The 70,096-nt window shown below is 38.6% G+C and overlaps 1 protein-coding gene across 1 annotated transcript; it reads right to left on the bottom strand.

Moving 5' to 3' along the window:
- Window positions 1-21,356: 21,356 nt before the first annotated feature.
- Window positions 21,357-63,161, bottom strand: LOC134142604 (gamma-aminobutyric acid receptor subunit pi-like). Its single transcript, XM_062579886.1, has 10 exons — window positions 63,111-63,161; window positions 59,844-59,933; window positions 55,113-55,216; window positions 45,465-45,532; window positions 43,773-43,990; window positions 43,051-43,133; window positions 38,351-38,488; window positions 28,564-28,716; window positions 27,370-27,563; window positions 21,357-21,668 (listed from the first exon to the last, which is right to left on the bottom strand). Exons 2-10 carry the CDS (start codon window positions 59,897-59,899, stop codon window positions 21,357-21,359), a joined length of 1,326 nt encoding a protein of 441 aa, XP_062435870.1. The 5' UTR covers window positions 59,900-59,933; window positions 63,111-63,161.
- Window positions 63,162-70,096: the final 6,935 nt, after the last annotated feature.

Below are 70,096 nucleotides of genomic sequence, written 5' to 3'. Positions count from 1 at the left end.
ACCCTGTGCAACAATTTCCTCCTCACCCATGCTTAATAAGCATGTTTCAGATTCGATAAAGATATGCTAACTCAGTTGCACCACAGTTCATAATCTTAACCACAGATTCACAGCTGTTGAAGCACATACTGTGTATTTTAACAATTCTTAACCTCTTCTAATATACTATTTATTTTAAAACTCATGGAGGATGAATGTATTTTAAACAGGCAACGATAGCTGAACAGTCAACAAGAACATGAAAATGCAACACCAAGGAAACAGCAACCCCATAGAACTAATTCTGCTGTATATTCTGCATGAAGAGCATGAAGCTGTAATGCTATATATGAAGTTCACTATGTAAATTTTGCTATTATTTCTTCAGAAATTGAACTGAGCATCTGCAGCTTGAACTTTAAATACGTGGAGAGCCAGGGAAATAGCATTAATAGACAAGGCTGTGTTCAACTCACCTCCTGATGAATTTATTACTTTCATTACTTTATTACTTTCATTACTTTATTACTTTTTATCAGTTAAGGGAGCTAAAATGAAAAGAAAACTATTCTGAGCATAGGAGAATGGACTGAACATTGAAAATTTTCATTCTATTCTTAGCTTTATTGTACATTTTCTGTCTTCCTCTGGACACAAACAAACATCAGCAGCTCTGCTGCCTAGGTGTATGTTCTTGCACTGTAACAAATACAAGGTGGTTTGAGGTAGTTTATCCCTCCTCAACACGTTCACATTGTGACAGGTCTCCTTTCTACCTATGTTGGTAACCGTGTTCCTATGTAAGCTAACTTATTGATTACTACATTTGCCAAATTCTGGGTAAGTTTGATCCAGATCTTACGGACTTAAAGTCACATATGAGCATTAGAAAAAGTTTATCCAAATCCTTTAAATCTACTTTATCTTTAATATTTCTCAGTGGTATAATTAAAAACAGATTTTTTGCAGGATAAACTCATTGTGCTGTGACAGCAATACTTATGTCTGATAATCTGCTGTTTATGTAACTAGAAAAGGAGATTCATTGCTTATTTCTATTTTGCCCTTTAAGGCAGAAGTAAAAGTAGTCATTTTTAGGAGTTCTGAATTTATTAACTGAAGCCCAAAGACATTCCATGATATGCTATCTTAAGCTGCCTTTAAAGTGGAAAAAACTTGCAGCAGTTTCTGATATCTTCCCAGTAAAATCTTTCTAAAAAATTGGTAGTGATTTGTTAGTGAGGAGAAAAAGGTATTTGAAATTATTCTGAAATTAATGAGTCGTGACCATTATAAACTGAGTTCTGTTTTCATAGTGAATTAACTGTACATGCCCTTGAACACTGGATTTAAGCAAAACAATTATAAATAAAATTTTCAATCTATTTGCAGTTTTTCATCTACAATAGTCCAACAAAAAGGTGGAGGGGACCCATATAACCCCTCAAATTCTCCTTACACACAAACAACAATTAATTGCTTTAACATTGGTCTCTGAGCTAGATTTCAAGTGCTTTGAAAGTATACAGTAAACTTATATTGTTCACAGAGCATCTATTGTGTACTCATTCCAATGAAAGTTGCAAGGTGATGTCATGTGAAAAACCCACAGACTAATGGGATAATTTCATGTTACTAGCAAATGAAATGGTGTCACAAACAATTCACATCCAAAGAACTTGAAGCCTTCAAAATACTGGTCATTTAGGAAAAGAAGATTAGGCAATTACGCTGAACTTTCATGACTTCTCACTCCTGATAGTGACTAGATACTAAAGAGGAAAAATCTGATGATTTCTACATTATTTCATGAAGATCTTGTACCTATGAAACATGCTGCAATATTCATGCCTAATTACAAAGGAGAAAATGTGTTAAGTCTATGAACGTGTAGTCCCTGGGAGCATATTCTTGACCTATATCCCTCCACCTCTTGATGTAGACTGCCTGGATTTCCCAGTCCTCCAGCAAATGTCACTGCATTATTGCTCAACATTTGGAAATTCCAAAGGCTAAATTCAAGGAGTTAGTGTGAAACATTATCTTAATGATATATCTGGGCAGATCCAAGAAACGCAATGATTTCAGATCTTTCAAGCTGAAATAGAAAGGCATATGTGTGTCCCCTAGTTGCTTGAGTATAAAGCTTTTACATCAGTTATACCTGAATGATTACCCAAATGCTACTTCTCAGTGTCTGTCAAGATTGAAAAAAATGCCTTGCAGTTTTAATTTCTTCAATGAGTGCACTAGTGGGTTAATTAGCATTTGGAGACTAACACACTCCTTTAGCAGTGGAACAGAGTATTGGGGATTATGAGTAAAACACACACACACACACACGCACGCGCGCGCACACACACACACACTCCACTATTCATTTTAGCATAGACGCAAAGGATGATATAGAATTTGTGTGCATAAGCAAGCTAAGTAATCTTACCACTTTTAATAAAATCAGGTAAGGACAGATGCAAGACAAGTGTTTCAGAACCAGTGAGATGCAGGGAATTCTAACTCATTATCAATGCATTTGAGCACACAGGAATTAAGAAGAGATAAACTGAGGTATATGAAGGGTTCCTTTGAGAACATTTCATGTTAAGTGGTGCATTTTGGAAATAAATTCAGAGTAAGCCATGCACGCAAGTCTTTGGGCCATGCAAAAAGCTTTACAGCTTGGCTCTCTGCATGTTGAGCTGTGCACATGGGTGAAAAGAGTGCTAAGTCTATCTGTGCAAGAAAAGTCTTACTATGTCACAGCTTTCTCAGTAGTTCCTTACATTAATCATTATTGTTCCTTACAATCAGCAAGTGTTTCTCATTTGCCTAACCTAGTCTTGGACTCTTATGAGCTTAGTTACCCTGAAGATCTCCTTTTCTAGCACAGGATGGAAAAGTTGTGTGATCATTACTCATGGCCAGTGAGCCTCAATTTCCACAGAAGATGTACAGAAAAGGTGAGCAGGTAGGAACTGGACTGTGCGAGGTGATTGCATCTGCTTTGTCCTCCTTCCAGTTTCCTCAATTTTACTAGTTTTACTATAAAGAGTCCATCTGGCCTGTTCAGCACTCTGCTGTCATGTGCTGGTGGGGGATCGGAGCTAGTACCTTCTGGAAAGACTGGTACAAGGCTCTGTGCCCCACCTCCAGATGGGACAATCAAGGGAGAACATCAGGAGCTGATGGCATAGCTCTCTTCATATCTCTGTCTGATATAACTTGGAAATATGGTAAGTTAGGAACAATGGTTTTCTGGAGAAATAAAAAATCTGAAATATCCTTCCAAAAATCAAAAGTCATGAGTTTTTAGCTCCCAGATCACGAATGCCAGATAGGGCTATAGTTCAGCAAATAGTCACCTAAAGTTTGTGATCAATTTTATTTTTTCGCATTTTATTAACTGAAAATATATAAGAATGTGTAATATGTTCTCATAAATCTATAAGGCTATGCGTGATCAAGTATCTTGTCCTTAGCACAGACCATTTATGTTGCAGATGTGGAGCAAAGCCTTTAGACTCCTCCAGTTAAAAACAAAGAGATACATTTAGTTTAGGAATGAATAAAAATAAATTAATTGGACAGGATAGAATAGTAATTACTTCCTCAAGGGTTGAATGTCTCAAGATCATCACGTTTTTCAGCAATCTCACAATAGTTTATTAACTGCAATATGTAAAAAATATCCAGAGTATTCAGACTAAAAGGCCTCCTAGTGACAGTGCTGATGTAAAAGCAGGAGATCCTTTATTTCAGTTCCAATACATAATTCTCTCTGCTGCTGTAGACACTTTGTGAAAAATTATACATATACAAACTGCTTACCATCTTTTGTAACTTGAAAAAGCAAATTAAAAGCAGTGAAAAAAAAATCTCCTTTTCTTCTAAGGTCAGTTAAATTTATCTTCTCAGATCAACATCAGTCGACTGGAAAACAATTAAACTGCAATCGATTGTTTAAGCTTCTGTCTACCAGAAATATTTGGTGACATCTGTTTGTTGTGGACAGGTTTCTGACCTAAGCCTTAAAAAGTTTAAGCAAGTGCTTGTCCACTCCTTCCACAGGTTAAACTTGGAGGCTTGAGAGTCTGATGAAACTTCAACTGAAGTCAAACAGAGATTTTCATTAGCTCCATTGCAAATTCAATCAGGCACTTAGCCTGCAAATAATATGGAGCTAGACATCATCTGTCGTATTTTTCTTTATGTTACTGCTTACCACGTTTCCTGTGACTGTGGCCAACTTTTGAATGACTTGTGTGTGAAATAATATCTGAAAAGACTGGAATATATAAAGCAAGACTATTGATATTTTTCTGGAATGTTATTGAATTCAGTGGTTTTCAGTAAAGAGGATGATCTATATTGACCCGGTAAATATAGAAGACTTCAGAAGATTGTTTAAGCAGCATGCAGTTAATGACCAAATCATTCCCATAGAGCGCTCACATTGAGATGGGTTTCAAAGCAAATTTAAGTCCTTATTTCCATACACAAGTCAAATGCAAGTAACACGACTGAATAAGAACAACAGGACATATATTAGTGATCCAAACCTTTCCTTAGACAGACCTTGCTGCAAATCCACCCTTTCTGCTCATCTCCCAGTTCCTTACGTAACCTGCTGGACACCTTCCCACTTCTGATGATTCCTGTACTCAGTAGAGACAAAAGAGGATTAAACTCATATCTTTAATAGCTAATTGGTATTTGGAAACTTCATTCATGAAGTATTGGAGGAAGCATGTGCTGTACCTCACTTTGCACAAGAAGAAAGGCAAGTGCATATCTGAGATTTAGTACAAGAGAGCTCTGCTGCACTGGCCCTTCATTGACAAAAGAGCACCAAGTAGCCATTTCCATCCAAACATCTTCACCCTCACCGCAGCACCAACCTGACCTCAGACGCAAGGGACAACCAAGCCAACAATGTCATCTTCAGAAACAAGAATTACCCAGAGAAGCAAGGTAAAATAAATATATAAATAAAAAAGCAATTTATACATCTAATAACAAAGCAATGCTATTGTGTTCTGCAAGAAAAGCAAATTTTAGCATCTTCTATCCAGTGTAAGAATTTACCAAATTAAATTCACGTCTCTCAGTGCATAGCAAAGGACAGTATTCTTTGGCTCTGTCAGGACTGTTTGCAGTCTGAAGTACAGAAAGAACCAGGGACAGCATTCTTGGGAGTATTGCTCCTAGCTGGCTAGACTAGTTGACCAGGGCAGCACTTTTCCTGACTAACAAATTGTCATAAGTGTAGTGTGAGTATCTCTCCCCAGACTGGCACCTACTAAAGGGGATCAGTCCCATACAATTCCTGCTCTTTTTTTGTGATCCTGTCAATTGAAACAATAACAACAACAAAATATTAAAATATCATGCATTCCAAACCAATATAGAAATTCAGAGGAAAACACTACCTGCTTCTGCAGCCTGTCATTTGGAAGAAATAATACATGATCCAATAGCCAAGCACTATAACCAAAATTATAAGTCAGTAAGATTGAAATCCCCACATCATCTTTCTGTCAGCCTTCTCCCAAGACTCAGAGTTGCAAGATGTCTACCAGATAAAAAAAAGCATAAGATACTGCAACACAAGTAAATAAAATACATTTATCTCATCTAAAAGCACAGATGATTTCTTCCTTTTAAAATATTTTTTCCTTCTACTGCTTATGTATACCTTAGTCCATCACTTTTTAATCTCTTTTTTCCTGTATCTTGCTTCTTTGCTTTATCCAGCCAGACACAGTTTCAAGGAGAGAAAGAGAGCGAGACGCAGTTATGCCTGGGTGGGTAACGCAGCCAGGCACCACGGTTATTGACACCTTTGCCTTCTGCTGGTCTCTTAGCAGTTGCTCTCCCAAAGCCCTTCCAGGGTGGTAAGGGGAAGATGCAACAAAGTCCAACTTGGACATAGATAGGATATATAGTACCACAGTGCTCTGGAAAACGACCTGTTCCTGGTTTGCCACAGTCTCTTGTGTACACCTACACACTCATACACACATATTTGCAGTGTATCTGAAGTGCGATGAACAGCAAGGAAATTTTCAGTAAGATAAGAAGGCAAGAGACAGCAGTTATAGAGGAATTTGATTTTCCTTCACTATCTTCCCATAGCCCTTTTCCTAGATTTTAGCCTTCACACTAAGGTTACTTGCAAAAGGTTTCAGGGCCTGCTTTCACAATGGATTGCAGTCAAAACGAGAGTTTTGATTTTTTTTAAAAAAAAGTTAACTACTTAGTTATCCGTTCATTCTGCTGAATCATTTTCAGAAGCATTCATTCATATGCAACAAATATAACAGGGCAGAACAAGAGAAAGGGAAGAAATTGCAGACTACGTTAGCTTATACTCAATAACATTCAAGGAGAAGCTTTTTCCTGTTTGTGTAAAGACTAAGAGTTGCTCAATTGCTACATCTTTATTCTGCAGGGCTATAACAGTAAAGACAGCTAAAAAACCTTATTTCTAGTCTCTTTAATTCCCAAGACTCTTCCATAGGCATGTTCAGTATTAGATACCACTTTTACTAATAAACATCAAATTAGCATTTTACTTATCCCACCTGAGCAATAGACTCAGATACAGTTCCTAGAATCATAGAATCAGTAAGGTTGGAAGGGACCTCTGGAGATCATCTAGTCCCAGCTCAGCAGGGTCACCTAGAGCATGTTAGACAGGGTTGCATCCAGGCAGGCCTTGAATATATCCAGAGGAAGAGACTCTACAACCTCTCTTGGCAACCTGGTCCAGGGCTCCGTCACACCCACAGTCAAGAAATCGCCCCTCACGTTCAGGCAGAACTTCCTGTGCTTCAATTTCTGCCCGTTGCTCTTGTCCTGTCACACAGGGCAACTGAAAAGAGTTTGTCCCCGTCCCCTTGACACCCTCCCTTCAGGTACTTGTACACATTGATAAGATCCCCCCTCAGGCTTCTCTTCCCCAGGCTGGAGAGGCCCAGCTCTCACAGCCGTTCCTTGTAGGGCAGATGCTCCAGCCCTCTGATTGTCCTCGTACCCCTACGCTGGACTCTCTCCAGTAGCTCTATGTCTCTCTTGTACTGGGGAGCCCAGAGCTGGACACAGTACTCGAGATGAGGCCTCCCCAGGTCTGAGTAGAGGGGCAGGATCACCTCCCTCGACCTGCTGGCAACACTCTTCCTGATGCACCCCAGGAGACCATCGGCTTTCTTGGCCACAAGGGCACATTGCTGGCTCATGGTCAACTTGTCATCCACCAGCACTCCCAGTTCCATCTCTGCAGAGCTGCTCTCCAGAAGGTCAGCCCCCAGCTTGTTCTGGTGCCTAGGGTTATTTTCCCCTAGGTGCAGGACTCTGCACTTGCCCTTGTTGAACCTCAGGAGGTTCCTCTCTGCCCAGCTCTCCAGCCTGTCCAGGTCTCTCTGAATGGCAGCACCGCCCTCAGGTGTGTCAGCCACTCCTCCCAGCTTGGTATCATCAGCAAACTTGCTGAGGAGGCACTCTGTCCCCTCATCCAGGACATTGATGAATAAGTTGAACAGGATGGGACCCAGTACTGAGCCCTGGGGGACACCACTAGCCACAGGCCTCCAGCTAGACTCTACGCCACTTATGACGACCCTCTGAGCTCTGCCTTTCAGCCAGTTCTCACACTAGCAAGATTTCAGGGGAAAAACTCAGATATGAACAGCAGATATATTTTAAATCCACATTATTCCTCTTTGAGTGAAGCACCTAAGCACAGGGATCAACCTTCAATCTTCTACTTAGACAAAACTCCCAAAGTGTGTCACATAGAGTTTAAGTCTTTGGAAAGTCAGTATTAAAGACATAGATCTCAAAAGTGCAAAAAAGAGACAGGCATGGTTGAAAACAGGACTGGAGAAATGTCCCCACAGATTGAATAACTTACTTGATGAAGAGATCCCCCAAACAATCCCACGAATAGCTGGAATTGCTGTGTCAGTACAGGGCAGAGCTTTGCAAACCTTCATTCAGTGATTTATTCCCTCTCTGCCAGCTGTGATAATTCTGAAGAGAACGGAATTCACATGATACTGAATAGTTCTCTGTCCTATAGAGACGTCTGTGGGTTATCTGAAGCAATACAATTATAGTCATTGCAATGAGGAAATAACTTAGTGGTTCTTTATACATAAATGAATTTTAACTATAATACATTCATTGTATTTTTGTTGATGTCAGAGAAAAGAAATCAACTTATGCAAATGCCTGTTTTAAATCAAAACTCAACTGCTGCTGTTTTTAAAGCTCCATTTTCTTCTGTTTAAAAAATCTGAGATGATCCCCAAAGACTTTACCAGCAAGGGCAAAGGGTACAGGATCAGTCATATATTCTTTGCTTTAGCTTTTTGCAGAAATCCATGCTGATTTTTCAAATATACATTATATTCAGAGGTCTTTTCAATGATTTCTCCATTTTTCTTGCATGTATTCTCCTTAAAAGTCTAAAATCCTCTGAGGAAATAAGTACTGAGACTTGCTATTCAAAGGAGCAGGACACTTTCCAGCTATTCTGGTATCTCATTTGCAGGAAAGTGGTAGTCAGTCTAGAGCTTTGAGTGCATATTGATCCTGAATGATTAAGAATTAATCAAAAAGTTGAGTGTAGATCTTTATCCTAGCCTGACAGGATGGCCAGTTTCTGCATCTGTTTTATGATTAGAATAAATGGTATTTCTATCATCCAAATAGCCTTAAATCTCTATGAAATAAATGCACTAGTGGTATTTTTTTACGCAGAATCTCTACTAATTAATGTAGGTAAGTCAGACTTAGTAACAGTTTTCAGATCATGGATTTTTATTAATAGTAAAATATTTATTAGTGAACGATAAAAGTTACACAAAAATTATGTGAGGGTAAAACATTATCTGAATAGCAATAGGCAATAAATAGAGATCTACTCTTGTACATATAATCAGGCCAGGTTCTCAGGGGCAGCCAAAAGAACAATACAAGCAACAAATGTGATTATTTAAGAATATGCACTGCCATGACAATTTACAGCTTGCTGCTCCCTCAGATATTGGGGCCAGAGGAGCAGCTATTCACAGCTCATTTGCCAGCTCTAAAAGGGCTAGTGGAGGTAGAGACTAACCAAGGCAGAAATACTGAATTTAAGTTCTTTGTTGTGACCTATAAAAGTCCCTTGTCCTCAGATATTTTCAGAATAATTTAGCTCATTCTTTGCAGACTGAGGCATCAAAAAGAGAAAATACTAAGATGACTTCTCATAAAAAAGCAATTATTACTGAGCTATAAAAACTCTGCTATGTTATTTGAGACTTTTGATTTAAATCCACCTTAAATATAAGGTTGATTTTTTTAATGCAAAATATTTTGCAGCTAATTGTGTTACATAATATATTCACCTTTGCTGGCCTTTCACATCCAGAAAGCTGTGATTCAAACTTTATAATAATAAACAGTCTATGTGCTCTTTATTGACTATGAACACAATTTGCTACTGAGAAATATTTCAAATATGAACAGATATATTCACCATATGACTTTGGCAGGCACATTGCAGTATAACTCGGCTTACCCTGATCACAGAGTCAAAGAAATGAGGACTGAAAGACACCCCAAAAATCCAGGTGCTCCATCCTTTTCCCCAGTGCAGGAGACTGGTATGTCCAAAACCTTGTTTAGAAGGCATGTTCCCATATTTTAAGCGTAACATATAGCTGCTGCTTAGCGGTAGGCATTATCAGAGCTCAAAGGAGTTTTACACAGAAGGTTATTAACTCCCTTGTGTTAGTGGGGAACTTCCAGTTGAAAAGCAAAAGGACAGCAGCAGAGCTGGGACTAGCACTACGGTCTCCAAAATCTCAGGGCAGCTCTCCGTGAGGCTACAGCACTGCTTATGCTGCTCTGTCAGCAGCAGACGAGTCCTATTGAAAATCAAGCCTTCACGTTCGCCTTTTGTTCAGCCTATGTTGCATCAAATGCAGAGGCAATCGGAGAGGGAAATCGTGTTCTGGGATGGGATTGTCTTGCCCTTCTTTACTACAGTAAACCCGTTTGGGGTGGAAACTTGTCTCAGAAGTAAGTGAAATAGACTGATATTTTCCAGAGTGTCATCTTGTGGGGCTCTTGTTACACCCATGTTAATTTTCTTCCAGGCATTTACAACTGGTGTGATTTAGAACTAGGTGTGAATATTGCTAACAACGTTATAATCCCTAGATGAATCTGACTGAGTTTGCTAGGCAACAATGGAAGCAATGCTTTACTAGCTCTCAGATCATGCCACGCACACGTTTGTGATATTTGTTACATCTTCAGGGCAAAATTCAGTTCTCCCATCTGCAATGCAGTGTTTTCACTGCAGTGCAGATCACTAATATCTATTCTCCCTGTCCAAGTCTCAGAGAGGTCAACTATGATTTTGCAAACATCCCTCTGCAATTGCGTTCTGCAGTCCAGTGTCTCTTTCACAATCAGTGTGATCAGACCAGATGTGTTGCTCTCATATCCTTCCCAGCTTATCACTGGCCTGACTGTTCAGTCCACTCTTTTTCGTATGACTTTTCAATGCACCCTCACTGCAGACCCTCCAGGCACTGTCCGAGCCTAAGTACCTACGTGAGTAACCTATGTTCCTCGGTCTCTCTTCTTCAATACGTAGTGGATATCTTATAATTTGTTAGGTTTTTTACTGATATGCCTTTGAATCCCACTTTACACTAATCCATGTGGGACCAGAAATGAGAGTCTCTCCAGGCAGTAGGGATGATGCTCTCTGCTACATGGTCCCTTCATTTTTAACTTGTCATGTTGAGGAATGCACAAGCAGAGGGCATTTGCACGGAAATCATTCAGAGACGATTTCTCTCTGTACAGGCAGTAAAGGTGCCATTTATTGTGAATTATTAGAACAGCAGTGACAAGTTTTCTCTTTTTTGCAAGGGGCTTCAGAGTTAACATTTCATACGAAAACTGTTTTTTTTTGTGCTAGTTGTTTTCTCACTTTCATTTCTTCCTTTTCTTCCAAAAAAAATAACTGTCTTAAACGGTATAAGACAGGTTTTCCTTAATCAGTTCTGGCAAATATCAACCATTTTCTCCCAATATAAACACACTCTGTGAGGTAAGGGGTCTATTTTTAATTTTGCTTGCTTTCTTCACTCTCTCCCGAATGACCACCCTAGGAGGTAGTTTCTCTCTGCACGTGGACCTGCAGGAACTCTGTTTAATACTTGGCTTGATTTTTGGCCTGACTGTTGATGCTTGTAATTGAAAAGCAGTCTCTTAAGGGCAGAAGAAAGCATTCTGTAAAACCAGGCTTTTTCAAGGTATGTTTGCACATATATATGTATAGCTATATTCATACTCACATGCACACTCAAGTGTGAGAGAGGCTTTTATGGTCTATCTCAATCAGTGCAGAGGCAGGGGGCTACCCAAAGGGCAGCAGCTGTGATACGAGTTCGAGCAGTGCTGACCCAGGCTGGGCCGAGCGAATGCTGTGTTGCTCCACCTGAAAGTAGGTGCCATCCTTCTACCCGAATTTCCCCTCTGCTGCACCATGTCTGACAAGCAAATCAGGTCTGCAAATTGTCTAGGATTATGAATGACTTATTCCTACAGCACAGAAAAATTTCATTGCCATTCAAGATTGGTCCTCCAAATAAGAAGAAACCACATACATATATCAACTACCTTTTAGAAGGCTTTTTTGTAATCCTTAAGATCAACACCGTTGTAATAAAGAAATGTCTGTTATTTTTCTGATAGATTGTGCTCCATGAAGTGAATTCTCTGCTTAAATGCTTTGCAAATTCAGGCCATTAAATAAAGAAATAAATAAATAAAATAAAACTGATCTTGGCAGCGCTACTTTTTGATTAAATAGACCTCTCAAGATCAATTAATAGGATACTTGTGAATATTTAGGTATTTGTGATGTCTCAATAATTGGAAACTGATCACTTAAGTTATATACTATTTTTTCTTTATAGCACCTGGATAAAAATACAAGTAGTATTGGAATGAACTGTTGCTTTTTCAATTTTTAAACCTTTTCTACAGCAGTGAGTCATGGACTCTAAGCATTCAATGCCTGCAAACAGTAATGTCACCAGAGTGTGACTGCATGAGAACTAAAATAAAAAACAGTACATATCCAAACAGAGCAAGTTCATTGTGGAACAACTTATACTAATATGAGAGGAAAATTCTCTAAAACATACAGAAAAATTCTAGAATTAACCAAAGATTTGAGCTAATATTTTACACATGGTGCTGTATGGAGGATGATGTATTTAGTGAAAGCTCTCAATAAAACATTTTACCAACAGAGAGAAAATAAAATTCTGCAGTTTACCATCAATATGATCAAAACAACAGCAAAGCAACATGAGCTGAGAGCACCCTCTCCTGATCATTAGTTCATTTTACAGGTTCTAGACAAAATATCTTCTACATATGCTGTAAAATTCCAGTGATCTGCACTTTAATCAAGATTACAAACACCTAATCTACTTTGGAGAGAAATATGATATGTTTGATTCAGTTGAATATGAACATTTTAACTTTAACTCTTTTTTTTTTAATAAAAGTGAAGTTACTTTTTTCAATGATTCCTTCCCCTTGTTTTTTCCAGTTTGATTTTCATGAGGCCATGTGGAGTAGAAGATGAAAGAGGTAGCCAGATTTTTGGTTTAGCTCATGTTAGCGTAAGAGAGAAGTTTAAATTCAGCTGAAAATAACCTCCTCTAAAACTAAAATAGAGTATTTACACAGAGAAAAGGAGGAAAGGAGGGGGAGAATGAGAGCAAGAGAAAGATTAGGGATATAAATATTTTTCTATAGCTACAGCAGTGTCATTTGTATAGGCTTCTCACTCAGACCAAGCTGAAGACCTAAATTCTAACTGAGGCTGCAATTCAGAAAAATAAAAATAAACAGAGCTGTGCTTCTACCCTCCTGCCTCATTTTCAGCCTCTGAGGACCAGAGAATAAAAAGTAGCTCATGAATATTGGGACTAATGGAGCCTGAGCTTCTGCAGATTTGTGTTTCAGTGTTGATTGACTCTCATGTCTGAGAAGATGTAAATTGCAACTGAAGCTCTTCCTACATTTGCAGCACTTTGATGCGTATTCTCTTGTATCTAAAAAGACTCAAGCATTTACTGTAGCATTTTTCTCAGTGGGCGAGCCACACGTTTCTCCTACCTGGATATCTGTTTTCACAAAGCCTGTAGGAACTTCCTGTCTTTAGCTATTTGGTTCTTTTTTCATCTTTGGTGAAAATAGGACAATGGTTCAAAAACTAGGGAGCAGGAAGCAGTGGGCAGATAGAGAGATGCATGTAACTTTATACACCGTTCTCCCCATCTAATCAAAACCCTGAAGCTCTTGGTGCCCTTGATAGAGGTGTGGGGAGAGGTTTGCCGTTCTTTCAGTGCTCGAAGCAGTCTGCTTGCCAACTGTATCCTATCAGGTCCTGGGATGCTGGATGGGGAAGGAAGGGGCTGCAGACTGCCAGGGAATTTGGGGGCTAGTGTCTTCCACGCTGCCTGGGCGTCTCAGGGAGTGACAGCAGACAGCAACGTAGAGGCTATCCGTAAAGACCTCGGCAATGAACTCAGAGAGGCAGCAGGAGACAGCAGCCAAGGCCAAAGAAGAATCCCCTGCACTGCAGATGAGGATGATGCACACACATATTTGTGGTGCTGGCTCCTGCTGCTACCAGCACCCACCTTTCCGGAAGACGGACTTATGCCCTGGCAAGCACTTTCAGCATAGTGCACATAGAAAACCAATCAAAATAAAATTGGAAGATACAGACACAATCCCATTATGTGATAAGGAAGCCAGGATGGATAGAGAGAGGCCAGAGATAAGAGGGTCATGAAAACTAACAGAGCTATTTGGATCTGAGAAAGTGGATGCATGGCTTGCCAGATGCACTCAGCCACTCTGGATTGCCAGACAAAGCTTGTCCTTGTCAAAATATAATAAATTAGCCTGTTCAGCCCTCTCTACATTTAAGACTCTGGCACAGAACGTTTTAGACAAACACAGATTGATGGCTGCAGTGTACACCGGAATGACACAGGACCAGGATGATGTTGAAATATCATTAAAATTGATGTTTTTGGCTTGTCCCTCTGTCTTCTTTCATATAGCATGGCAGTGCAGCTGGAGACCTGACATTACCAAAGAACAACGCAGGGTCTTCAGTGAAGGGAAATGCCAGAACTAAAATACACGCATATGCAGAGATGCAAAAGATAAAAAGACAGTTTTTGACTCTGCTGGTGAAGAATGATGTGGTAATCCAAGTAATCTGAGATAACAGAAATCCAGATCAGCCCATTATGTGCACTTACTTACAGAAAAGGTAAACTATAGCTGGATTGTACAAACAACAGTGGATATATAGTCTAAAGACTCTAAGGTAATGCATGGCAACGTTTAGCAAATGCAGCTTGGAGATTACTGGTCCAAAGGTTAGAAATTGGTCTAATACAAATGACCTTCCTCTTCTTTCTTTTGGGCTCTTACAGCATTTTTATTTGAGGTTGCACAGGGGGACAGACTGCAGAAAGCTCTACCGTAACAGCTGCTGTATCACCTCACTTCCCCAAAACTTCAGCAGGTTTTAAGCAGCACCTGCAATGTTCTGGAAAGCACACTAACAGAACAACAGTGAATTTGTATTTTTGAGTCTAGCCATGTACGCCACCAGAATTGACACTCAAGCATCTATAAGCATAGGTGGTTAGGAAGGGTGTAAGGGCAGCCATGTATGTGGCATCCATTTGGGATCTCGTATGGAAATGCATGGATCTTAGCAAAATGTGTGTGTGGGGGGGAGGTGGTAGCAAATGAGCTTAGCAAAATGTGGGCTAGCAGTGTATTCTAAGATTGTTCTGCAGAATTAAACTGATTCTGGAGTACAGGAAGCCTCAGATTTCAAAACCTTTGGAGTATCAGAACATCCTACTTTAGTTTCTTCTTTTTTTTTTGTTTTAACGAACCTTTTATTATGAAAGAACCTTATAAATTATTAGGAATATAACTGAGTACAATACTTTTTAAAAAATGAGATAAAGAATGATGGGGGAAGATGATGTTCATTCCTTCATTCTTTCTTTTGGAGCTAAAAAAACAGATAATGAGAGATGGTGATTTAGCTGGGCAGACACAAGGCTAGACATTCGACTCGCAGTTACATGGCCAGTCTTCTTGGAAACTTAGACGTGGTCATCAGCAGGGAGATCACTGGTTTAGCAGTAGGGTATAGCTAGAAATACAGGATGTTGCTTTTACACTTCTTCGGGAATATCACATGAGGCTCAAAGAGTGATGACCTGAGAATTAAGTGACGGGGTAGAATTAAGGATTAAGCCAAAAAGAGACTGGGATGGAATCAGGTCTTTTTCTGTAGAGTAACAGTGACATGGCCAGAATTGCTGTAGTGACAGATTTGCTGAAGAAGCTACCTGGATAAAGCTAAGTGTAGAATAAATCAGCTATAGATCAATTCCATGAATGGAAAATATTGATAGTTTCTGGTCATGAATGTGCATATCCAGTATTAGCAGTATCCATTCAATGCTGATTCTGGGGATAAAAATAGGATTCCAGAGGCTCTTTGGGTCTCTGGAGGAAGTAAGGGAAGATGTGCAAGTAGACTCCAGTACCTTGCAGGAGCAGACATCCAAAGCATGTGTTTGATAAACTGAAATTGGAGTTGGATTGGAATGAACTGATTCCTAAAGAAACTGGGATATAAGAAATGAGGAGGGAATCCCTTCTTCTTCATGATCCCAGGTCCTGCAAACAGTGAAGGTGGTCTGCCCTGTATGAGATATTGTTAGATGTCTTAACTTAAAAAAGTTACAGTCCAAGTAAAACTCATTCCAGGGTTTCATCTGTCTTTGTGTGGTATTTATGACAAAAACAGAAGGGCTGCTGCGTATTTTGTGGGGAGCAGATGACACAGGTAGGGATAGGCTCGAGGATACGTTAGTGGGTGCAATATTAGCTTTCCCCACAGTGGCAAATCTTTTCACAAGCTTGTTACTGTTTCTGAAATACAATGAATGTTGTTTATAGCAACATCATTGATGCCAGCACGAGGGTCAGCGGCATATGAGCTGAGAAACTCAGTATGTAATTCAGATTTGAAATTCATTTTATCTTTTCATGTTATTTTTTTCTCTAACTTTGCCAGCTTGTTCTGCTTCCAAAGCTGTCAAGAACCAGGAGCTTTTGCTGTGGGAGCTGCTGCTCTGCATCCTTTTCTGACTTGCCTTTAAACCAAAGAAGGAGCATTCCTCTTTCTGAAAAATCAAATAACGCTGGTATCAAATCTTTCTATGGTCTTTCTATGGTCCAAAATCAGTTACCTGTAACAGCAAGGGAAGGAACAATATTGTGGCTGTTTGTGCATTAATATAGATGAAGTTATCCAGTGGTCAAATCTGGATTAAATTTAAATTCAGTGTAGAGTTTGAAGAAAAATTAGGGCTTTGGTTTCTGTGCACATGTGATGGTGCTAATATCTTATGGTTTCTTTTTTCTTCTGAAATTTTGGCTGTGTTTGATCTGAAATGGGAAAACAGGATCCATTCCAGTTTGGAACCTAACCTGGAACCCAAATTACATGGGTAAATTCACATCAAGAGATTGAAACACCTCCAAATGCCCCTTTATCGCTCTCTCTTTGAGGATGGAAAGTTTGACTGTAAGATGGGATTGGGGAAGAAAGGCGTCTCCAGATGGAAACTGGTGAAAAGTTGAATTTGGCAATGTTATTAAAGTGGACCCCTGTTTTCAGTTATAAAGTTATATAACAAGTAATGGCAAATCCTTTACAGACTTAAAACTCATGCCAAGCCTATCTACTGCAAGCAGTGTCAAGCACCCACTTCTGTACAGTAAGCAGAATTCAATCTAGCCTTCATTGCTCAGGTTGTGATAGTTTGTTTTTGCAGCGACCTGTTTCATCAGCCCAAACAAATCCCACTGTTCAGCTTCCCAGTGTTTAAAATCCCCCGTCTTCAAGGGAAATTTCCTCAAGGATTTGAACTGGCTTTTAGAATTTATTTGATCCTTGTAGTGCCAACAGCAAGCAGTGGAACAGCAAATTACCTAGGAAAGTTTATTAAGGATTTTTAAATCTTTCTAGGAAAACTGGAGACCCCGTCACCAGTCTGAGGAGGATCTCCTGCTTTGAAATACCTGAGATACTGTAAGACTTTTGTTTGAAATGTTGTAACCTATGGGATATTATAACTAAGCATAAGGGCAGCAAATTCAGGCATCAAGCCCCAGGCATTACGGTTGCAGTGTCACTTTGCGGATGTGCAGAGAACGCTAAATGGCTTCGGTGGCTTACGTGCTTGTTGACTGGAATGGACAGTCGGGGTTTGAGAAGCCTGAACTTTAGCACGGAAAGCAGAAGGCCTCAGCAGTTCTTCCAACAACGCTGTTTTGTCTGATTTTCATTAATTTGTCACTGCAAACATGACCTAGTTACCACAGTACAAATGTCAGCTTGTAACAGCCTCTCCCTAGAGTACTCCTTAACTAGCATTTGCCATTTATATGTGCTCATTCCATCATGAAGAGCAGTTAATTAGCTCCATCTACTGCTGCCTGAAGTGAACTGTACCAGCAAAGTCAGCTGTGCGGCAGCCTCCTTGCATTGCACGCTGAGTGCTACCCGGGGCGCTCTGCTTCGCCACTCCGCTGCCTACAGCTTCCAGCAGGAAGGGGCAGGTTTACGGCTTTCTGTTTCTTCATCTTCCACCTACTTTACTATAGGTACATTTTTGTTTAAATCACCAGTCGTTTTTGTAGTTTATTTTTGAATTGTAGGATGAAAATGTGGGGCATCATTTTTTCAATACATTTCCCCATGCCAGAAGACATAAACAGCTCCCTTGAAATAGCAACAGCAAAGAGCCTCGCACGAATGGGAAGGGAGCAGTCGCAGTTACTGCTGCACTGGTAATAAAGAAGGCCACTGTGCTGGAAGTGGGTACTCAGATCAACAGCTGGATGCCTTTATACGCTTGCCATACGTGTTGACTAGAGTATTCAGATGGGCTACTTAATTATTTGCTATGTTTTAAAACATAGCCATTAAAAATGCCTGCTTGATTTATGAGAGAGCTAGGGAACGCCTGTTTTAAAATGCTGTCTTTTTTACTATTTTCCTTTTGATTTAGGTGGAATATTTCAGCTACTCTCAGCGGATCCCAAACAGCATCCCAGTAAACAGGCGGCACGATACACTTACCTATCACATAGCTGATTAAGAGACTAACAGTAAATAAATTGCCTAAGTGGACAGTTTGCAAAGGGTTAATACCTTCATAGGTCTACATCTAAAAGTATATATGTGTGTGTGTGTGAAATTACGATATTTAAAGAAAAAACTTGACAAAGGCTTTTATTTTCTTAATAGATTTGTCTGTTAAGAAAATAATATCAAAAAGCTTATTAAGGTAAGAGCTTCATAATGGTTAGACACTGGTAAGAGGGCTGCTAAACCAAAACAGCAGACCTATAAATATTCCAGAGAGGGATAAAATTCATTCACTGGGCTGGCTGCTGTCTTCAGCTACATCAAAAGTAGTGCACCGTCTGCTAACAGCAAACTACATGAAGGTGCATCGTCAGCTGGCAGCACTTCTCCTTGCACCAGACTGATGTTCCTGGTTATACATTTATCTCAAAAATCCTCAAAACATGACAGGACATTTCCAAATACAGAGTCAGAGAAGATCCCTAACTAGAAAAGATAAAAATAGATATAAGTAAAAGAAAGAGAAGACCACTACCAGCCAAAAGATTATTGCAGGAAGTCAATATTTAGCCTTTACTTTCCACCATGTGTGAAAATAAAGATATTTTTATTTCTGAGGCTGGTCTTAAGTCCTCAACCTGAACTTTGGCCCCTGTTCTTAGCTCTGTAAGAGACCTCTCCATCTCTAATTTACCTCTGCGTTTTAGTCTCCAAAGACTTCATGAATGCTGCTTCCTTAAATTAGCTTTTCCAGTTATCCCTGAGGAATTTGATAGCTTCTGGAGACAGTTTTGTATGTTTGAGAGGGATAATTTAAATGTTCTTCATTCTTCATACACTGTACTGAAAAATCTGTTCTCCAGTTCCCTGGAGGGAACACCTCCTCATGGAAACATTCATGTCAAGTTTTGTTTTTTAAATTTGTAATTAGTGCAGAATTATGTAAACTAGAGTAATAAATAATCTGGCTGTGCAGTGCATTCTTTTCCAAGAGCACAGGGGACTTCAGTTTTTAACTCTCATTACAACTAGCACATCACTGGGAGAACAGATCCTGTTATCAGCTATTGCACTATAAATAAACAAAACTGCCCAGACCTTCAACAGCTTTATAAAAGAATATTTAAGGTAAATTATCTCTAAATTAATTGGAAGATACAAAACTGTAAGTGTTGGCTTTATATTTGCAGTAAACATAAATCCTAAATTTGGTGTTAGCACTACAGGTAATCTGCAACACGCATGCTGACTAGTTAAAATGATTCAGGATTAATGTAAGCTTTAGATCTGAGAAGCTAGAGAGCTTTGCTGCATGTCTCCTGCTGAATTTATGGCAGAAAGAACTGAAAAAAGAGCCCAAAGTCCAGTTTCACAACTCATTTCCAAGAACAGCTCTCATAGACTCTGTTCCTGAACAGAGGCTCTAATGTTTAATCTGTAGCAGCAGCACGTTAAAAAGAAAAAAGAAATGTATTTTTCTGTGATTTGCTCTTTACATAGGTAGTCTTGATTCCTCAGATACATCTGCTTTTATACAAATGTCAGAAGAGGCCACAAGGAACCAAAAACCACTGGACAGTTCTTGAAGTCCTATCGCCTCAACGAGCTCTGCAAGTAGAACCACTGATAAGAAATGCGGCTAAATGAGCTGCTACATTATTCAACCAGTTTAGAAAATAAAAATATAAGGGGATTTTATTGGCCCAATATTTATCTACCAGTGTGCAATGATTATACCACTCTAACAGAATTTCTTGTGAAGCGGACAAATCAAACCACACTGATACATTGCACTTCCTTCTTCTCAAGTAATGATGCTCCTTGCAAGCAGCTGACTGGTAGAAAGATGACTCAAAGAGTGTTAATATTCTGTATTTTTGTATGTATGTCTATGTGTACAGTGTGTCAGATCATCATAAATGTCAAGGTAAATAGTCTATAAATGCATATGTACACATTTATACATATACATATGCAACCTACACATAAATTATGGTCAGGGAAAAGGTATAATGACTGCTTTTAAACTTCCAGATTGCAATATTAAAAATAGGTTGCAAAATCAATAGTTTTTGTAATTTCTGTCACTGAAGTAACCAGAAATACTGTTATGCTTTTTCATCAAGTGTAACCATTTTCCAAGGTGGGTCATAATTTCATCTTTGTAAAACTTCCCATTTTCTCATTAAGAATTATTGTATATCCGGGGGTTTTCTTTTGAATTCAAGAAGTAAGCCTTTTCATCTTTAGGGGAAATTTTTAACGGCAAGTGACTCAAGAGGAATTTGCTAAGCTGAAAAACAAGCATATCAAATTTACCCTTTGGATAACTGTTACCCAGGCAGTTGTGACTGAGCAGAGCATAACCATCAGGATAAACGGCCGTATTCCATTAAGGACTGGCCAACACCCAAGCACATTCTCACTTGGGGAGAGCAGCTCTCTGGATCCAGGCTTTTTGTCTCCAGTCCATTTCTGTGTTCTGCATGCACTTATCCACAGAGATGCTCTGATGCCTATCACAGGTCCGTATAACGATTTAGGTAAGAGGCTTGATACAAATTTGTGATCTTCCAAAGATAATCATGTTGTTTGGTTTGTGTTGGTAGCCTGTGACTGCAAAACTGTTTTTTGCTATTAAGCAAAACCATTTTGATCTGCAATTACACGTTTTCTTACATAACAATCTGGAAAACTTATGCATTATTGACAAAGCTAGAAGGAATGCAATACTAAAAGCATGGCAGGAAAACAACACTGGCCTTATTTTTAAATGTATTCAACACAGTTCAGAAGCAAGCATAACAAAACTCTTATTTTACAAAGCTGACTATTAAATTAATAAAAAAGGACTTACTGGCCTTTGACAGATAGTACAATAAGGGTCAAACATGCCAAAAGGGAAGTCAATTTTGGATGACAGTCACTTAATAGAGGAAAAGTGAGCTAACAAGAAACTTGGTAGAAATGCTTGAAAAGATGACGTCCTTTCATATCCTTTCATCCTACTGCAATTTCCTCATTCTAGTGCAACTTCCCTTACTGTATCCACTTTCTAAACGTTTTTTACAAATTAAGATATTTAGAAATACAGATAATATACCCAATAAAATACATTTATTACGATGAACGATAATGGGAAAGAAAATCTGGCATAGTTGTCTATGTGGTAGGGATTTTTAACATGGAAACAATCAAAGATACAGAAAAGTCTTTTCATTACTGACATTGGTGAACTCCACCCACTGTGTTTACTTCTCTCCTTTTTCCCGCTGATGCTGGCTTTGCTGTTCTTGTTTGAATCAATCTTGTCCCTGTTGTCAGTGACATTGCAACTGTTAGCAACTGCTGCCAGTACTCCATTCCTCTCTTCCTCAGCCTCTTCATCCTCATCCTGATAGGAAACAAAACAGCACAGCAGGTACTTAAGTGCATGTTTCATTGCCTATTTACTTCACAACTGAGGCAAATAACAGGATTTTCTTATGAGTCTTTTTGTAGCTCACTCCTTGATTCTAAGGGTGAACATACACACGAGACAGCTCCTTTCAGCCTTCAAAGCCTCCACATACAGAAAAAACACACCAACTTGTACAACAGCTTACCGCAAAAGCTTTCCTATGACTGCAAAGCAAAGCTGGATTTGTTCACAAATGGCCCACTGAGCTTTGCTTAAGACAGCAGTAAATCCACAAGATGTGCAACAATAAGCTACCTGCTGCTTAGGGAAACACTGGTAAAGGTCCACATCTAGAAAGTGGATAAAATATAGCCCCAGCCTGGACATGGAGAAGCTGGGGGAGATGCCAGGGCAGTGGGTCAAGCTGGCTGCGCTCTGGACTGAGCATCCCAGAATTCAAGACACCTTCCTCTTGCAAAGCTGGCTGCTCTCTTCCCTGTGCTTCATGGTGAAATTTGATTTATTCAAAAAATAATAAATAAATAAAATGATGAAAAAAGACAATCATAGAGAGAAACAAGCCCCACAACTAATTCAGTGCTAAATAGCTTGTAGTGCTTTGTTTCAAGTCTGGAAACCCATGCTCTAAGTTCAAAGTTATGCTAAGGTTAAGCGCATGTTTATGTGCTTCACTGCATCAAGACAGCTCTTTGGAGAATGCTGTATAAGCCTTCTGGGGGGGGGTTGTTTCTTTGATTTGAAATGGCTCAGAGCCATGAAGTTCATGTATGAAATCTGCACCCTTTGAAGTTAGTGAAGCCCGTCTGTTACTGGCTCAGAGGACACAGGATTAAACATAAGCCGCAGTTCCATTTCTAAGTGCAAACTTTCTTGAAAGTTCTGGGGTACTTACTCTGGTTTGGGATATTGCAGCGATATCAGCAGATCAAGTCACAAAGTCTGGCTCCAACTTTGTATCTAAACTAAATCTAACTTTGAATAGTAGGAGGAGGGGTTGTTCTAGTTCAGGCAGTTCTACGTGTTTTCTTGAAGCTTTTTGTGATGCTTTTTTCACCTTCCAAATCAGTGGCATACAAGCAAGAAAAGAGTATAAATTTACTTCCAAAATGTACAATGGAAAATCCCTTTTCTCTGGCCAATTAGCTTCTTCCATTTGCATCATAGGAAGATATCGAGTAAACAAGGAGAAACTTTGCATTTTAGAAAAGTCAACACATGCATCCATTTAGAAATCTCACATCTATTAAAGACAAGGAAAGCCTATTATGCCACCTGACTGATCTCCATGCCAGCACAGAATTGCTCTTCTGCCCAGAGTACTTGTAAATGACACAGCTCTTGGGTCTTTCTTCATCTAATATTAGTAATACCCTTGAAAATTAAAGTGGAGCCTGGACAATGTCCTCAGACTGCTGCGCATCAGTGAAGCAGAACAGATGGAGCTAGAAAAAAATGGTTTTTATTGCTTTTCATTCCAATTTGTCAAAAAAAAGATCTTGTATATTTTATTTGAGAGAGATAAACGTTGCTGAACACAATGTGTCATCCCAAGAATACACTGACTACAAAACCTTGATCATTCTCCATCTAGCCTCCTGCAGGTATCTGCAAATTTTGCAACCAGAGGCCAAGATAAAAACCACTCTATAAAGCACAGAGGATCAATCCACAAAATTCCAGATGGAATCTTAAACAATCCCCAGGGTAGTACAAAACTCCAATCTGGAGTTTCACTCGGGGCCTAACCCCGGTACAAACACCCACCTCTTCCACTTCAAAAGGCTCGCGGGGCTCCGCAGAGCGCGCGGCTGGCGGGGGGAGGCTCGTCCGCAACGCGCCCGCCGCTTTGAACCAAGCCCCAGAGCCGCAGCCTCGCGAACGCGCTCGGCGCTTCAGAAGTTAATGAGGAAACCTGTCAGAAGAACCCTGATTGTTTTCCCAGTGTTCTCATTTCTTAGAAAAAAGAGCAAAACAACATCTATACTTCAAAAACGGCAGGATTTAGGACTGTCAGAGTCTATTTGTCTCTCGGGTAGGGCTGGCTAAAAGTTGTACAGAATTAGTTTTACTGCAGAGCATGAAAGGACATCGCGCACGTCCCATTTTTCTTTTCACGCAATTGCATGTGAACAATTCATAGGACACTGATGCTTTATTAGGTTGTCCTTTACTCCTTTCTAGTCCCCAAGAGCAGTTGTAACTTCTGTGGAAAATATCACCTATGGCGCATATGTACTTGATTGCCTACTGTGGTGCAGGGGATTGCTCTCTAGCAGAACTGGGATGTTTACAGCAAAATTTCTGTATCACACTGCTTGAAAAGAAGAAAGATTAGTACCAGAGAAGAACTGTACCTGCTATTTGCTAAACTACAGTCTTATAAATTGGGAATATCAAGGGACTTTCCATGTTGGTTGTGGAGAATTGAATGTGATGAAAGACTAAGCTGCTTTACATTTAAAATTTGGGCTGTAAGTTCAACCGTGGCTCTAATTTTAAATGTCATGCTATTTAGGTTTCTCCGGGTGCTGGCTCTCAATGTGCGAATGGCAGCTGAATGGCAGCAAGAAGGGATCTGTTTGGACACCAAATCAGTAGCACCCAGGAACAGTACTGTCTATCAGCTGAAAAGCACTGTATACGGCATGTGCTGCTGTGGCTCTTGTTTATACCAACTGAAGTGCCTGTTAACATCCAATAGCCCACAAAATTTAGGAAAGATGTCACTTCTGCTGAATATTATAGACATTCAAGATTAAAAACATCAAGCAAGAGTGCTGTAGTGCCTGGCATACCTGGAGTTTCTTCGGTGTTCGTAAAGACTGCACGATGCCTGCACAGAAATGGTCTTTCTACACTACTTTCTTTTCAGTTTGCAAACTTTTCTTCTCTCTGGCCAAAGGGAGGAAGCTTAGGTTTCACAAATGAAGTCCAAGCAGGATTTCTCTATTTCACAAAAGAACATAATTCACGCCCTTATATAAAGGGAAGAAACTCAGGATTTTGAAGAGGCAACCTCCCTGTTTAGGCAGTTTGTTGGGCTGTTGACATCAATGGTACTTTTTGTCTGAATTCCCTTGCAGCAGGTGGTTCTTCTGCTTTTGTCATTAGCTTTGAAGCTGTCTCCGTGGGTCCTGATTTGCAAGACACTGGAGATGCATGGATATGATGAGCTGTTTCACCAGCTTGTATTATTAGCTGGAAATCTCAAAGGCCTCAGAAGAACTTGGTATGCCAGTAGCCAACTGCTTTAAAGAGTAAACTAGACTGCAGTACAACTGATTTTCATACAAGAGGGTTACATTTTCAAAATGGTTTCAATTTGCCTTCTACATTTATTTACATAATTCTGAGTGCAAATTTTGTCAGCTTTGCATATGAGAATAACAAACTGAGAAGTGAGGTTTCTAATTACCTCATGTCCTTGAGAGAATATGGTAATGAAGGGAACAAATTCATGGAGAAGGTACTCACATAGAAATTAGTTAAGTACCTGCTGAACAGTGGCATGAGACTTTAGCTAGTGTTTCTGGCCTTGTAATATTTTGTTTTTTACTGTGAGAAATGAGAACTACAAGTCAGGTGTGCTCTACATGGAGCCCTGCTCAGTTAAAGCTTTACTGGATACAGTAAAAAAAAAGGGGACATGACAGGCATTTTCACTACTCTAAGGAATCTTTAGCTGATCTAGGACCAGTCAACTACCTTTCTGTTATGCTGATACTTGTGCTGGTGCTGCCAAGAAGTGAGTTGGATTAGCTTGCTGATTTAAGAGAAAACTAATTTTTTTATTGCTAGAGTAGTTTTCAGTCTGTCAGAACCCCTTGCTGCCTGATTTCCAGAACTGAGCAAAAGAGGAGGCTGGAAACAGGCCCGAAGTGATAGACTCACGATCTCAGTTACAAGTACACCATAAAACCGCGCTCTAAGTCTTTTTCCCTTCGTTGCTTTAGGATGGTGCCTCCACCCACTTCAGCGCATGTCTTCCAAGTCCATGAGTTTTCACGTCTGTCGCTCTGTGCCTTTCCCTCATCTGCGAGCACGAGTATCTGTGCTTGATAACAGCAGCTAATGTGAAGCACAGATAGGCTAAGGCAAGAGCAGTCATAAGGGCCTTTCACAGATCTGAAGATGCTTAGTCCTCCAAACACTGAAACACTTCACTTTCTTACCCAACACCTCCCATTAAACTGTTTTTTTTTTTCCAGTCCATGAGAAAAACAAAAACCATTTTCTTCACCATGGTATGCTCCGAGGGAGAAGTCCCTAAATGCTTCCATGCCAAGAAAAACGACATTCAGATTTCCTACTCAAATTCACATCCAGATCCAGCTTTGGCCCATTTTTAGACATTCCCTAGTTAGACGTATTTTGAAACCCACTGCTCAGCTCCGAGTCCCTTTTTTTCCCGAGTCCCTGCCATTCTTAGTATGCCTGGATCTGACGAGAGCTTTGTTTGAAGAAATGTCCCATAATCCTGTGCATTTATAGAGCTTATCTCGCTTTCAAATCACCAAAATCCCATGCTAGTTGCTAAGCTATGTAGCTATAAACAAACAAATTTTGGCTGATCTTTGTTGTTTTTAAGCTTCTCTATTTGAACTCAGTATCCTGTTTCTTGAACTGACTGAGGAGCTTTGATTAAGCATTTGTGATACTCTGTTCTAGCTTAGCTCAAATTGTTAAAGAACTTTTTTTTCTATTTATCCCCATAGTAATCAAATTTCTTCCTGTACTTTTCATGTTATTCTCATGTTCCAGACTTTGAGAAAAATAGTAACTTTTTTCTAATTATTCAGAAATTTCATAAATCTGATTAAAATTTTCTTTTCTAGCATGCATATTAGACTCGGCTCTATAATTAAAATCTATAAGACAATCAGCTTCCAATTTTCTTGTGCTTTCCTTCTCAGTGCTTGCAAAAGCGGTGCTAAAAACTGCAATTGGAGGATGAAACTTTCGTCATGAAACTTTCCTGAAATGCCTATGTTGATTTGAACGTTTTTATATTTTAAGTATATTTCGCAATATCTGCGAGTTAGAAGGTGGTTCACATCATGCGAGTTTTCAGCCCACAGTTCTGGCTAGCTCACGACAGCATCAACAGTGCTGCTATAACAACGGTGCAGAACAGTGAGTCAATCTGAGTTTCAGCTGCAGCTTTTGAGAGAGAGGACATAAAGGCAGAAGGCTACAGGCACCTACCTGACAGATCTAACGCATTAAGCTGTCTGCTAGCACACTGACTGATGTACCATGCATGTGCAGAAGGTTTCATAAATGGAATAAGATACAATTTTTTTTCTGTCTTGCAATAAAACTCAAACCATACCACAGCAGTCAGACTTCTGAACTGCAAAGATGCCACTTGTCGGGGAGAAGACAAGTGCTTGTGACTTTTGTGATATAGCTAACATGATGTTTGATAAATGGCCATAAAGTTCATGCCAGAAAACAGAATCATTATGGAAGAGCATTTCAGTTTGCCATGTCTAATCTTTTTGGAAAAGTTCTAGGCATATAATTTTTTTCCCTCAAAGTTATAGTGTTTTCACTCTCCTGATTCTAAAATATTAAATTCTTTAAATGTATTTACCATTAGTACTAAGTAAGAGGATTCATTCTCTTTAGCAGAAGACACTGAAATCTGTTCTGTAGCACAATGATAAAATACCTTTTTAAATTCCTTCAAAGTGGGTTGATGTAGAGTGCAGAAATGAGCCACAGCATATTCCAGCAACGCTCCAAAGATGAAACTAAAACAGATACCAAGGTACACATCAATTGCCTTAATAAAGCAATTAGCGTTAGGGAGTGAAGTTCTGGCTCCCATCATAAGCGTTGTCATAGTAAGGACTGTGGTGACACCTGTGGAACACAAAATACACTCTGATAAAATGAGGAATGCAATGGGGCCCTCAACTACATCTCAAAAGCTGCAAGATAATTTTGATGAGTTTTGTGAACTTCCAATATGCCACAGTATCTAATATGTCATGTTTGGGAAATAAAACTTTTAAATGCATTTGTAATTCTGAAGATACAAGTTTGAAAATGCTCCCAAAAATGAGCTGAGAGTACTGGAAATTAACATGAGAGAGATTTTTAGGCCACGTGATATTTGCTATTACTGCATTGTTGTTATAATATTAAGCAAACTCTCCCTTTAGAAGTTTCAGACTAGATTAAAAAGAGTAAAAAGATAACATTTTTGTAATCAAACAGTAACTACCTGTCCCCATATAAGAAGCACAAGTTCTTTGTAAGAACTTGTAGCATTGCTCATAACTACAGAAGGAAGAAGTTACAGCTGAGACAGACAAGGAAAGTCAGGAACGCTGCTATCAGTTTGCTCATTATAGCTACCCACTGGCCTCATTTGATGTGAAATTTTTCTTTCTTACCTATTCTATAGAAGTGTTTTTCCTACTCTACCTGCTGTCTGATCAGAACTGATCTGCGTTCTCTACTCAGAATTCCCTTTATTTAAAATTAATTACACTTAATCTCTTATAATTTTCTTATTATTCATATGCTAATTAGCAGGTATTAGTCATCCTCACAAATGCCTCATAATTCTGTCTGTCCATGACATGCGCTTCAATATTTTGACATGATTTCCAGAACGACTTCCCACAGCCTGCCATGCCTCCAGGTCTCCTACTGCTCCCGAGGACGTTTTCTTTGTTTATGAATAGCAGGCGCTAAGGGGAATCTCTACGACGTACTGCAGAAAGCAAACCAGAAAAGGAATTCTATAAGACACAGAAGTGTCTGCCTTTTTCTGAAATAGATACCATATACGTGCAATAAAGAAGGCATCCTAATGTTTCAATGTTGGTTTCGTTTTCTTTTATTGGCTTCTCACCTATGCAGATTCTGGCCGGAACTGACGACTGACTTATCCAAAATGATACCCAGGAGAGCACAACCAGTAGGATTGATGGTACGTATGTCTCTAGTATGAAATAGAAGATGTTTCTCTTGAGTTCAAAATAAAACACTAGTTTTGGATAACGCCCTGTGGAAAGAGAATGAAATAAAGCATGGAGAGGACTGATTAGAAAAGTGACACTTGGTAGTGCCTTTTAGAAAGAAAAATCTTTAAATTATCAACCCACCTTATTTTTGTTTCTCTTTATTCATTCTTGACAATATCAGAAATGTGTTTATTTTCCATTTTACATTACTATGCAGTAAAAGTTTAACAAACAAGCTCGGAAAAAAAAATAAACACAGTGCTGAAAAATTCCAACATGAAGACTCTATAAACGAAGAAAATCAAATACGTAACACTCAACTTCTTCATATATAGATCTTCATTAAAGATGTCTTGATCTGGGAATTCATCAGGAATTAGTAAAGGAAGAAATAAATCCACCAGTGCATGGAAAGGATATTTAATCACGTAATATTAGGTAAGGAGAAGAATTTGAATTTATGTACGCGTTTAGCCACAGCTATTCATAAGAACTACCACAATGAACTACTATATAAACTAACATAACGACTATCATAATTTTTATGAAGTTGGCATGGCTCCGTATCTCTAATTGCCGCACATATCTGGTTTATTTTGCTTTTCCTTTGATTTACTACTGCTCAAGATATAAACAAAAGATATTTTCTCTGATACTGCTGAGCTAACCCTCATATTCCACTTAAAAACAAGCCATGTCTTTGCATCTTCCCTGCCCATTGTTTCTTTACATTAGTGCATTGCAGTATTGGTGTTATTCTGAGCAGTGTTACTGTTGTGGCCTAAATGGTTTCTTTCCAGACTCTGAAAGTTTTGGCCCACATCACCAAGAACACATCTGGGTTTTCTAAGGGCTTAGCACATGGATAAGCAAAGCCTGAATTTGCCTTTCAGCTCACTAACTAAGCAAAATTTGGCTATGTTTAGGCAACTGCAGTGTAAGATATGAAACTGTTACCTGTCCAGTGGATCAAAGTAATGCAAAAGTTTGCTTTTTTTTTTTTTTATTGATTTGCAGAGTAGACTTCTTATCTAGAAGATCAAAGTTCAAAATTAAGTGTTACAGCTTGTAACAAAATTCTTTGATTAGTACTTGTCCCAGAATACCAGTGAAAGAATAATAGTTGTATATATTGTGGTCAAGTGGCTTTAGCTTCACCTATTTTTATACAACAAATTATGATCTTCAGGACATATGTTTGTTTCTAGTGCTGCATGTTGTGAGTCAGAACTGAACTGTAGGACTGTAAATGCACTTTAGTAACAACAGTATGTACCTGAGCAAGCTATTTGCGCATCCCTCAGGTGCGCTTTGAGACATGAAGTCAAACAAGAGTACTCTTAAAAGCTTGAAGTGTAACTAACGGATGTCAAGAAATGCTTTAATGCTCCCAGGCTAGAAAACGGATAGGTAAATTTCAGGTATCAAAAATATTGTTTAAATTTCATCCAGAAAACAATAAAATCTCATAGAATTCTTAAAACCAGAAGGGATTACTAGATCACCTAGTCTGACCCTAATCGCAGGCCATTACACTTCTCCAGTTACCTTTTAACTCAGTCTCTATCCTTGGATTAAAGTTCGTCTTTCACAGGCATCCACACTTAATTTGAAGATATCAATACATATAGCATCCACTATTTCTCTCAGTAACCTGTCACAATGATTAAAATCATTCTGCCAGTTAAACGTTTGCCTAGTTTCTCGTCTTAATCTGACACATTGACCGTGTCTTTTCACTACTAGATTAAGTAGTCCTTTTTTAGCAAGTTCTTCGTCCCCTGAAAGTACAACAAATACATTGTATTCAGGGTTTTTCTTAACTTCAGCATAATGAATTCTTCAAGTTTCCAGCTGCCAGAAGAAAGGATCCACAGATGGACAGCAGACTTTAGTTCTCTCCATGAGACAGGTGGTTCAAAGATGATTTATACTGTTATTATCAATATTACATGAGAAGAGAAACATTAAATTAGTGTAACTATCAGAACTGTGGTTTTTACCTGTCAGTTTTATCATTAAAATTCATTTTGCCCACCAAAATTATTTTGAAGTGTAGAGCAGACCAAAGTAAGGCACTCAAAAGTTAGGAAGAACAAAAATCATAGCCAACTGTGCCATGTTAATTCTGCCTCTATTTGCATCTATCCTTGCACTAAATCAAGCATTGGTACTAGGAAAAAATACTGAGAGATTGTACGATAAAAAGTCTATAGCATAAAGCTCATTCATGGAAATCAAGGTTGCACAAGCAATTGTAGATTTGCTGCTTCCTAATGTATGAGAACAAGCATTTGAAACTGTTAAGAATTTTAATTTTGCTTGCAATCTTGCAGTCTGCTATTTAATTAAAAACCTAAATGGAGATTATTTTAAGCAGAAGTACAAGATTCCCTGTACAGAGTTTGTTCTCCAAACCATTGGTACAGCAGCGCAATGCAGCTGGAACGCCAAGGCCAATGGTGCAGCCTCCCTGTGTGAGGGATGGACGTCAATCCAGAGTTCACCTGAGAGTGGAGAGGGTTTCCTCAGCAGGATGCTGCAGAGGGTCGAGGGCACTCTAAATTCTTCCCAAAAGTCACTTGCCTTTCACGCTGATCCTAGCAAAGGATGTGGTGCCATGTATCCAGGAAAGGGGGTGCAAAGATTGGACTACAAGCACCTAGAGGTTCCTTTGGTACATCCTTAGAGCTTGTCTACAAGAAGGAAAATCCTGAAATAAGCTAATACAGAATAGTCATACAGCAATATCCTCTTTCCCTAAACGCCCTGCAACTATATTTCAGTTCATCTTAGTATAAGAGTTAATGTGTATATGGGAAGTTAGTTCAAAAATATTAAACTTGAAAGACACATATTGCCATTCTGCTGTAATTTCCCAGTATAGACAAGCCTTTTGAATGTTCCTGTGTTCATTGGTGTTATTTTTCTCGAGGCCATAAATTTCTGAAGCAATGCAAAGAACAAACAGAGAGAGATGCAACAGCCTATAACTGAGTAGTTTGTCAGTGAACGAAGAAAGGCATTTCTCTAACCTTAAGGCTTTCTGCTTGCCAAGCTCCAAAGATGCATCATGGACACAATAATAGTGGTGTTAACATTTCTCTAAAGAGTTCAGAAGAGCTTTTATAATGGAAATTTTGAGGGAACCCTATATGGAATTCATTTGAGCTCCTGTAATAAACTGAAGGAGGAGACAGGAAAAAGTATGCTATGGACACTTAGTACATTAAAGAAATGAGCAATGGAACAAAATAAAGTTAGGGAACTATTGGTGCTTTTCTCATCTATGCTTAGCATGTACTAGAAGCTCAGTATTTAAAAAGTGACAGATTCCCTACCACTATTACAGCAGATGCATATGAGACAGTAGAGGATGTACAATGATCTCACCTTCCTGCCTTTGACTTGCAGATCCAAGACTGTGATGCCATCAGTCAGGATGGTCAGATCAAAAGCGAAATTCTCACTCACAACAAGATCTTTGCACTAAAGTGAAAAAACACTTCTGAAGGGTCAAAGTGAGATTAAAGCTTCTGGGCCATGTGTATGCCACCTCAGTCTGTGACTGCTCTGATTTAAATTTAGTAAATGTGATGCAAATAATCTCTGTGCAAATAGCTAATGCAGCAAAGGCATAGTTTTAGGGCTTATAAAACAATCAAATTACTGCGTTTTAGCAGGTTGTCAAGTAGGAGCTGAACTCAAATGAATACACACTCTTAACTTGTCCAGTGTGAGGTAATTCTGCTTCGGTTACTCCACACTGAAAGAACATTAAAGACAAAGTGACTTGGCTTACAGACCTTACTATAGTACAGAAGTACAAAACTAGACAGTGGCTCTATCTTGTATAAGAAATACAAATCTGAAGAGCAGATTATAGCCTCTACACTTACTCTAGCTCTCTCCACTGCTTTAAAAAACAAATACCCTGGAAAGCGGAAGGAGGTGAAGGAAATAAAATTTCAGCTGGTTCATCTAACTATTTTCATTTTAGTGGCATAAAAGTTACACTAGTATAGACTTCTTTTCCTAGCGACTGAGGATGTCTAAGGTCTGAGAGAATGCAAGAAAAGCTAGTTTATACCTCTTTATAGCTTACCTTTGAAATCTGGCCTTTGACTTTGGCTTCCAAAATGACATTCTAATTTACAGCACTGCCCACCTGACTATCATACAGCAAGTACTATGATAACAATGGTTTTGATCAAAATGACTATCCACAGCACCTCAAGAGAACAGATACAAAGCTAAACACGTAGGTTTCCTTATCACCTCACATAATCCATTATTTGATTATGCCAAAATCACTTTTTTGTAGTGTCTACTCTAGACTGATAGGGGAATGCAGCACCTCTGCTCTTTCCTGCTCCCTCTGTCCAACTGATGGTCCCAGCAGAGGTGGCTGGAGGAAGGAGTGATATTCTATAAACTCTGTCAGCTGCCTGCATTTCCTTTCTAATTGCCACTCCTGATATGGGACAGGAGCATTTCTGCCACACTTATTTCCTGTGGACTTTTTGATCAACTCTGCTGTAATAAGAAAATGCTACACATTCCTGTTTACTTAAGAAGCACTTTGGTATCCTGCACAGAGGTGTGCACTCAGGCACAAAGAGTACATTCTTCTCTATCATTAAATATGCATGCTAACCCCTTGGGTGCCAGCTAAAACGTGTGATGTACATCTCACACAAGGGCATCAGTGTAACTCTACCAATGCAACATTTTCTTCTCTCTTTGTACTTCTTAAGGGCACAGTAAAGATTTAAACAGAATTTTACTGTCCTAACTATGTGCTGAAAATGATGTTTTCGGTATGCACATTTTTCATAGCTTGTTTAGGATGGACATATGCGTTAGGAATGACTCCCACTTTTCCCCCACAGACGAGTTGTGGAAATTAATGCAACTTCTCTGACTGACGTAGGATGTACAGGGTGTAAATACATAAGTAATAAGTTATTACAGCTCCTTCTTTGTCCCTCAGAAAACAATTGTTGTCATCTTATGTTCTTCACAGTAAACTTGTAAATCTTGTAAACTACTTCATCTCCAGTTCTAGTTATTTTTCTTCATAGGGGAACTAAGGACAATGAAAGATCATGACATACTTCTCTCTGTGAGAGGAAAGATGCGATTCATCCTCATGAAAACGCTTCACAAAAAAATGAGATTGAAATCTAAGAATGAAATAAACCATTCTATGTGGTATATCAGTAGAGATTCATTTGTCCATCGACCTTACCCATAAAAAAGACTTTCAAAAACAATTATGCTGAAGAAAGTTTTATATGTGTTTGTATTTCTGTCTACACTACAAAGAACATACCAGAAGTTAACAAACAAAAGCCACTTTCTTACGTCTTGATATTCATCATCTTCACTGCATATCCATGTTTTTATGTTACTATAACATTTTATCTGAGTCTTCCAAAACTGTTCTCATGTTCTGTTACTTCAATAAATATTGTGCAGAACTACAGAAGAATTAGCGATGGAAAGTTTTAAAATTTAACTCAAGTGGAAAACATTGCTTAAACAGAGTGATTACAGTAATAAAACTAAGAGCTCAGATAGGTAAGTTGCACGTAACATGGTGACAGACATATGCAGCTGCTTGAATCTTAGGTGAGGCTGATCAAAGAGTCACCAAGTAAGTTTACTGAACATCCTTCTGAGATTGTTTATAAGCCCTGTATGGCAAAGATGATGTTAATAGAAATAGCAATTTGAGAGAAATTATAGATTATGAACTGGTAAAGGGAATCAGGTAAGTTACTCAGCGTACTGTAACTTAAGAAAGAAGAACTGAGAATTGTAGAATAGTTTGATTGGTACCTAAGAAGACTCCCGAGCTTTGTAAAATGGCAGATGGGCCTGTAGGACTGAACAAGGTAATGTTTTTATTTTGAGAACAGGAGACTGCAACTGGTGAGCATACACTCCATGTGGGAGAAAATTCTATCTATACTCATTACCCTTCATATGGACAAACTCTTTTCAGTTGTCCCGTGTGACAGGACAAGAGGCAATGGGCAGAAATTGAAGCACAGGAAGTTCTGCCTGAACGTGAGGGGGAATTTCTTCCCTGTGAGAGTGATGGAGCACTGGACCAGGTTGCCCAGAGAGGTTGTGGAGTCTCCTTCTCTGGAGATCTTCAAGGCCCGACTGGATGCAACCCTGTCTAATGTGCTCTAGGTGACCCTGCTGAGCAGGGAGGTTGGACTAGATGGTCTCCAGAGGTCCCTTCCAACCTTACTGATTCTATGATTCTATGATTATAAATGAGTTCATTCCTCATTTAAATGTGAGCTCCCAATATATAAGCCATATAATGGTGGCATGCTGCTTCCAGATCTGCACAGCTTCTGGGCGAGCAAGTGCACCCTGTCAAGGTGCTGGAATCCCTGAGGACAGGGATTTTCATAAGGTGGAATGGACGTGGGTCACCAGAGATTTAGCAATCAACAGTCAAATGCAGCCCTGAGGGGGACTCTCCACCAGGGGGGCTAAAGGAGGATTTGTAATAGACATCAAAATGCTGGCAGTGACTGCACACACAAGTTTCTAGATGTAGTTCAAGGGCTGTGTGTTAGACTAGACTTGAGTTAATTGATCATCTTTCTTGCTGCTGCTGCTGACTTGGCAGGAGAATTGCAGTAGGGCAAGCAGTACTAGGAAAAGCTGTCAGTCAGTGGAGAAGAAAAGCTATCAACAGCCAATTATCCTTAAGTTTTAAACAACTTTTTTTCTTCTTTCTTTAATTAAAAGAGTTAATGGAAATTAATTAGCCATCAACTGCTGGGAAAATAGAAGCATTTCTCAAATGGGGATGCACAGGGTCCTGTGCCCAGTACTGCTCATTATGAATGATGTACCAGAATATACCTACAAAACTTATAAAAGACTCCAAGCAAAGACAGAATTATCAGCACAGTTCAAAACTATCTCAACAACTATCAAAAAAGGCCTGAGTAAAAAAAGATGCAGTTCAGTAGAAGCAAGTACAAAGTCCTACACTAACAGTGTACTATTAGCTCCCCAAACAGCACAGGGAATATTGGCGCTGCCACAGTAAAGGACATGGAGTACTGGGAGGAATCGCAAGCTGAACAAGGTCAATAATGCATGGTAACTTTCTGTAGGAAAAGTAATTATCAATCTGGAATGTATAAAGAGGAATAGAGTTAACAAAATACATAAAATAATCCCCTCTGTCTACTTGGGGTATCAGTAGCAACAGGGTACCTAGTTTGGGCACTGCACAGAAACAAAGATATGAGTAAGCAGATAGGAGAACAACAGCAAAGAGATCTAGAAAACTATCTGAAGAATAGGAGGGAGGGAGTTAAGTTTGGGGAAAGGCACATCTGTCCTGAAATAGTGAAAACATTCCTGAAAAATAGCAGGAAGTTTGTCCTCTGTATCTACTGTAGACAATGCAGAGCAGAATGGGTTTGAAAAGCAACAAGGGAGATCTAGACTAGACACAAGGAAAATATGCTTGTAGTAATCATCAGAAAAAAATCAGCTAGGGAGGTTGTGGAGTAGATGCATTGCAAGTTTGTCTAACTTACTCCTAAAAACATCTGTCAGGCTGAAGATATAGATGACCTTGCCTTGGGACATGAGAATAGATTAAATGAGTTCAAGTCTATTCCAGCCTTACTTTTATGATTATTTACACAAAAAGCTAGACTGTAACAGCCCTTAGTTGCTTTTGTTTTTCCAATAAGAAAGGCAAGCTCTTTGTAACTATATTTATTGTCTGAGAATGCAGGAGGTGTTGGCTAGACAGCTAAGATAATAACCCAGCAGTCACTGATGCACATGTTTGGTTTTCCACAGGTCCTAGAGTATATCAGTATTTGTAGAGTAAAGATCATAATTAAAGACATGTAAGAGGTAGTCATTACAATGAATTTATCTACGTCCATGATGAAATTATCCTATATCAAAACAAACCCAACACCAAACCCTAGCCAGAAATCCAGTTTACGTTATTCAAAGCAACTTACTATTATGTTATTACAATAACATGATTAATATTATGTGATACATAGTGTTCTGTAAACAATACTAACCCATGATGTTCTTTTCTGAGTTTAATAAGTTACTTATGCAAGAATTCTGCTAACTACCACATTTTAATTTTGGCTCTGTCAGTGCTTATATGTGAACTTAGGCTTTGCATTGTACACTTCTCTTGTACAACAGCTGGACTTTAATATGGCTACAATATGCACCGCTTTCCTAAAAATGTCTGTAGGAAATAGCATCTGATTCCTAAAATCTCAATAGAAAATTAAGAGGCTTATGAGATTTCATTAAAGATGTACTGCATGGCACCTGATAATGTGGCTTTCTTGAACAGGATAACTGAAACAAGCAGATATGGGAAATTTCAATCAAAGATGTATATATTAAAACATTTTTAAAATTTGGGTTTTGACTTTATAGATATGATTACTACCAATATAAAGGGAGGAAAGACAGTATCAACTACCAAAAAGAGAAGCACAGTTCATCTGACTATGCCTCTTCAGTTCTAATTGGGAATTGTTCTTCTTCCATTCAGGGAAAAACAATATAACTTTTTCGCTTTCTGATGGAGTCTGGACTCTGTGATAGAAGAAGGTGATTTAGAATTAAAGAAACTTTCCTCCTGCTCTTTTCCTGTATGGTAAACAGGTCCTAATACCCTTCTGTCTTCTGGGCAGCATAGCAGTAAAGAATAATTCTCTTGTGATTGAACCTGATGTTGTTTAGCCAGAAGCTGTAAAGAGGTAGGCAGATGTCAGTCACGTAAGTAGCAAGATAATTCATGATCCTAGAGTCTGCTGTTTTGTATTTCATTTCTACATTTATATTCTCTTAGAGAACTTTGACTTTTAGCCTGAATTAATATCTGAAATTAGATCATAAAGTTCCTCTGTATTCATCATTAAAGTAGAAATTCCCAGAAATGGAATAGAGAAACTGTATCTCTGTGATTCAGAATTAGTAACATATCCTCTGGTGAAACTATAACTTCAGAGGATGTATGTGCCTTCATTGAAAAAAACAGTACTATGGTTGGTATGTTGGTTTGGGCAGAAGACAAACTGAATATACAGTCAAGACCAGCAATGAGAGATCTAGAAGTAATTCTAGGAGAAGAAAGCAGGTTTTTGTACTCCCTTTCAAGAACTCTGGAATAACCAGGAGCAGCCCCTTCATAAGGTCAAATACTGTAGCTGCAGGAAGCTTTCTACAGCTGTTTCCCAGCATTGGCCAGAAGAGCAGGTCTGGGGCTGCTCCGCTGACCCTGCCGACCGCAGGGGAATCAGGCTGGGCAACCCGTGCAGCGCTGTCCACACATTTAGATGCACAACTTGGAGGCTCTTTTTCCTTCGTAAGAAGGATAAAGCCTGATTTACTATGCCTGGGTTATCTCAGCTGTCCAGCCAACACCTCCTGCACTTGGAAGTCATACATTCCTTTTTTTAAATGTTCTTTAGAAAACGTATAGCCTACAAGAAAACATCCACAAGCTTTCAACCTTTACATTAACCGAGTCTCTGCTGGTAACGTGGAAGAGTCATGTATGGCTTCAGGAATGTAATCTCGTTGACAAAGTGAGAAACGTCATGCTAAGATGATAGCAGAAACTTATCAGGATATTCTTACCTGTCTCATACACAGCTTCAGATACTGAGGTGAAGTAGTCCTCTACTGTATACTGGGCTAGTCGGAGTGTGTCCAAACCTCGAACTGAATCATTTCCTCTAGTCCAGTAAAACATGACATCATTGATGTTATAACCCCCTGTAGAGATACACAAGCCAATGAAAGTGTTTATTTTACACAGTAATTAATCTGTGCTGAGCATGATTATGTTTCAGCTGTTTCTTATTTGTCTGCCTGAAAGTACAATTCAGTATAAACAATGAAACTCTTTGGCAGAACATAATGCTTGTTCACAACAAAACTGAACAGCAAAGTCTTATCATTTAAAGCTGCCCTTTTTGGAGGAAACAGTGCTTTTATACATATACATATATATATATAACTTTTATTACAGTATACATGACAAACTAACAGAAGAGATTAGTACCACATGGTATTGTAAAGGCTAAAGCTACGAAGCTTTAAAGAACCACAATTTTCATGACCTACAGCATTGCCAGGACTGAACATTAAGCGCGCCCGGAGCTCGGTTCCCAGCTGATGAGACCTCGGACCCGTCTGCGGGGTGCCTGATGCTCCGTCGCGCGGATCGGAGGGGACAGGGGAGCGCAGCCGCCCTGCTGCGCGCCGGTGCTTTGCTCCGAGACCAGGCTGGGTCGTGCCGTGGGACTGTGGTTTGGCCTGGGAGCTTGGGCGCTCCCCGAGGAGCCCCGGTTCAGCAGGCTTCAGGGATCTGGGAGGAGCCCTCTTCCCTTTGGGCAGTAGTGAGGAGCTTGGGTGGGACACGAATCATCTACCAGATGACATCCCTATTTTGCCCGTACTTGTCACTATATGGCACAATCACAGCTAAAATAGCTCTGTATTCCCATTATATTAAAAGGCAGGCAATTTTCAGACTAGTGTATATAATTAATTCAAGATTATGTTAATGTAATTTACCTGTTAACAGGGAGCATTTGAACATCTTTTCCTTTAGCATACTTAGATCGATCATTCTTGTCTGACAGACAGACAGACTTGTCTGACAGACAGACAGACTTGTCTGACAGACAGACAGACTTGTCTGACAGACAGACAGACTTGTCTGACAGACAGACAGACTTGTCTGACAGACAGACAGACTTATATTGTACAAGCTAATAGCTAAGCTTAGAGACAGAAACATGAGCAGATGATTATTTTTAGGCACCAGTCAATTGTAACTAAATTACATTAGGAGACAATAATGCAGTACATTGCACAAGGGTGTACATGCTGCAAAAAAAGATCAAAGCTCAAGAATCACAGAAATAAAGGAGCAGTTTCATATTTTTACGTTAATAGCTTTGATTCTTTTCACATTAGGCAGAAATAACAGGAGCTCAGAAATTTAATTTGAGGAAAACACTGTCCTGATTAGCACTTTAAATGATAATTTCACCTGCAAATTCTTTTCCCTGATGATTTTCTAAATGTAAATCTTGTTTTCACTGTCACTGGCAGTTTTCTGGAAAAGTATGTATGACAAGGGCTCTCTGCTCTCATTATCACATTTACAGTAATTAAGGCCAAAACACTGCTCTTTTGAAAGAATAAGCCAAAAGCACAGGTGTCCAAGCCAAGATTCTGATCCAATAAAACTGCATGCTGCGAAATCTCCCAGATTTGGGAGATGAAAAATAAAAGTAATATGTCCCATAAACAAATGACTACACTGTCATCAATCAAAATAAAATGTTTGTAGAAGCAGAGTTTTATGCATGACTCCAGGCACAAATTCCTTTTACTTCTCGTCAGCAAAACTGCACTACAGATAATTTAGATAATGTCCAAAGAACTGAAGAGTACCACAGTAGGTCCTTATCCATCTTTATAAGATATGCACTGTCCCAAGTGGCAAGGGGTGGGGAGAAATTCTTGATGCTCAGATGATAATAAATATACCTCCAAAAGGAGATTTACTTTAATAGATCCATTTCTGTCCTAAAGTATTCTGATTAGCTGTACAACTAACAGATTTTGGTAATCTTTCATATGAAAATACCTTCAAATACTAATTCCGTAACTCTGAAGAAATTAGATGGAGATAGTCTTCCCAACATTCAGGAAAGTTAAATACCATTGTGCTCCCTCTGTTTAAAGTTATTTTCTTTATTCAGGAGATTAATATTTTACTAATTACAAAACGTTTAAAAGGTTTATATTGACAAGATCCTTAAGCCTTGTTATTGGATTTTATAAGAATTCTCTCTTCTTTATACGTGACCTTGAATTCTCATTCTAATTCCTCAAGATCAAAATGTCTCACTTCTGTACTTTATTGATACAGTACAAGCAACAAATGTCAAGGGGGTTGACTATATAAATAGTAAGTTTGGGATTAAACATTCATAACATCTAATACAAATGAGTTTCTTTTAAGTTTCTGTCACTAATTTTAATTTCCCCGTGACTGTCAAGCTCAAGTTAAGAGCCTTTATATGGTCCTTCACTAAATAAAAGCTAAAGGACGTGTTCAAAAAGGGAATAAAATTTCAGAGATGGGTCCAAAAAAATGAATAGGGCTCTGGACTGGCGGCCCACGAGGGGGAAGACTGAGGAGACAAGCCTTCAGCCAAGTGTGAATGAACGGTGGCGTTTTCTGCCGCAAGGCAGAGAGCACGAACTCCTCAGCGGTACTAACCGAGATACGAGCCCTCCGAGTCCCTGAGCGTCCCCTCTCCCGCATCAGCAGGGACTCAGAGTGGCAACTCCCCATTCGTAACACACACCTGTACAATCTTCTAAAGCACTCCTAATAACAGGGAAAAAATTAATATCATAACCAACAGAGATTTTGACAGAAAGGTACCTATCTCATAGAAAGTGTAAGTCAATTAGTGCTAATAACTACTACTAATTGAATAGCATGTTGGAAGGGCCACTGGGAGTGGGGTTTTTCTTTTTTTTCTTTTTTTTTTTTTTTTTGTAATCTGTAATATTGATGCCTTCCAAAAGCCATTACTTGATAATATCCTGTCATGTTTGTCTTTACTCTCGTAATCATTTAATAAGAAGCCTAAGACTTTGTTTCAGGTCAAATATTTGCTTTTTCACTTATTCACATCCATGTTCTTGTGGATGTGCACACATACTTGCAATCACAATTCATAACTCCAGGTAATGGTATTTACAAGCAATATTCTAGGATGCTGCCACTATTCATCTATAAATGGACATAGTTTATCCCACGGGGAAGCAAACACTGTTTACAGTGTACTCAAAAGAAAGTGTTGCAGTGCCCTGAAGCAGAAGGGCCACCGCTAAAGGCATATTCATTTCTTCTTGCATTCTTTGTTTCTCGCGCTGCTTTTTCTCAAAACTAAACACCAATGACAGGAGACCATTTGAGATTGGATTACTACATTTTTCCTTTAAGACAAGAGATACTTGTGTGTTGTTTGAAACAACAGATGGAATGATTCTGAAAAATAAATATTTTTAATTATAGTGGGAATTCCACTGGTTTAATATTTTTCTTGTTCCAGAATGAAATATAAATGACTCATTAAGCGATGCTGATATAAATCTATATACACTGTTTGACTTACCAGTATGTTCTTTCAAACAAAAATATCTTAGAGATGAATCCAAATTGCTTTTTGTTATATAGATCTTATCCTCATAAAAACGCTGATTCTAGAGGGATTCCTGTACAAGGAAGGTTGGAGCGATGATTCCCTTTGTGCTTCGGTCTAAACTTTGTAGCCCTCTGGTAACTGGTCAGTACCAGCAGGAAGTAGAGAACACATCACACTTCTGAAATGCCAAAGAATAAACCTGCACAAGTCCTAGAAAACCTTCCAAATCTTGTTTCTTCAGATTTGAACATATATTTTATTCTAACGGGATTAGATATCCTTTGATGTTGTCCCATTTGAAAATATTTGAGAGAATTCTTATTCATAAGAGCAAAAAATTAACTTGAAACATCCACTTTTGGGTATTTGCTGGCAGTGTATCTTTACAAAGTATTAAAGGAGAATATTTTAATGAAAAATAGGAGGGCATTGTTTAATAAAATGTGAATCTAGAACAGGATATTCAGTCTCAGTGCTTCAACTGATGACATTTATTCCCAGGGCACTGGCACAGAGACAGTTAAATAAGTCATAGAAGGATCTGTATATATCCTTCTCAGAATAGGACTGTCTATGCAATTACCCCTTTTCAATATGAAGACAGTAAATTAATTAAATATGAACTCTATGCCAACCGATAAGCTTTATCCTTATTTCTTTCTTTCTTAAGGGAGTTATGCCTCAGGAAATAAATTGCATAACATCTGGAAGAGGGAGGAAACAAAAAAAAAAAAAAAGGCAAAAGTCAAATAAAACAACTGATTTTCTTGGTTCTGCTAGAAAATGTCTGCCTGCAGAACTGCCCCTGAAGACCGAGAGAGTGTCTGTGCAGGATGCAATGCAGAAGCAGGCCTATAATCTGAAATTTTATTTAGTGTTACCGTTTCAGTGTACTGCCACGCTATTTTCAGTGAAGCCTCACGCATTTTTTTTGTATACAAATACTATTCGAGAGGACCTGGTCACATACTGCCCCCTAGCTTCCCTGAAAATCCCAGCCTCTTTGGCAACACCAACTATCCAGCAGCCCTTGCAACAGACCACAGGTATTTTTCTAATTCTATAAAAATAATAATAATAAAAAATAGAGTCTCTTACAGCTTTCCAGTTGCAGAGTACATGTCTGCTTATCCATTGGGTATTTGGTCAAATCCATGCTGCATGCAACAGTTGTGGTTATCCTTGAAAAACAGAGTATTGCTGATTTATAAAGGTGGGGGGGAATCATTCAGCACTTTAAGTCATGAAACTTTCCTGCACTAATATTTGTAGGAAAATATCTACTAATAGTGAAAAAAAAAATCTAGTATTTACTAGTATCAATTAACAGCACCCAAATGGGAAACTGCTCTGGTTTCAGTTTAGTATCAACCTCAAAACAATGCTGCTTCTCACTTGTAATGTACATTTTGCTTTATTGATATTTTGTATTTTGACATTTTTATGACAGAATTTTGTCATATTTATCAAAATCTATTAAAAAAGGTAATTTGCAATAAGGACTGCCAATCAGTCATTATAGTTTCCCTTCTTCAGCAAAGACTTCAGTGAGAAGCAACGGGAATGGCAAGACGCATTTCCTGCATTTGGTTACGTAAAACAAAAAGTCTATTCAGGGAGGAAAATGATATCTAATAATGTGGTCATATTGGTCAATCATATCACATATTTATAAAGCCACAAGACCACATCTGTTCTAATTTTACAGATAGACCACGTCCTAAAGCTAGAGCAGATTCAGTATAAAATCACACTAAGTTGGAAAGCTTAAAATACAAGTAAAAGCCAAAAATACAGGGTGGTACCTCATGTACACATACCGTATGGCATACAAGACCGTTCCATTAGGATATATTCTTATAAGACGGTTTTCAACAGTGATATCATGAAGAAAAGACTTTTTTGAATCAACTATGAAGGTATCCGGTACCCAAAGCATTTCCACAAGTCGACCATCGAGACTCAAACTCTTATTACCATCAAAACAAAGTCTCTCATCAGTCCACCGCTGCCTTAGAAATATGGTAGCTGTGTAATCCTGAAGAAGAGAAAAAAAAAAATAATCATACAGAGCAAGCCACCAATTTTGAGTTTTCCATGCACTTTTGAAAACAGCTGTTAGGCACCTAACAGCCTGCAACTCTCCGCGTCCCACTGGTGGACGCGAGCACCTGGGTTACAGCTTTACCAGCTCTTCCACTGCCAGACATTCCCGCACTTGCCGTGGGGCTGACGGCATCAAGGACTACTACCTCGAGCTGATTTTGTTCTTAGGGCCCAGTGGAATTTTAGAGCGAACGGTGGGGACCTCCATCTGGGGCTATAAATCAACTGAAGTCACCACAGTTTCGTCAGCAGTCTTTAAAGTTTGGAATGATTTATTTAGGCGGCTGTAAACATTATTTTGTTTACATAAGCTAATAGGCAATTTTAGATGTGGAAAAAAACTGTATAAATTCAGATATAATAAGGACAAAAATAAAAGTAGGTGTAATAGGAAGCCAGGGAAACATAACAAGTAATTCATCATCTTTTAGCACATTTCATCCTTTCAACATGACCAGGGAAACAGTGGTGCCAAATTTATCAAGACCTTTAATTTAGCTATCAGTGCAATTCACGTTCAACTTAAACATGCCTTGTAGCCTAACAACAAAATTCAAGGTGTTTCTTAGCCACTTTTTAAATCAACTTTTGATTTTACAAGGTGTTTTTATCAGTATTTTGAATTGACCCTAAGTTCTGACCTTATTTCCTCCCTTTTAAGTACTGATAGCTGTAAATACCTGAAAAGTACACAGCAGATTAGAATATTCAACTTTCCTAGAAGGACTGAGTAATGGAATGGTTTTAGTAATAGTTTTTAGTGATGAAAAGACAGTATGTGTACAAACATTTTTCCCTAATATCAAATATCTGATTAATCGAGTTTTGCATTTCTATGTACCAAAGTTGGATCTTTAATTAGAAAAGCATACTATGTTTTTCTGTTCAAAAATAAATAATACAAATGTAATAAAATACAGCTGAAATAAAGACATGAGTCACAGTAAAAGAGAGATTTCAGATGTGGCTAAATAGAAGGAAAGAGAGCTGCTTCAAAGGCACATGTGTATGTATTAGCTCTAATTTCCTGAAACGCACAGGAATTGAGACATTTCATTCAGAAAATAACTACTCCTCCGTATGCCTTTTTATTAAAATGGTTAATACTAGGTAGCAAACAAATTTCTGTTTTTATCTGAGATGTATGATTGTAGCTGCTACACTAGAACTTCTGTAAAGTACTAGTTGAGAAACTGGTCATTATTAGCAACTTAGTATTTATTTTAGTGGAAGCACTATAGCCACTATCTGTAGTTGAAAATAAAATTCCACACCCAACACACAGGGAACAGCACTGACTACATAAGGAGAAAAGCCTCAAAGTCACATTGCTAGCAACTGTAAATACAAAACATTAATTTACCAGTTATCAACAAAATAAAAAAATGTAACATAAGTTACAATACCATATTTATTTCTGATATTGTATCAATGCTTGCAATATCCAGACTCATTCCAACTGACACAGGACCATCTGCAAAAAAGAGAAAGTCAGAATCCAGTTCATAGTTCTTTAATACCCAGGGTTCATCAGCAGAAACTGAAAAAAAAATTTCCATGTTATTCTCCATTTTTTCTAAATGTTTATTATTTTTTCATAAATGAAATATTACTCAAATTTAGGTTATGAAAAGAATGAGGATTTCATATCAAAACTAACTTCTTGATTGAAAGTTGTCTTACATGACTTTTTTTTGCTAGAAAAAGGTGTTGGGGAAAATGTTGCACCGTAAGGTGCTGAAGGTACAGCCCCACGGTGCCTCACACCCCCCTGCTCCAAGGTGCAGAGCTGCGGAAAGAATTCTTCCAGCTGCAACATCTGCTCCATCAGATGTTAGCAAACTAAGGAGTGCTCTTGGCAGTGTCACATGGTTAACATCCAGATGGGATATAGGAACAATTTTATTTGCTGCCTATTTAAGAGTATATTGTCTATTTTGTGTCATTGCATTTTAACGTAACTCCTTGCTTTTGTCCCTTAGCAGGTAGTTCATGATGTGAATACTTGCATTTGCACAGGAAAGCCAGTCATTTCATTCTCCTCTTAATAAAATTAACTGAAGCCTTGTTCAGTGGGTGATTAAACACCTTACCTGGTAGTTGTCATGATGTCATTGTAATGTTGGCATGCTCAGACTCCCATTTCCTTGTGAATGTGTATTTCAGTGTCAGAAGGAAGATGACCAGCTGTGCACTTTAGAATGCAGAATTTGTGCAGAGCTTTCATGGAAACCTGACCTTATTCCTCGTTGAATATGTGCAGAATTATTAACAGTACAGCTACAATGAAATTCATATTAAATATGCATATCTATCCAAATAACTGCGAGAGCACAGAATGCAGAACTGAGAAATGGAGTACTTTAGATGAGACCTATATTGCATGTACACTGCTGAACCCCACAGTTGGCCCCTTGCAATACATTACATAAGTATCTTTTACATGCACCCAAATAGTATGCAGTGGTCAGTGAGATGGTGTCCACCTGTAGCCCACCAAGTAATACTATATTTAAAAAAATTCTAAAGGATAACACTGTGTTAGTATTTTTTCAGAGTAGCTGCTATTAATAAAGCAAGAGTTAAGAGTCTTAATGTCTGGCACAACTGTGTGGGGTCATTGAAATCTGGTGCTCCAGAAAGAGTATATGCTTTGTTCTCAACTCAATTGAAAGTTGAAACAAAAAGCTCCAGTTTAAAGGAGAATGGTAGGCTTGGAGCATTCCCTGATGGTAAATGCGTCTACTATATATTACATAGGGATGAGAAGGAACCGTTCATCTACTGAAAGGCGACTTTGGAGGTTAATTCTGAAACAAAATCGTTTGACTGAGAAGTTTTCAGACCACGAACCACTGACAGCTTGTTCTTCTGTTTCTTTTCATTCTCTTCAGTGTTTGATAATCCAAAAATGCATTTATAAGATCTCCCCCCTAGTGTTAAAATGATGGCCTTCCAGGAAACCCATCCCATCTTTCCAGGGTGCAACAGCAAAGGAATAAATTGATATTTATGCCTACCTTTGTACCCTACTGCTATCATAAGTACATTGCCAGCCTGCAAAATAATTTCAAAATATTTTAGAGACCTTCACAAATCATGAGATTTAAAATGTTCCTACAGATTCCCATGTATGACTGTGACAGAGAGCATTGCCAACTGTAACACAAGAGTTTGGGGCCTCCCTAATACAAGGGGTATGCTAAACAGCAGTCCATCCTAAGGAGATGACAATATTGAGCTGGCTATGTGGGGGTTGCAGATGGGAATCATCAGGCTCCCTCCTATAATATTTTATTTTTTTTTAAGATAATAAAGATTAGAGGGAATGTTCATTAGCAATATTTCAGTACAATCAGTGCTAATGTTTAAGGAGGAAACTGACTTTCCAGAAAGATTACTTAATTAAATCAAATTCAGTCTTTTCTGGAATTACAGAAACAGGACTTTGCCTCTCTCTTATTTCTTTCATATAGTGGTAGTTTGAAATACTGCTGAATAACATGATAGAACCAAGGCTGGGTACTCCCATCCACACACAGATTTCTAGCTCAGACTGACTATCCCAGCAGAGACATGCCTCACACAGCCAGCACTAATGAGGGGCAGCATAACGAGGACAAGCCTCACGCCTTTCTGCCAGCCCTGCCAGTTTCTGAGACCGAGCACTTCTGCTGTGCAACCAGCCCAACCGGAACCAACCTTCATGAACTCAGCAGAAAGTAACATCCCCTCAGATAAAGAGGTGCCTGCCACAAATCATATTTTAAAACACCAAAAATGCAACTATATAGCCAACAGTAGCGCAACTTTCAAACTCAGTTCTTGGGTACTTTTGACGCAAGACAATTAAGACAGTACCTAACATAGAGGACAGTAGCCCCTACATAGAGAAATTTTAGTTTTCTTCTACTCTGTCCTTTATTAGCGATGGGAATTTACTCTTACTCTCGTTACAGCAATCTGTGCACAAATTAGCATACTTTTTTTTTTTTTGTCTTTCCACATAAACCTCAGTAAAAATCAAAATTTACCTTGGGCAATTTTGTGAAGTATCTAAAGGTGGCTAAGATTCCTGCTGATGTACAATGTGAGAACATATACTATCTTTTAATCTAACACATACAACATGCCGTTTAGGGGAGTAGCTTTTAACTCAGTAGTTCTACGCTTTCTCAAAGCCTTAAACATAATCCAACTGTTAAGAGAAAACTCCAGGCTTATTCACAGAGGCTGACTTATTTGGAAAGGAGGAGGCTGGGAGAATATAAAACTTGACTCAGACCATAACAAATTATGTACCTATTTTGCAAAGGAGCTTTTGCTATTCTTGCACTGTTACTGCACACACTGTGTAGACATTCACAGCAATCCCTTATGGGGGAGCAGTAAGAAGAGTGGCAGATGTACTACAAACAGTTAATAATGTACTTAAAAAGTAACAGTCTGGACCACCGCCGTGATGCAGTGCAGTAGCTCATTAAACTTTGTGCAAAGTAAACCACCACTGAGTCATGTATGAGTTTCTAACTCTGAAGATCTACTACTTAAATTAATCGGTAGTATAGTTGATGGGAAAGATTAGGAAAATTATTGAAAGGTGTTCCAGCTCCTACTAGAAACTCAAAACTGTGAAGACAAAAATAAGTATCAAAGAAAATGACATTTTATTTAAGAATCTTGAAGAATGGACAACAAATGGGAAAGGGAGAATGCTAATGGCATATGCAAAAGTTGGCACCTTAAACTAAGCAGGCCTCGATAACTCACACAAGGAGCTTTATAAGAACAAAGTAAGGAGTTTGCTGAACTGCTAGTACCATTTTTCCCCCCATTCAATTTAAGAAAACAAGATAATTCTGAAATATCTTAAAAGAGATGGTCTTTTAAAATAATGCACCATCCTTACAGCAATACTGGATAAAATAGTATGTGACTAACAGAGAATTAGAAGCAAAAGTATAACTAAAATAAGTCGCAAGTTTCATGAAATATTAGTTTTGTCCTCTTAATTTTCTGTTTTGCTTTTTTTACAATGTTGTGGCGCTTGTTGATAGAAGTGATTCACTACACTCGGATTTTTTTCAGTACATTTAGCTTCCCACCACAAGACATCTCTTTTGAAGAATAGATATTATGTAAAATGGCTTGAAAGATTAAGACAGGCTTCCTAAGAGACTCCAACTTAATTGTAAATATGAAGATATCAAAAGATGGAGCCATTTCTAGCAGGATTCATGCTCAATTCTATTTGGTCATTTCAAAACTCTTTAGATGGTGAGGTATCTTTGTTAGCACAGTTTGCAGCTGAGAAAAGAATTGGTGTGGATAGTAATAAAGTTCTTTGACAAATGATTTAACAAGCTGTTATTTTACTATGGCCAAAAGCATGCAAATAATGTGGGAACAAATAATGCAAGCAATACCTAAGGATAGGAAACTATCTTGACAAGCAATGCCTTTGAGAAGGATTTAGGGGTTGTCACAGATAATCACTTCAACATGAGCTTTCAGTGTGATGCTTTGGCAAAAGCACTTCTGCAATGGGCAGCAACACACAGAATTAAGTTATCTTGCAATGTAGACTGTGCTGGCAAGACTATTATTAGATTATTGTGACAAGTGCTATTTCCCACATTTCAAAAAATGCGTAAACAGCTGACAGAGTTCAAAGGAGACAGAGAAAATATTTAAAGAGAAAAAACTCTTGAAGTTTAATATTGAAGTTTGCAATGTGAGAATGAAAGAACAGAATTTACTCAGTTCCTCAAGGAAAAGACAGAGAGGTTATTTGTCCAGTGTCAGTAAGTGCACACAAAAAAAATATCCAGTAGTGGAGTTGTACATATTTGCTGACAAAGCAAAGCAAAATCCCAGTTTTTGAAAGTTGAAGAGAAAAACGAAACTTAGCATTTGAGGGGAAAAAAAAAAATCTGTCCTGCAGGCAAGAGGTTGGATTTGATGGCAATGATAATTTCCTAGTGTTTCTTATTTCCACGAGAAGGTAGGAAAACGTACGTTACCATCTGTATGCTCAAGCATAGTTTTGCACCAAGTCAAATTTGTTAAAGTCAGATTTGTTAAATATCAACTCTCAAGGATTCAGCAGGGATTTAAAACATTAAAAAGATTTTTTTACCCAATATATAACTGATTATACACATTCTGAGCTTTTTTCTTTTCTCTGAAGAACTGGCTACCTTTTTAAACAGACACCAGACAAGGAAAGTATTTTGTATGTAAAACAATGATGATTATAGTATGGCTTGGTATGACTTTCTCACATACACTGTGAGCTAGTTTTATTAAATTGAAGAGTCTTAGACAGGTTAATATACTGACCTCTCTTTTGGGGATAAACAGTATTTTACAGGACAGAAAAGCCTTGGTCTAGCTAAACTTATTAAACTTGATATAAACAACATTTGGACAAAAAGTAATGACCTGTCCTACACAGATTTATGAACCAGAAGATTTTTGGCTTTCCTGAATTTAAACCTTAAGATCATGAAACGTATGACTCATTAACAAAGCTAAGGAAAATAATCTTTTAAATGTGGTTTAGGATAACTTATTTAAACATGACACTTTCCTGTGCCACTTGAAAGCAGCTTCCCTATTCAAGTATATTTAGCTGTGACCTTTTCCTAGTCTCTCACTTTTTAATTAAAACACTTAAATTATCACATTCAATCACAGAACAAAAATCTATTTCTATAAAATTATTTACAAGATTTTATGCATCTCAACGTCTCTCTAAACCTGATGCAAGGCTCACTGAAATCAGCAGGAATCACTCATTAATTCCAGAGAAGTTTGGCACAGCACCTAGGTTATTGCTCTGCATACTTTCAGCAGAAAAACTGATGTTAAAATCTGATGTTCCTTGTCTTGCTGAGATAATGTGTCAGGCTTACATAACACAGTTAAGGAAAACAACCGTGCATTTTTAAATTCTTTATGTCAGCTTTTCTACAGGAAGCTTTCACTTTTATCTCACTGACCAGGATGGACACGATTACATTAAAGGGGCTGCACAGGGGACCTGTGTGGAAGGAGAACACTCTAAAACAAGGTGAAATTAATCCGAGTTGAAAATCTAGGAAATCTGAGAAATCTCAATCATGCAATAAAAGGAAAAGATCATTTTTTTCTGTTGTTAGGCACAGTCATGATATTCAAATATACATATATATATATATATATATCTTTGTGCTCTCTTCATTAATGGCACTAGCTGAATTGTATCTGTCACCTACCAGTCCCAGCACAAGTGATAAATACAAACAAATTGGCAAATGGATGCTTTGTTAAAATAAGAACTCACTAGTTGTCACAGTATTTCCTTGACCAGTAAATATTTCTGTTTCCCTTGTGCGTAGGAAAAAGGGGATCCTCATTTTATGATTGTTCATACATAGTGCTTTCTTTTCCTGACTAAAAATCCATTTTTCTAAATATTAAGAAATTAAATGTCACTAACTTTAAGAGCATCATTTTATCTTGGTAGCAAGCATCACTTCAAAAATCCCCATTTTCCGCCTAAAGAAAAGAAAAGAAAAGGGCAAATGACTCTGAAATGACTTTAAGTTATAGTATTAAAAAAAAAAAAAAAAAAAAGCTAACCTCTTGCCCATCTCACATTTGCTAAACTCATCTATCAGTATTCCATTATAACTAGTTAACATTAAGGTCAAAGCACAGTAGATGTCAATAATATAATCTAGTCTTATGACAAATTTCCTCATACATATTTTTTGGGATGCATATCAGACTGACCATACGTATTGCAGGAATGCACGTAGCAGAAAACAAAGCAATCCCAGCCTGCAAGAAGGGAGCTAGGTGTCTAAGAGGAGCTAGGCAGACCCAGGCAATAGACCAAAACTGTGATAAAATAACAAAAATCTTTGCTCAGTCACTTCCTAGATTTAGTTGATTTCATTCTGTTTGACTTGAAAGATGTTTAGACTCCTCCAATTACACTCCTATCCTTGCCAAATCACCTAACCAGCATACTGACGTGCTGAACTCCTGCTTGGATCCTGCTGGGATTTGCGAGTAAGGAAGGATGACCCCTAGATTTCCAAGTTGCCAAATACGCCCTGAGCACAACTGGGGGAAAAAAAAAAAAAAAAAAAAAAAAAAAAAAAAAAAAAAAAAAAAAAAAAAACAGGATTTGACCCATCACAAAGGGCACTGATGTACTTAGTACTTTAATAGGAAGGAAAGTAAGACGCAACAGATGTGCTTCTTGAACTCAGCTCCAGCAAGGTTAAGTCTCAGGCTTCCCCCTTCCCATGAGCAACGTGAGGACAAAAGGACGCAGCGGGACAGTTAGCTTCAGGTTTCAACACTGTTGTGTCTAAACGAGCTGAAGCCCACCAAAATCAGATTGTTCAGGAAAATTAACAAAAGCATTTAGGACATTATTCTTGTATGTTTCTATCAGCGTACACATACTTGGCTCCCGTTTCAGGAAAATCCTTGCATGCACTTCAGACAGTAAAAGAATTGATTTTAGTGTTAATATTCATATACATCCTTTTATGCTCATGTTTTTAATAATACAAGTTTCCTTATCAGTCATTGTAAGTCAGCACAGATAATTTCTGCTAGTACCAGAATATCCCAGTTTATTTCCGTATTCGGCACTTGTTCATCAGCCTACACAATTCTAACCAGCACTTTGATCTTACAATCTATTTTTGATCACTATGTCTTTTATTATTTATATGCAATTAGTGCACCATGACAGTAAGAAGCTTGAGAGAAAAATTAAAAAGTCACAAAAGAGGTATAAATGACTAAACCGATACTCTGGCTTCACTGAGTATTTAGCAAGAATACTGTAGCCATTGATACAATTCTGAGTAAACTCAGTTATACTTTAATCTCTTTTCTGAACAAGAACAGCTATCAAGTACACCAGCTGCAAGCAAATAACGTCTACAGAAATAAGTAGAATATTACGTGGAACAAAGACATGCTAGCTATGGTCACACAGATCAGTGTAATCCTCTGACTTCTTAAATTGAGGATATTGATAGCTTACTATCCCCTGTGTCTGAGAAAAGCAGTAGGTTCTCCTGGACCTGAATTTAATCCAAGCTGTAGCCCCCTTACTGGTATCATAGATGGCCTAGGGCTGGGCAGATATCCCTCTCCGAGCACACAGGCCATCTGTGACTTCGAAAGGAGAGTTACTCCCAAATTATCTTGCAAAGAGCTACAGGTCCAAAACTGGGATCAACACTTCCCAGGTCATCCTGACCTCAATTATTCCTACAAAAATGCCACGTCTCACATAACAACCAACTCTGCATTTACAAATGCCATCAGTAAAATGTGTTTTTCAGAGTCTCACCACAGTCCTTCAGTAGCAGGGCTAACATAACTATCCAAGACTTCTGAGCCAGCAGCGTTCACATGCCTGAGCTGCGGCGAGCATGCACAGTGACTCTGACCTATCTGAAAGTGCTTGACTTGTTCTGCACATGGCACAAGAGTTGATTTGTGCTTGTGCTCCTCCGGGATTTCCACGTAAACACAGAAAGCCCTTAACATCTGTCTGGTCAAAACTCCCAGGCAGAAAAAGAGAAATAGCTTGCCTGGGACTTAACATTACTGCAGCTGAGAATAAATTCTGTTCAAATTAGGAAAAGGACATTCACAGTTTGAAAGTGCTTTAGCATTGCTCTCGATTACAGTAACAGGATTTTGTAATGAAATTCTATTTGCAGTCTACCAAAGCACATCTATCATGGTAGCATCAATGCATCTCTAGTACCAGAAAGAAGTGACAAAAGAAATATCTGTGTGTGCATCATCTTAAATGAGGAGGAGTACCTTTATTCATTATCATTATTTAGCTGGTAACCTTCCCAATGACCATGTAAATACTTTAAAGCAGTTGTGTCAGTAGTTGAGACAATTACAATAAAAAACAGATTAAATAGTTATTTTCTCTTTAACCTAAAAGATTCCATCAATGTTTTACAAAATTGATTCATAAACTGCACATGCTGTAAACTCTTATCAAACAGGCTGGTAGTCTTGCCACAGGTTTGGACGGTAAGAGGTAACTAACTCCACAGTCTGAGAAACTCTTCAGCTAGTAATTTTTAAATTATTATACAAAAAATATGAAAGTCTTCATTTAAAAAAACCTACCATTTCTGAACTTAAGAACTATTGTCTAGCACTGATTCTGTAAGTCTATTTTCTGTCAGGCGCATGGAGCTGAGCCCCTTTCCAACATGCAGAATATTTTCTGTTCCAGAAAAACACAAAGTTCTCAAGTTACCCCAAAAAGAGAGATCGCTGAAACTCCCTGAATATTTCAAATACATGCAATGGGCCGATTCAGGCAGGGAAGATATTCGTCACTGAGATTTCAGATGCATAAGACCATCTGTGCCACAGGGCACTACAAATCAGCCTTGGTACAGTAGACAAAGTGGGTCTTCCAACATGGAGAACGTGGCCTTCAGGCATCAGGAATAGACTTTTTAGATTCATTTTCCCTTAAAGTTCTGCAGGCACCAGTTAAGTAACCTTTAAGGCCCAAGGCAAGGAGCTTTTATTTAATAATTCCCTTGTGATCAGCTGGTAGGTCCTATAAGACTTCATACAGTAATATAGGGTCTTCCTTGTACCATGCAGTCTTGGCTTGTGTTTTTTGGAACAATTTGAAAAATCACAACAATGACACATAAAGTTTTCTTGTTTACTTAATATTTGGTATAGCTATTATTTGGGAAATTAGGGTAAATTGTGTTTTAAGATAGGTATGTTATTGCACTGAGGACAAACGAACACTAATATCCAAGTTTGTAACAGATAGTCTGGAAACCTTGCTTCGGAATATCCAGAATTTATGATCTTTACCTTGGGCTACAAAGACTGTTACACTTTGCCTTCTTGTATCACAGGACAGCACATATGATTGCGTTTGTCATTAACAAACATTAGAGAAAAGGGTACAGTGGAAAAACAATTCTCGTTGCTGTTTTCCACAACACAGCCTTGTTAGGCACAGTTTTCCTACTTACTATCAAAAAACGGACGTAGATACTTGTTGTATCCTTTTATTATTTTGTGTATAGTTGGAGGAAGAATTTCACCTTTTCCTTCAGCTTCAGAAATTTGCACTGATCTAAAAGAAAAGAAAAAAATTAGGATTTTTTTTTTAAAAAGCAGTCATCGGTTATAGAAAAGATATCATTCCAGAGCAATATTGTATTAATATCAAAGCTGCTGTTACTTACTGCCCCTCAGATAACATATCATAAAATGTCTGTATATTTCCATTTCACAGGTCACAACTCTATTAAAAAAACAAACAAACAAACAAACTAGAAAACACCAGTTTTAACAAAACTATCTTAACCTTTTTCTTTTTTGCAAAAGAGATCACTTTCATGCTTTGAAGTCTAGTATTTCTTACCATTTCACCCAACAAAGTAGTTCAGTCTTAATACTTTTTCTGTAAATAGGGCAGTATTGTCATAATCTAGGAAAGCAGAAGGAACATTGACTGCTTATTTCAGCATTTAAAATTAAGCTTCTTTTTATATAACAAAATATATTCAATTTAGCTCCTGGAGGGAGTTAGGAACCAGTCTCCGAGATTAGTGTATAAAACCACTTTCCAAATCCTGCTTTTACAACCCCATCTTTAAACAGGCTATGGAAATAATCCTGCTGAGGAAAATCAGTAAAGCATTACACTATATCTAGGAACAACTGCAAATACAACATATAAAGATCAAATATAAACAAGCAAATACAAACCCCGTTTTTTCACACTAAGACTCCCACAGTAGCCTCCTCTGGAGGACTAGTTATCAGGACTAAGGGCTATGAAGGACACATGCCTGATTTATGATTCTTCATCAAGGCCACCTGAGGCTTCACTTTTCACCCTTTGTGTGTCTTGATGGTTAACAGGTGCGGGAGGGACAGGTTGGGTAATTAGAGACCATCACCCAGTAACTAACAGTCCTATAGCAAAAAAGCATCACAAATTTGTTCTTGAATTCTGCCCCACCTTTAAGGGCGATAAGCAGATGTATGACTTTGGTTTAATTATTAAGGTGAGAAGCAAATAATTGATTTGTGTAAGGAAGTACAGCTGATGGGGAGCAGCTACCTGTACAGCCAAGCCGGAGAAAGCCTCTATAAAAAGTCTCCGGCCCCCCACAAGCCCTCCCCTTTCCAGCCCAGTAGGAAGTACTGGTCACCACCAGCTGAGGAGAGGCAGAACAGCAGGAGGGAAGAACTGTTCCTTACTGAGAAGGGTGTAAGTACAGAAAGACAACTGAGGAAATAGGGGGGGTTGTTTTCTCTCAATCCTCCCATGTTCCTCTTGAATGTCCTTAAACCTCCTAGCTCCTCCCAGAGCTGCCCCTGAAACTTCTGCTTCCCCTTCTGAATTATGTTTCTGGGCCCCTTGCAGCCTTCTGAAGCAAGCTGGATTTTACTATGGCTTTGAAAAGCCCTAAGCTCTTTTGTTAGGAAGCTGTGGATTTTATCTGCGAGCAATAATCCAGTATCTCAGTTTAGCAAAATGTGAATGCTACTGTAACCTCCCTGAAGGCAAATAGCCCTGCAGCATTGTACTTCTAGGCATGGTGTCCTCTGCTGCCTTATGCTGCTATTGCTGCTATATGACTTTTTTTTTTTTTTAAGAATTGAGTGAAGTGTAAATATAAATTAAAATGCTAGTCTTGTGTTGCAAAAGGTATAGGAGTTAGAAGTGTATTTAAATGTAACTTCTTAACTACTGTACTTCTAACAGACTTCTGGCTTTTGCAATTTACATATAATTTCAGTTAAGCGTTAAAGATTTTTTCCACTGGCAAGGGTATAAATTGTTTTGCTGATGAGAATGCAGTTACAGACTGGTTGAGTGTTACTCTTGTTAACAGCATTTTGTGTAATACATCTTAAATAATTGGCATTATTGAAATACTTAAGTGCTTTATTTAAACCACTTGTATCCTTTAAGATAATTCCAGGTTTTCATATGACATACAGCCTCATTTCTTGGTCTTTGATTTTGTAGTTAAGAATGTGCTGACGTGGCAAACTTGCAGTGCAGTAACTGAGGCTGTAAATTCACTGGGCTCTTGCACTGTGCTTTGTGCTTTGCTATACAGACAGTCTTTGAGAAGTCCTGTTGCAGTAAGCCAGTATAGGGGAGGAACCTGATGCCTCTTAAGTGTGAGCATGTAGTGCTACTCGGTCTCTCCAGGCAACTCTGGGCATGCTAGATAGCAGACTGATGGTGTTGAAACTTAAGGGACTTGCAGGTGTTATGTGCCTTGAGAGTTTTTGCCTTAGCTACACTTCAAGGGGGAGAATATCCTGCTGGTCTCACCATTAAGAGTGAGCTTACAGCTGCCTACAGAAAATCATCTGTGACGCATCCTGGTGATTGCTGTGTAAGGCTAAAAGTAAGAGCTGGGACTTTTTCCTTAAATGTGTGTACATCTTCTCACCAATGCATCTGAGCTTCTCTTTAATCTGGTTTAGTATCTAAATGCATATGTCTTAGTGGCTGTATTTGAAATAAAATGGCACATACTTAAGTAAATAATTGCTTTGAAAAAAAACTGTCCCAGTTGCTGAAGGCAGCATATGCTTTTACAGAAAATTCTGAATTCATGTTCATTTGACAGCCTGGAATACCTGTCTGTTCTGGGATGTCAGTGTATAATACGGATTTTAAACTCTTTGGATTTAATGAACTACACTTGCTTCTGTAAAAACTCCATTATAGTAATTTTAGTTATTTATATGGATCAAGTGTAATATTACAGGCTAGGTTAACCCTGGAAGGTACTGTAAAAATTTATGTATTATGAAAGAGGCAGCAACACCTCAGAACTGAGAGAGAAGAGAAGCAAAATGCCAAATGCAGTCTGAAAACCTATGTGAAATGTGGTCCTCAGGAAAAGCTGGGGCGGGGGGAAGCTGCTTTCAAGCAATTCACTGACAGGCAAAGGGTTTACAGATACAAAGAAAGGTTTTAAATCTCCTTGTTTCATATCTGTTGTGCTCAGGGATACAAGCTTTTGTACATTCTTAGTAAATAAAAACTGCAACTGAATCACCTAAATTACTAATTTCTTCCCTTAGAAGAATATATACTGCTGCAGGCTTCTGTTTAACAGGCAGGGTTGAAATGGTAGTGATACATTACTAAACAGATGTAGGAACAAACTGTAAAATGCGAGTGCTTTTGAACTCTGCTTAAAGGAGAAAAATCAAGACCCTACAGGATTTTCCAAATCTGCTAGCATCCATTAATTTGAATACTTTTTTCCTGGAATAAGTGAGTATCTTAGGATCCACTTGAGTTTATTTACTTAAACTGATTCCTGATAATGGTATTAGGTTTAGTATTTAATTCAGTAGGAAGATTTGATTAGGGAATTTGTGTGTGTCCAGTCAATAGGCAAAGCTTATACAAGTATGAGATCTGACTGACCATCCTGGCCCTTGTGCTAGTGCCCTCTGATACTGTTTAGCTCTTCTCCAGAAGCCAGTAAAACTGGCAGCTGGTAACTATTTTCTATTTCACTGCTCATACTGCTGCCTGGTGGGGCAGATGCTGTATCTCTGCCCAGTGCACTGTGGTTCCACTTCCTCTCACAACCCAGTGTGAGATTTTTCCTTAATGAAAAAAGTTTCTAGCACAGTGAGATAGTTTGCTTTGAACTGGAGTTTTTTGCCTAACCTTCCTGGCTTTTTTGCCCTGGTAGGGGGAATGCTTTCACCCAGCTAAGCATTCTCAGCTGTTTGAGCTGGTGTTGGGTTTTGGGCACAAATCACCAGTTCAGCCCAATGCTGTACACCTGTGTCCCAGCTAAACAGTGCACATAACTTGTAGGAATCCACTGTCTGCGTGTGGATGTTCTTGGCTATGAGATGTTGTGAAGGTCCATCTGATAATGATAGTGAGCAGTATGTGTTCTGGACAAAAATGTCTTTGCAGCACTAGGAGATGTCTTAAATGCTCCCTTAAATGGAGGCTCAGTGGTTCCACCCCCACCTCAGAACCAAGGGGGGGGAGGTATCATAAAAAGCTTCTAGCTATGCTGTAGATTAGGCAGTCATGCTCCCATAAACTTGAATATCTTGATTAAGTGGGGAAGAGTCTTCACCAGCTTTATCAATACTCACAGCTGTGACTACTCTCACCACCCACCCCAAACATGAAGTGTTTTGTCATGGATTTAAGCAAATACACTGCTAGCAGGATCATCTGTGCATAAAAGGGACCAATAAGCTAAGCTAGAAGGCAAAATTTAGCTTTCTTAAATTTCACAGATCAATTTACAGAGAATAGTAAGGACGTGTTTTAACTAGATAATTATTTTTGAACTTTTACTTTGGTAATGAATGCACAAAGATGACTTTACTACCTCAAGCTCTAATCCAGCTAGGTGTATTGTGTGCTTTTGTCCTTGAAGTACTGCGTATCACATTATACTGCAATAAAGGAAGGACCGTTTGCTTGTTATACTCCTCCTTATTTTTCATTGCCTGCCATTTTCAGTGGGGAAAAATATGCAACTTGACCAAGTTAAGATGATTGATGGAAGACTTGATGAATGTTCAAAATGGTTAATCTTTGAGAGGCAAGATTCAACTGGCAAGTAGGTTTAGCTTTGTTACCTGGTCAAATATATAGTTCTAATTATAATCAAACTGATTATAAGCCAATGGGGGAATAAGCATGCTGAATGAATAATACTGTAGTGAGTATTTCTTACCTACACAGCATCAACAGAAAAAGGGATTTGAAGCTGCAGTGATGAGGGTTGCACATTGTCAGGTGTGGCTTCAAAAAGCTCCTGTAGCTTCTAAAAGAAAAAAAAAGCATTGGAAGTGCAATGGTTATCTCTTATATTCAAAATGCATACATTTTCAACACTGCCTGGGAAGATGTTAGGTATTTAATAACTGCAGCTATAAATATACTAGTAAAGATCTACAGCAACAAACTCAAAGACATGGTAGCTTTTTCTTCAATTTGTCAATGGAAACTGCATTCCAATCTATTACTGCTTTTTCTTTTTGTCATCTGTCCTTTAAATATTTGGGGAAAGTAGCTGTTTTGAAAAATAACTGTATACTTTTGAGAAATTATGCACAGCTTGAGTTTAGCCTTTGCTAACCTTGAAATACATGAGTATCTAAAACACTTTAAAAGCATCACCTCTGGTATGCATGTAGTAGCAATACCTGTGCTGTGTGTCTCCTTTTAATTAATGAGGGAAAAGTTGTCACTGCAGATGAAAGTTAAAAATGAAATTTCTGCTTTGAGCTATAGATAATCTTTAGCTGTACATAAGCAATTACATGAAAATCCATCCATGCTGATCAAAAAGTTTGGCTGACACAAGATGTTTTCAGCTGAATGTGAAACTTTTTGGCTTTTGTCAGTAAGATTCACAACCATACTGATTACTTTAAAATAATCAGTAAGTGCAATAATCCATTTCTCTAGATGAAAAGAATATCAATCAAAATAGTTCAATGCAGTCATACAACAGATCTGAAATAAACAGGCTGTGCAGACTTTTACTGTATTTAATCAAATCACTGAAATATTTAGGACTTAGCTTTAAGGAAAAACTGATAATGTTACCTACTCAATCATTTGGACAACTGTTAGTGCTAGTATGGTGTCTTAGATTTTTTTTATGAAGAATTGCATGATACTATTTTCAGTGTCCAGAATGAACTTTTGGAAGTCTCTTACACTTCGTAGTTTCAAAGTCAATTGCTAATAGAACTTGTTGAAGTTTCACATAGAAGTCTTGCTCTTCAACTGACCAGAAAAATGTTAGTAAGCTTCCTTACCTTAAATAACTTCGATATTAGTCCGTAGCCTAATAGAACAGTGATACTATTTACTGAATTAATGTGGTCTGAATGATATACCACTTATTTTGTTTTGCTGCTTTGTTACATGTAAGTTGTTAATGTCATCAATTTGAAATTACTTTCATTTCAATGTCCCTTAAAACAAGTAAAAATTCAGTATCTTGCATATCTTAACACCAGCCTAGTAATAGTAATGTCGAGGTAAATCAGATTCCTACACTGACTTAAGCAGAAAATCATGCATGAGACATTAGGAGAGCCTGTCATAAGATACAGCACAAATGAGCAGATGGTGTTGTCAGAACATTGCCCTCTAAATGTTAATTCTGTAATATAGTTTATGTCACAGTATCTCTGTTGCATATCGTTTTGGATGGATGCTTTATTCACTACACTATTTTTGGTAATTTTCCTGAGATTAATATTCTTTCTATTTCTATATTGCTATGAGATATCTTACTGAGATTAATATTCTTTCTATTTCTATATTACTATGAGATTTCTTACTGATTTTTGTAAGTACTTCATAAAGCTTCTTTTTATATTTAGCTTTTGAAATGTTACTATCTGCTCTGACTGTGTCTTAGGATCCCTTAAACAGAGTGAAGGAATCTGCAGATGTTTCTGGATTTGCTTTTCAGTAACTTTTGCAATACAAATTAAAATATGAATGAGTATTTGAACTAATTGCTAATCTTTTTCTAAAGCTACTGTCTTACCTTCAGATTTCATCCAATTTCTAACTTAGCAGCTTTATGAGGAAGGATTTTGTTTAGCCTTTGAAATGTGAAAGGTCAAATCCTGTTTTAGGGTATATGGGCTCTTTGCAGAGTATGGAAATAACATGAAGGGGAGAATTGTATTTTCATATAAGAAATATTAACCAAGAGAACTACTGTATGGACCCCACCCCACTACAGCTCTACCAGCTGAGGAATAGAAGTGGGGAGCCATCTAACTCTTAAGCAGCTTCATATGTGATACTTTAATTGCTGCTTGGGCATGCATGCATGTGTGCACACATTCCTTGCTGTCTTTTCCAGAGGGTTTACTGAGCTGTATTGTTCCCCTGAGAAGCCTGCTTCTTGGTGTATTTAAATATCTGGACTCTTCTCACTTGTGCATTCTCTATCAAATGCTATACACTGCCAGCAGGATTCCTTCTAACATATGTAGACCTTATTAACTACTGGCATTTAATTAATTCAGTGGGATACATAATACTTTCCTGGTAAGAACTCTTTCAGAATTGAGGGAAAAACTATATAATTTGTCCTCTGCATGGACTATTAGGTCATTCTATCTTACCAGAAATATTAGATGCTGTCTGGATTATTGTGTATGTGTGTGCCATGTCTCTGTTTTAAAGATTAACCAGCTGAGGCAAAAGTAAATATCTGCACCAGTATTGCTTATGATAGGTAACATTTTTTTACTTTGAGGTCAGATTAGGGCTACAACACAGTATTTAATGGTTTGGTATTCCCTTTAGGAAATCAGTATTATCTTGGCGTGAGTGAAGCAAGTTTCTCAAACAGAATTATGAGGTTTTTAGACTTCTGAGAATGAAACGGAATGATGCCAGAGAGCTGGCTGAGGTAGTAGCAGTATCTTTCATGGGAAGTGAATTTTATGGAAGTAAAGGATGAAGTGCCCACTGTACTGAAACTTATCTTCAAGTAGAAGCATGGAAAAGGTGGTGCGATAAAGACACCCTGTCATATGGTAGTGGCCATAGGCCCAAATTTCTATGGCTGTTGCTGTAGGCATCTCAAACTGCATGTAGGATTAACTAAACTTTTTAATAGTTGCAGGATCCTGCTATCATTGTTTTCTAGATAGTAGCTGCAGTTGACTTCTGTATCCAGGCTGTGCTTGACTGAAAAACAGCTAGAAATTCAGCTGGGACTCAACCACAAGGTACCAAGGATGCACAACTACTTCCCCTGCTTTGCATTGTAGTGAACAGTGCAAATAGGACAACTGTTGTAGCCAATGAGTCTCATTCTTTTTATTTCACCTTCTTGTTAGGCAGTGTGAATTAATTGGAGAGAATGCTGGCATCAGCTAAAGGTAACAAATGCAGCTGAGGATGACAGTTGATTATATGGAAGACAGTTACAAATAAGGTTCAGAAGTATGTGACTTACAGATAAAGAAATTACTGTTGCCCCAGAATGTTGCTGTTGCTTCCAAGCTCTTTATTCATTCTTCATTCCTGCCCTTGCTTTCAGCAAATTGCTACTGGGTGCTGTACTGCCATCTGCATTGGCTTCTCCGGTTCTTCTGGGCAGTGGTCTTGTCTTCTTGCTCCCAAGCTGTATGGGAAATAGTTCTTTATCCCATTTGCTTGCTGCCTGGGCAAAGGTAAAGGGAAAATGAGTAGTGTTTTTATCACTTTGAAAAAGCCAAATGCACACACCTGTATTAACTGTACTCACTAACAATTTGACACTAATATGGTGACATGAGTCTTCAAATTAATCTGGCTAGCTGTGTAGAGCAGCCCTGGTTTTGTGATGTTTGAGTCTGGGTCATGAAAGAAAAGAAAATGCAGTATCTCTTGTACAATAAGTTTTGTTCATACTGTAAGATCTGTTAATATGGAAGAAAAAGGCTTGAGCGAAAAGTGGTCAATTGGTGTGTCTATTTAAGCTTTGTGGGCTTCCTGAATGGGACAAATTAAAGAGCGAATATAACCTAGCAGGCAGGAAAACTCCGGGTCTAACTGCCTGACTTATTCTGGTAGGGGGTGCAGAGAGTGACTGAAAGGGGACCAACGTGTTCATCTGCATCCTTTTATAGGAGACAACCTCTTGCATCACTGACAAGTTGGCTCTTGGTGTACCAGCTCGCTTGTTTCCAAGCCCCAGGCACCTCTGATCTTGCCTTTAAAGGCATACACTGTGCAAGTCTCTGTGGGCAAGTAAGCAAAGCTGCATTTACTTGATCTATGGAAAGTAGCTGTCTTGTCATGCATCCTTCTTTGCCAAGACTGTCAATGCAGGGGCCATCCATGGAGAGAGTAGTTTGTGTGGTGTTTTTCTTTGAAACTGGACTGAGTTCCTGCTATTGGTTGAAGCATTTAGAAAAGTTTGTAAAATCAAATAATAGATTCCAGTTATGATCCATTTTGATCAATGCTATGGTCATATGTGTCAGGCAGTACAAATAAAGGCTGATAATGTCATTCTCAGTGTAGAACTCAACATGAAATATATTGTATAGATTCAAGCAACAAGTTTTGTGCTCTGAGCTTTTTGCTCAAAGATGTCATTTAACAGCAGAAAGTCTTACTGTTAAAATAAGTAGAAGGAATTAAGAGTCACCAGAAATTAATTTTTTTCTTCTGGTATAATAAAGCCAGTTGTAAATGAATCTTCACATTTCTAAATCCCCTTTAGATACTGTGTATATATCCCTTATATACTGACAGCAGTGTATGAATGTGCTTTAAAACTATACTGAATGAATCTATGATCAACAAATTCATCTTCCTTAAACTATTGAACTCAGCAAGGCAATATTTCAGACTATCAGCAACAACAGAGATGCATTTCAGTATCCCAAATAATACAGTTAACATGTAAAATCACTGTCTCCAGAAATATACTGGAAATCCTCAAGGTAGGTTGAAGAAAGAATTCATTGATGCTGCCTTTTAAAATTTTGCTAGTGTCAAAACTTCTATCTACAAAAGAACAACAGAGTAGGATGGTAATTTAATACTGGAGTTGCTTGCCATTCTGGATTCAGGGCTGTATTTCTGTTTTCTGCATTATCAAAAACCTTAAAATTTTAGAGTACTTGCAAAATAACTAATTCTATTCCATATAGGAAGCTATACATGCTAATGTTATGGTATCTATGTGCATTTTAAATAGATTGATACATGCCTTGAGTTGGCTGGAAAATGTCAGCTAACAAATTAATAAAACATTGTAGAATTTTCTTGGAAAGCAGTTTTCATGTTTGTAACTGGATATTTAGGGTGATGATAGAATTCTAAGATTGCTCTTTGTGGAATAAGGGAACAAGTATCAGATGTCCTGACCAGTGTAACACAACTGAAATGTGAATATTCATGGTAAACAGTATTTCAGCAATCTATAAAATTCAGTGATAAATCTGTTCTGTGAAAAATATTTAAGAAATGTATTCAAGAATAACAGTTCCCTCATAAATGAAGGGGAGCTGCTGAGGTATTACAAACTCTGCTGATACCCACTGAATCTAGGAAGCATACCACAAGCTTTTTAGTAAATAAGGCAATGGTTTAAATAACCTGGCTCTCTAAAATCTTAAATCTACTTTTAGATAGCAGATAGCCAGAATCCAGTGAATCAATGATGTTCAAGAACCATTACCTTACTGACTTTACAATTCTCCAAATTAATCAAGAGTTTGAGGTTATATGTATTGTGTATAGAGATATATTATTAAATTCTTCATACTTGGTGTGTCACAGTTCTGCTGTCTATGCAGCTGAACCTCTGCATCTTGTTGCAAATATGCAAGGGTCCTCTTTTTACCAGACTGTAGGTCTGTAAAAACCTCTGGGAGTTGCCCTGACTTTAAGGGACATGTCAGCTCATCCTGCAGACAGTTGCTGAACACCTGCTGCCACACCAGGTCTTGTGCCTGCATTTCCTAGGTTGCTGATTGAAGCCCAGCACATAGTTACACTGCATGATAATATCTAATACCTGCTTCTGCCTCTTGGCTTACAGCTGCTGGCTGAGACCTGGTGATTGCCAAGGTGAGCAGTTTGCACCCCAAGTTTCTAGGAAGATGTTCACAAGTTTGGGGTGGAAGCAGAGCGCTACTGCAGCCTTGCTGCTGTATTTAACAACTTGTATAGCACAGCCTCACTTGTTTCTATAGCATATAGCAAAATGAAGTCACATTTTTGATTGGAAACTATCAAAATAGATGTGATTTATAGTTGAAATCTTGGAAGTTGCACAGAAGGCTTGTATGCTGGCTGAGATTAAGAAAGTAACTACAGTTGAAACAACAAGCAAAATCATGTCTTTCTGATGCCAGCCTGAATTATTTACTATTACTACTTATGAAAGGCAACAGAGCTATAGTCGTCTAGCTAATAACCTGGAGGAGAGATTCTCCCCATGTATGCCTTGATTTCTGTAAGCTCCACTCACAGCAATTTCATGTTATAGAAATTATGTAGAATCAAACTAATCTGCCCTTTGCTTCCTTCCCTGTGGCCTCTGGCATGGCTGAATGAGGGATGACATCTCACTGCCACTGAGGACATGCTCAAAGCTGGGGGCAGAAAATTAATATTCCTGTGGCAGCAGGTTAGGCTTAGTCATCTCCATTTTCTCTCCTCCTAGTTGAATATTTTGCAGTGCCTCTCAGGACAAAGAATTAGCCCCTTAGTTTGCAATTCATTTTGTCTGAAACTGCATTTTTGAAGGGGAGGAAGATGTAAACATAATTTAGCCATGCTCTGCTGACCATGCAAATGGTGAATTTGCACCATAGATTCTTCCTGATAAGACTTGCCTAAGAGCAGTCAAAGCCTACAAAGAAAAAATACTGCTTCTTTTAGTATCTTGCTAGTTTGAATCTTTGTTCTGAGTTTTTAATTCCTTGCTGAACTTCAGCATCTTGTACTCAGAAGATTTACCCCTTTTAAGCAGCGCAATAAGGTGAAAGACAAAGGGTAAAACAGGAGTTTTAAACTGGATCAGCAATAAAGCAGCTTAGTTTTAGTCTGAAGTTGGTGCATTCAGAACAAACCTACACAATTAAAGTTACTCAGTAGTAAAATACACATTAAGCAGTTATATTCAAAGGCAGACTCCTAATTTTACACCTGCACATAACCATAGATCATCTTAGAAGTGCAGTGTCCTGGGCTAAGCTGGAGCCTTGTACCTGTCAAGACTGAAGTGGGAGGTGTTACTCGATGTTAAGTGGGGAACCGAGCTCTAAGGCACAGGAGATTGGTTACAGGGGAAACAGCAACAGGGGCTTTGAAAGTGCACAGGGTTTTTCAATAAAATGTTTTGGTATTTTATCACTAATACAGATTTGGACAAGTGTATGACTATTTCACTTTTTCTGTTTAAATATTCCTTTAACTCTTCTATGATAGTTACTAGAATTACTGGGTTATGATTAAGAGCAACCCTTAAATTTGCATTAAATTTTAAATAGACATTTAACTTGGGTATATATGCAGGCAATTTTCTTTTATAATCAGAAAAAGCCTGCTAAGGAAATAATGCTTTCATTTAATTTGAGTATTTCTTTTCCATCTATGAATCAATGCCCAACAACAGGTTGAATCAACACTTTTTTTCCTTCAAATATGTTTTAAGCATAGATGCATTGACTAGAGGTGAGATGCATAGACCTGCCTGGGGGTAGGAAAAAAAAGGGGGGGGGGGAGCTGGCCCCTAAGTTACCATTCCTGGAAAAGTATCTCCATATGTCACTTGCTTTTCAAGCAAATTTTTTTTTATCAGCTCACTCAAATTGGACTTATTTCACTAATGGCAATTTGAGCTATTCTTGCTGTTATTTGGGAGAAAACCTTAAAGCTAACACCATCTCAAGGAAAAACTATTTTTTTAAACAATTGAACTGAGGGAGGAGGAAAATGAAGGGAAAAAGGAGACGAGCACGGAGGAGAGGATGGGAGTGGGGAGCACGAAGGGACACCGCGGCTTACCTGCAGCGCGGCGGGAGCGCGGGCTGCCCTCCCTGCAACCCGGCAGCCGAGTGCGGAGCCGCCGCTGCTCGCGGGGCCGCGGGTTCGAGCCCGCCCCCGGCCGGGGGAGGGAGCCGGCCCTGCTCCCTGGTGGTGGAGCCTGTGGGGGCCCTGATCAGTGTCAGCCCCTTGCTGTCACTCTTACTCTTGTTAATGCCCTTTCCAGTTTCTAGTGGTTTGCAGTGAGTTAACATCACCTGGGGAAGGTGTGGAAACATCCTGGGCATTTTCAGGTAACACTGCTGAAGTCTGCCTAGGGCTGACTTTTTTTTTTTTTTAATGCCTAGTTTTACAGATGTTACTCTCCTTTTCTCCTCTTTTGTTTGAGGAGAAAAGTATTGCTTTTCCTGGGGAAACACCTCTCCCCAGAGCAGGAGAGGGCAGAGGAAGGAAGGAAGGGGTTCCCAGGGCATGGTTCCCAAGCAGACTGGGGCTGGGCAGAGGAGGCAGCAGCAGAGCTGATGATTGTCAGAAGTCATCACCTGCAGTGAGGATGACAGAAGCAAAAGCAGTCATTCCTGACAAGGTTGCCATCCCCAGAAAATGGTATTGCTGGTGCAAGATGCTGGAGAAGGGAGACTTTGATCATGGTCTCAACCACAAGGTCCTACTTTTGGGGATTAAAGAGATGGCCAGTGCTGAGGGATGCAAAGCCTAGGAGGCCCCAACCCACCATCTTCTAGCAATGGATAAGGATCCTGGGCTTTTGCTGCTGTCCTGCAGAAAATGCTAGTCTTAGTCCAGGTAAGATGGGCTTTTCCCTCCCCTTAACCTTTGTATTTATGTTAGCAAGCTTCTAAAGTAGTTACTGATGCATTTCATGTTATAGGATGCCTGTTTTGACACCATGCGAGTCTACTGTCTCTGCACTTGGAGTGCCCTCTCAAGCTGGAAACTATGGGAAGATCTGAGGCCTTGCATAGGAAAGGAAAAACACATCTTAATGACAAAAATGGAGCATATTTTTCTGCTGTACTCTGCCTTTCTGTTATAAATGAGGACTTTAGGCCATAATAGTTACTGCATCTGTGGGCAGGAGAAATTAGAGAAATGTTAAATCCCATATCTGCTGCAAACACTGAATTCTCATCCGATTATAAATCAAGAATACATGCTGAGCATGCTTGCTTTGTGGTGCCTCCTTCCATATCTCATCCTGCTTGAACAGGCTGTCTTACTATGTAATGTATAGAGTGTTATTTTTTCATTTATCAATCTAAGCAGAAGTAAGCTTTAAACTCAGTGGGGGGTGAGGTGGAATCCCTGAATTTTCTACTGCAGAACAGCTGCAAGTGGGAGATTCAGCAAGTTTGGTCCCATGTGGTATTTCATATTACTAGAATTGAACTACTTTAAAGACAATTCTATTACAAACTGGCATAGAACAATGCTGATTATTTTTGATGGTACTCCAAGCACAGATTAACTTTGGTATTTTAGAAAAAATCCACGAAAAAAATAAATTTCTGAAGCTTTCTGTTAGGTTTTATGAAGTAAATAGTTTCTATTTCAAGTTTCCATTAATTGCAGGTCATAACTCAAATAGGACGAGAATATTCTGCCTGAAGTCTCAAAGCATCAGTGTACTCCTGCCTGTTTCATTTCATCGTGCTCAATTGGAGATAGTCTTAAAGATCATGCTTTTTGAAAAGTGAGAATTCAGCACCTGGCTGAATCTCAGAACTTTGAGACATAAAACATGTGAGATGTATTGGATAATCCTAGACAGTGGGCATCTTTCTCTGTATGATAATGCTGAACAGCAGCCATTGCTGGGACTCCAGGGTCCCTGAAGCACCTTGGCTGCAAGCAATGTGGCAGTATCTCCTGGAGACAAGCAGGTAAATTAATGTTAAATAGGAGTCTAGTTAGCATCCGTTGAAATGTAAAGGCTGCCAAAGCCCATTAATGTGAAATTAAAGCTTAAGGTTGTATGCCCAGTCTTGGGTTATGTAGGTTCCTCAGTGCCTACAGCCCTTGGTCAGTTTGACTGAGGCTTTTCCCATGGGAATATATCACACCATCAGCAAGGACTGTGCTGGCTTATGAGCTACCAGCAAATTCAAGTCTGTCCATCTGCAGAGGCTGCTGCCCATTGCTCCAGACCCACACCTCTATGCAGCAGGAGGATGAGGAGCACTGGGACATCTTGGCATCGCCTGCCCTTGAAGCGGTCCCAGAATGCCTGCCCCAAGCATTAATTCAAAGCTTAAGTCTCTGAATAGAGGCATTCATAGACCAGGAAAATCAGCTGACTCCATCCTCAGGCTGGTAAAGGAGTAATGAAATTGTTTCAGAGAACAACTTGCAGAAAAGGCTCTTTGAACACACACACACTTGGATGCCCAAGTAAGAAAGCATTTAACTCTTCTAGGAACTTAGTGCTTTGCATCT

Source organism: Rhea pennata, chromosome 7 (genome assembly GCF_028389875.1).
Source record: "Rhea pennata isolate bPtePen1 chromosome 7, bPtePen1.pri, whole genome shotgun sequence".
Taxonomy (NCBI): Eukaryota; Metazoa; Chordata; class Aves; order Rheiformes; family Rheidae; genus Rhea; species Rhea pennata.
The sequence above is the reverse complement of the archived record's forward strand: the minus strand, read 5'-3'. Positions and strand labels throughout refer to the sequence as shown.

Coding starts and splice junctions, on each gene's coding strand:
- LOC134142604 (XM_062579886.1), bottom strand. CDS start 59,899: ATGTGCAACCCTCATCACTGCAGCTTCAAATCCCTTTTTCTGTTGATG. Junction 38,489..43,050: donor TACTCTGCAACTGGAAAGCT/GTAAGAGACTCT, acceptor GTATCTCTACAG/GGGGTTATAACATCAATGAT. Junction 27,564..28,563: donor TCCGGCCAGAATCTGCATAG/GTGAGAAGCCAA, acceptor TGTGTTCCACAG/GTGTCACCACAGTCCTTACT.